This window comes from Meriones unguiculatus, chromosome 2, assembly GCF_030254825.1.
Source record: "Meriones unguiculatus strain TT.TT164.6M chromosome 2, Bangor_MerUng_6.1, whole genome shotgun sequence".
Classification (NCBI taxonomy): domain Eukaryota; kingdom Metazoa; phylum Chordata; class Mammalia; order Rodentia; family Muridae; genus Meriones; species Meriones unguiculatus.
In genome coordinates, this window is record NC_083350.1 from 190,960,572 (window position 1) to 191,022,638 (window position 62,067).

The following is a 62,067-nucleotide window of genomic DNA, read 5'->3' on the forward strand; positions in this document are numbered from 1 at the left end:
GGAATTACAGAGAGCTGTGAGCTGGGAATTGAACCCAGGTCCTCTAGAACAACAGCCAGTGCTTTTAACCACTGAGTCATCTCTCCAGCCCCTCTTTCTTTTTTAATTAAAAAAATTTCATATATTTTGTTATCCCCTCCTCCAGTTCCTGCCATACAGACCCCCACCTCCCTATCCACCCAGCTTTATGTTCTTTTTCTCTTTCAAAAACAAAATAAAAATAAAACCCACAAAAACTAAAATCAAAACAAGGAAGCAAAAGACCAATAAGAGAAAAAAGACAAAACAAAGCAAATTGAGACAAAATCCACAAAAATACCATTTTGTGTTGGCCAACTAACTACTCTTAGACATGGGGCCAGTCCTGGAGTGTGGCTGTTATACTCAGCAACACTCCGTTGGGGAAAAATTATTTTCCTTTTGTTAGAAGGTATCAATTGCAGATAGCTTCTTGGTTAGGGATGGGAGCCCATGCCCACTTCCCCATCTTAGCCAGGACCTGTCTAGCTCAAACCTGCGCAGGTCCTGTGAATGCTGTCACAGTTTCTATGAGTACATACATGCTTCAGTCCTGGTGTGTCAGGAGGACACTGTTTCTTTGAAGACATCCATCAACTGGCTCTTACAATCTCTCCACTGCCCCTTCCAAATAGGCACCGAGCCTTGAGGGGTTTGATGAAGACATTCCATTAGGTACTGAATGCTCCAAAGTGTCTCTCTTTGCATGTTTTCCAGTTATGATTTTCTGTATTAATTCCCATCTACTGCAAGAAGAAGCTTCTCTGATGTGGGTTGATCCAGGCACTGATCTATGGGTGTGTCATTAGGGGTGGGTTTTTTTGTTTGTTTTTTGTTTGTTTTTATTTTTTGAGACAGGGTTTCTTCTGTGTCATCCTGGCTGCCCTGGAAATCTGTCTGTAGACCAGGCTAGCCATGAACTCACAGAGATACTCCTGCCTCTTCTTCCCAAGTACAAGGAGGGATTAAAAGATGTGTACCACCATGCTCAACTTGGATAGTCATTTTATTGTTATATTCCTTTTGTAGAATACTAGTAGTAAGTTTTCCCCTAGGCCCGTGACCCATGACTCAGTTTCTTGGCCACTTTAACAGTATCAGGTGTGAGCTCCATCTCATGGTGTGAACCTTAACTCCAATCAGAGAGTGACTGGTCACTCCTTTAACAGCTGTGCTGCTATTGCACCCGTGGATCTTGCAAGCAGGTCACTACTGAAGGTCACAGGGTTGTAGCTGGGTGATACTGATGATGACGTTCCCCCTTCAGCAGCATGTAGAATACATGCTAGTGTTTTGCATGATAGTAGCAGAGAAGCTTCTACTTGGGCATCAGATCAACTTCCGTGTTGATCTGATGCCACAAGTAAGTGTTGTCTTCAGTAACAGAGCCTAACCATCAAGTTGTGAAGAACAACCAATAGCTTTGACAATAGCCTGTGATGTTTGGAGTTTCCATGGGACCCTTTGCCAACAGTTGTCACCTTTATAACCTTACAGCACACCCACATTTGCAGCTGTGACATACATATGTGTATGCAATATAGTCATGGGAGACAACATGCTGATTTCTTTTCTTCACTTAATTTTAAATCCATCTAATTGCCTAAACATTCTGTGATTTCATTTTTCTTTGTCACTGAATAATATTATATTTTATATACATACCAGTTTTTGATTATCCATATATCAGCTGATGGATATCTTATTTGATTCTATTTCCTGCTACAGTGAATAGAGCAGCAATAAACATGGGGATACTGATACCTTTGCTGTGGGGTGTGGAGTCCTATGGGTGTGTGCCCAGGAGTAGAACAGCTGAGTCATATGGCAGTTCTGTTTTTTATTTTTCGAGGACTCTCTGAACTGATTTCCACGACGACTGTACTAATTTGTGCTCCTACCAACAGCGAATAAAAGTTCCTTTCTCTCTATATCCTTTCCAATATTTGTTGTCAGAGCTCTTGATGACAGCCGTTCTGACTGGGCCAAGAAGTATCTCAGAGTAGTTTAAATTTGCATTTCTCTGATTATAAGGGATGCTGAACATGGTTTAAAACAGTTTAAAATACAAATTGGCCATTCATATTTCTATTGAAAACTGTTGATTCATTGCCCATTTGTTAATTGGCAGTTTTCTTTTTATTTCTTTTCTTTTTTAATTGAGACAGGGTTTCTCTGTGTAGCCTTGATTGTCCTGGACTCCCTTGTACACCAGGCTAGCCTTGAACGCGCAGAGGTCTGCTTGCCTCTGCCTCCCTGAGTACTGGAATTACAGGCATGCACCACCATGCCCAGCTGTGCAGAAACCTTTATTTCTGTGTTGTGTCATGTTTAATTCCGGGACTCGCCCTGTAGCCTTAGCCCTCTGTCCGGGCTCTTGCTGACCCGTCTTGCAGGGCATTCTTTACGTTCTCTTCTAGAATTCCACGTTTAAATTAAGGTCTTGCGCCCACTCGGAATTGACTTTTGTTCGAAAGGAAAGCTGTGAATCTGATTTTCTTATTTTGCATGTGGATATCTAATTTTGCCTTCACCATTTGGTGAATAGTATTCTTTTCATTGCATGCTTTTGTCTCCTTTGTCAGAAATTAAGGAACCATGGCTTTGTTGATTTGTTTCCATGATCTCTGTTTTGTTTCATTGACCTAATCTTCTGCTTTTATGCCAGCACTAATGTCTTTATCACTATAGCGATGTCTGATGTTCGCTATTGTGATTTTCTAGCTGTGGTCTTGATTGTTTGTTTTCCAAGACAAGGTTTCTCTATATAGCCCTGGCTGTCCTACAATTTGTTCTATAGACCAGTCTGGCCTCAACCTCAAACATCTGCCTGCCTCTGCTTCAAAAGTACTGAGACTGGTGCTATCAGTGTGCACCACCACCATCCAGCTGTCTTCCCCATTTCTAAGTAATGTTAAGTACCAGTCATGGATCATAGAATCTGGTTTCCTGGGTAGACACCAAAAGATGCAGAGGCCTGTGTAAAGTAGGGTCTTTCGAAAGTAGGGTCTTTTATAAGACAGCTTCCCAGGATAGCACTCACTGCCTGCCTGGAAGTACACATTCTAAGCACGAAGCTATAGAATAGCTCCGATTCAACCACAGCTGCTAATCCTACCACTTTTACCAGTGGCCTGTTCAGTTAGAGAATCCTCTAAGGTTGCTTAGTGTTGTCCTAATTCAACTCCATTATCTGCTCAAAGATGGACATAAGAATCTCTTCTCTAACTCAGTGTCCTATGGATCTCATATGGCTAAAAAAGTTCCTCCAGCAGCTGGAATAACAGTTCCATAGGCAAAAGTTCCTACTATACAAACGAGCATGTGTTGCTGAGCTGGGAGTCTCGGCACACACATGAAAACTGGACACATGTCTGTGACCCCAGTGCTGGTTTAAGGTAAGACAGGTGAATCCCAGGAGGTTAACTAAACAGCCAGTCTAGCTGAAATTATGAGTTCAAGGCCCAATGAAAGAGCCTGTCTCATAAAGTAAGATGGAGAATGGGAAGTGAGGAAGGCACTTGCCTCAAACTTTAGTTCCCATACACAAACACAGGCAAGTGGCCCTGCAGCATAATGCAACTACTGCACAAGCACAGGCACATAAATATATACACCAAAGTTCTGCCAGAGGTCTAACCCACATCCTTCCTGTTGCTGCTCTCCCCTCTCTCCTCATGTATCTCCTCAAAGCACAATTCTGAGTCTGAATTTCTGAGAAGCAGTATAAAGCTCTCAGAGAGAGGCCAAAGGTCATATAGCAAGAACTCCTCCCACCTAACCGGGTAGCCCACCACTACTACCCTAGCTGCCTGGCTTCCAAGGCCAGGACTTTCATCTTACTGCACTTTCCATGACGTCAGTCCTTTTCACGACAAGGCAGTGGGTAAAGTGATATTTCCTGTCCCTGGGGGAAGGAGTGAGAGGAGAGATGAGCTGCTGCCCAGCGTGTACCTCTTTTGAGAGCACACACACCTGCTTCTATGGAGTTCTGTTTGGCTCAGACATGCCCCCAAGGTATGTATGAAGTCCAAGACTGTCCTATCCCTACTGCCTTCCTGGGCCTGAGCTCCCACTTCACCATTAAGCAATTGACTAAACCAGACCTGCCATAGTGCCCTCAGCTCCTGCTCCATCTCTGGGCTCCCTAGGGCAGGGGACAGGAACCTGAGAGAATTTTTAGAGGACTGGAACAAGAGGATGAAAGAAGATGGCAGGTGGAAAAGCCTAGACCAAGAGAAGACCTGCCCTGAAGGGATCTACCTTTCTACAGGGCTTCCAGCCATCAGAAGTACAGCCTAGCCCTCAGGGTTCCTGCTGTACTGACAGGAACCCTCGGTTGCTATCAGTCCCTCTGGAACACCCTGGTTCCTTATTCCTATCCCTGAGATACCCGCCCACTACCCACCCACTACGTTTGTACTACTCCTCTTATCATCACTGTTCCTGTTGGGAAAAGCCCCTTTGGAGATGTTTAAGAGACGCTCTGAGACTGGGGTGTAGGAAGAAGGGAGAGGCAAGCCCTCTCGAACAAACTCCAGCAACCTCTTTTATGCCAACAGGGAATCATGAAGCCCCTTCTCCACCCATCGGCACCTTCCAGTCCATGAACTTGATACGGAGGAGATGCCAGGACTTGGGTTGCGGGAACGAGCCTAGCATGCAGGCTGTGAAGGAACAGGAGGTTCAGCTAAAACCCAAGGACGCCCACACCATGGTGAGTAGAAACATGGAGGGGTACCGTCACCTCATCCACTCCCATTCTCTCAAGGATGAGGGCATGCACATGGACACAGGAATAAATGGCTGGCTGAGGACAGGAAGGAGGAAGTGGGGGTGCCTCCTTCCCCTGTATAGCTACCTACTTACCCTCAGTTTCTCTGGCCCTGGAAAGTTCAAGCCCAGTCAACAGGTGGCCAGGACATAGTGCACTGGCCCCCAAATGCAACTGTCTGCAAGCTGTGCCAGCACCTCCATTTGCCCAAAGCATTCCAGATCTTATTTAAGTCCCTTTCCTTCCCCGCCAACAGCTCAGTTTCCTCACCAGAGAGGAAGCCATCCTCCCCTGACCTGGGGTTGCTTCCTAAACCATCTCCTGCCCTCTTAGGCTAGTATGGAAGATACAGAAGGAATTTAAACCTTGGGAGGGGAGGGGCTTTCTGGGCAATCTCACCCTAAAATAAATTTGGGGGCTGGTATGAGGATAAAAAGGAAGCAGATTGGGTCAAGAGAAGTCCTCTAACTATGGTTCCTTCTGTCCCTGACTTCTCTTTCACCCAGGCATCTGCCTCAGCCCCATCTACTGCCTGGGTCCTAGCAAACGCTGACAATGAGGAAGAGGTACCTGGGAAAGGTGACCTGTCGTTGCAAGCTGAGACCAGAGCATGGGTCCAGAACACCCAGGCCCACTGGCTCTTGCTCAGGACTGCCCCTGTTTGGTTCCATGGCTTCATCACCAGAAGGTGAGTCACAGAAGAGGAAACCCCCAAAAGGTACAGGGACTGTGGGTCCTGAGTCAGTCCGGAAATCATGACAGCTGAGGCTCTCATTTCCCAGGCCTTTCACTGAGAAGCTCTTGCTCAGCCCTGTCTCTGCAGCTCAGTTTCTTTCTCCCTAGGCTCCCTTATCCTACTAGCTCCAGCCCTCCAGTCTGTCAGTATCACCCCACTCCCCCTCCCTAAATGGTGTGATTGCCAGTGATCAGATCAGTGGCCTGAGAGGGAAAGCCAGGCAGAAATGGCTGGGGGTGATGGAGACCTCAGGCTGCTGGTGAGTCCCATGAGAAACAGACTTCTATGGAGGCAGACTTCATTTAATTGGGGTTGGGGGATCGTCAAAGGCTATTTAAGCCTTTGGGAAGTGGGCAGAGACTTTGGGGTGAGTGTACATCATTGGCCAGGGCTAAGGTGCCATGAATGCTTTATTTGCATGAAGAGGAATTCTAAGTGCTCGCTGGACATGACCTTATTAGAACAGGGGAAGTTTAACCTGGAACCTGGCAGCCAGGCTAGGTGACCACCTCAAGGGTGGCAGAAGTGGGGCACCAAAAGGCTGCCTGTGCTGGAACATGCAGGCCCGGGGCAGGGGAGGGAGTGGTCCTCATTCTGTTCATCTTGAGACCAGATTTCCGGCCTGGACCCTACTCCTGCTCCAGACCAGCTTCTTCTGCTTCCATGGTACCCAGGCCTCACACTGGTCTACATATTCTCAGCCACTATCCCCTCCATCTCTATTACCTCTCTCCAGCCCTCTCCTCTTTCTTCCCACCCTTGCAGACCCTCCGTTTGTCAACCCTGCTTCTCACTCATTATCTCCTCAGCCCAGCTTTTGACTTCGAAATTCTAGTCCTGTAACTACCATGTCTGTTGCTGTTGCTGCTCCCCCTCCAGACTACCCTGGAGGATGAAGCCCAGGGCCTTTTGAGAAGGACCCGTCAGCCTCATCTCCACCTAGTCCTGGAATGCTTGCTTGGGGCAGAGGTGAGAGATCCCTTACCAGAGGAGACAGAAATGAGGTAGTAAGTATCAGAACCGACCCCATACTTCTCTATTACTCGTACAGGGAAGCTGAGATGCTACTGCAGCCCCAGCCTCGAGGATGCTATCTGGTGCGCTTCAGCGAGAGCGCTGTGGCCTTCGTGCTGTCCTACAGGTGAGGATGCTAAGCAAGGGGTAGGCCCTTGCTCTGACTGGCTCTCCAAGGAAGGCTCAGGGCTTTTCCCTTAGGTTGGTGGGAGAAGAAAAGGCTAGTCTGACTCAAAATGTCCCTTCTAGGAGCCGGACCTGCTGCCGTCACTTCCTCCTTGCTCAGCTAGGGGATGGGCGCCATGTGGTGCTGGGTGAAGACAGTGCCCATGCGCAGCTTCAGGACCTGCTTCAACACTACACGGAGTATCCCCTCGGCCCATACCAGGAGATGCTTACCCAACCCCTTGCCCGCCGGGTGAGCCCTTACCCAAAACCCATAACTGAGGCCATTGTCATTGTAGCCACCACCCTCAGCATCCACACCAGGTCTAGGCTATTGGCATTGACTTTCTCCTCCCAACCTATGACTGGCCACACTTGCCCACCCCCACCTCTCCTAGAAAGGCGTCCTTTCACAACCAGACCAGCCACAGACAACACGGTAAAGAGAGGCAGTCAAGTTAAATTAAGTGAAGTTTACTGAGTCTCCAGAGCAGGGGTGGCAGAGTAAAACCCTGTAAATAGACCTATGGTCAAGACAGGTGGACATCTGGCTCATAAACCTTACTACAGTAGTAACGACGGATGATCCAATGATGGGATCAAGTGTGGTGGCTGTGGAGGAAGCCAGGGAAGTAAGGTTTACTACTTAGCTTGACAGAAGTTGTCAGAGAGCCTCCACATTCAAAAAGTGCAGATGCTTCAACCACTGTGTGTTGAGAGAGAGAGGTTAAGCACAGAGGAAATAAACAGTGACAAAAAATATCTTGGCCTTCATGAGACTTCCATTCTAGGACAAGACAGACACCATAAATGATATAGAGAACAAACTGATAGCAGAAAGGGTGAGTGCTAGGAAGAATGCCAACTAGCAGAGAGTAATGAGGTGGGCATTGTCTCACATAGGGACAGCAGAGAAGAGGGGGGGCATTTGAACAAAGGCCTGAATGAAGTAAAATAGGAAGACTTGCAGACAGCTGGAGGAAAAGCATTTGGGGTGAAAGCAACAGAGGGACAAAGGTCCAGGAGTGGGAAGATGTTTGATGTGTTTGAAGAATAATGAGCAGTGAAGAGGCCATGGATGGATCAAGATGATTGACGGTTGGAGAGATAGAAAATGAGGTCAGAAGGGTGAGGTAAGGGGACCCTGTGGTTCTTACAAGGGTCTGAGGTTTTATTCCAAGTAAGATTTTATTACACTGGAAAGGCAGAAGCAAAAGCCTGACCTGACAGGTTCATGAGGACCAGACAAGGCCACTGAAGATGGAGATGCTACAGTGTTTCAGAAGGTGATTGAGCTGGCTAGCACAGGGGTGCTAAAGTTCTGGCTGTTTAGAAGGTGGAGCTGATGGGGTCTTTGCAGAACTAGATGAGAAATGGGGAAGATGTTTAGAAGAAGGCTGGAAAGAGCATTCTGAGCCAGGTGTGGAAATATTTGTAGTTTGAGATGTCAAGTAGAAAGCTGGGAGCTGGAGGGGCTTGTCTAGCTCCAGGCCTTGGGTTCAACCCCTAGATCCACAGAAAAAAAGGGGAAAAGGTAATTGGAATCCACAATAGATCTAGTCTGGGACAAAGGTCAGAATGGGAACTAGGCTCAGCACAGCCAAGCTTGAAGGTCTGTATCCTTCTAGAGCAGGAAGCTCCGGCATGTGGCAAAAAGGCTGTAAAATGGTGTGAGAATGGGAGGGTTCAGTGGGGGAGGGAGGGTCGTGTGCTTGAATGATGGTGCTAGCTGTGTGTGGACTTGTAGATGTGAGGCACTAGCAGTGGACAGAGCAGAGCTCCTGTTGAGTTTGATGTAAGAGGAAGGTGAGGTATTGAGGCTGACTTTCCTGCTATTTGAGCAGCAGGTGAATGCGCATACTGCTCTCTGAAGGAAAGGTGGTGAAGTACAGGGTGGACACAAGGAGAAAGATTTCTCATTTGGATCTAGGAGGCCTTGAGTGGATTGTAGGAGCCTGAGAAAGTCCAGAAGAGGGGGTACAGGGAGCCCTTCATGAGGCTAGCATTAATGCTGAGCTAAAAAACATAACTTCCACAGGGTAGTTGCGAGGGAGACTCATCTCTCCTGAGGTACTGTCTGCCCCTAGCATGCAGCTTCTATCTTCATGTATTAGGCTTCTTGAACCTGAAGAAATAAGGCCTGGCAGTCTTGGAGGTTTATTCCCATGCCGACTGTTTTGAAGGTAAAGATTCCTAAAGTCTCCCATTTTTGCAACCACAAGCACAAATGAGACTGTCCTTTCCCTGTATTCTAGACAGTTCAGTGCTAGACACACCTGTGACCAGAGTTCATTTCCAACCACAGTCCCCAGGCCCCCTCAATACCTCCATCCCCTCCTCCTTACAGAGGGGTCCACAGCACACTTCTCTCTTCATCTTTTCCCTTTCCCTCAGACCTAATTGCTTTTCTTGGATTACTGTCTCTGCCACTCCACCCTAACCCTTCAGGCCTCCTTCTTTCCCTGCAGACTGCTGAACCTGCTGGACTTTCCCTAAGGGCTGAATCAGAGTCTGGAAGCAAAAGACAGGACCCAGACACCCAGCACTTGCTCATCCTTCAGGGACATGCCCAGGCCCCAGTGCACAAAGAGAAAGTGTGGGCCTCCCAACAAAAGGAGGTACTGTATGGATGAAGTCAGTCCCATGGGGAGGGTATGGGGTATGGAGTGGGGACACAGGACAGAGAGAAAGGCCAAAAAGGAAGGGGCTTCATAGGTAGAGGCTCAGGCTGAGGTAGGCCTGGGATTAGACCCTGTCTCCATGGTTCTCATCCATTCTCTTCCCTGACCTTGCCTTCTCTCCTAAACGTCACAGGCATCCAGACCCAGGCCCCTGATCCCTGCCAAGCCTCAGCTTCCTCTTGAAGTCTATACAAGTCCTGCTTCACGGCCCTGTCAGGTCCTACCCATTAACCCCATCTACCAGGAGCCTGATGAACCCATAGCCTTCTACGCCATGGGACGGGGCAGCCCTGGGGAAGCTCCTAGTAATATCTATGCTGAAGTGGAGGGGCCATCAGAAATGACACACACTGGGCACCCCATCCTCCAGAAGTGCTGGTCTAGGCCTATCTCAGGAGGCCAGGTAAAGGGGGTACAGGAAAATAAAAGCTCAAGAAGGCCAACCGAAAGAGGGAGCCCCTCCTGAGGAGCAGAGCAAGGTGAAGGCCAGTGTGCTGAAGCAGGATGAAGGGAGTAGTTCATGCTGCCAGAAATCTTTGCCCAGCTCCGGGCCCAAGCCTGTCCTCTCTGCTCTTCTGAACATTCACATGGGCTCAGCTTTGTCAAACACAACTGCCCCTGCTTCAGAGAAAATTAAAGGGGACAGGTTTCCCTCAGCCTTCCTCCATTCTGGTCTGCCTCTTGTCTGTCTGTCAGTCCTTCCTCAGACACATGCAGCAATGACCAAGCCCCCAGAGAAGAGAACTTAGGATTCCATGTGTCACTGCCAGTGGGCTCAGGGAGGAGGCCACTGCACTCTGTGTGTTCATCCTTACAGTCTCCCCACATCTCACTATGGTGTTACTATCCAATGAGTCAGACTCCCTTGCCTGTACTGTCTCAGGTCCGTCCTCAGGCTTCCTCCCTGCTGCTACCAAAGATCTCTGCTTGGGCTTCACCTACTAAGCTCACCTGTACACCTGCCAGCTACTGCCTTCTTAATCCTGTGTCCATCCAGACATCTCTAGGGTTCCAAAGCCACTCAAATGTCATTCAGCCAATACCAACCACTCTTACTCTACACACACACACACACACACACACACACACACACACACTATCCTCCTGTGTTCCATATCCTGATTGATTACCTCCCAGCACTCATCTATCCAGCCAGAAATGTAGGTTCCCTAAACACCTTACTCTCTTTACTTCACTCTCTATAGGTCAATAACATCTGCCCTCTCCCCTTATTCTAGTACCTGTCATTTTCTCATCAAGACTTTTCTAAAAACTATGTTTTTTGTATAGTTATTTTTGAGGCAGTTTCATACTGTGTAGCCCTGGTGTCCTAGAAGACACTATGATGTGGACCAGGCTGGCCTAGCACTTACAGAGATCTGCTTGTTTCAGCCTTCCAAAGGATGCTGGGATGTTGGGTATGCATCAATCCACCTGACTCTAATTCTTCCCTCAAGGCAAGGTCTCTTGTAGCCCAGGTTGGCTTACTATGAAGCTGATGAGAACTTCTGATTCTACTGCTTCTACCTTCTGAGTACTGGAATTACAAGTGTGTGCCACCAAGCAGTTCATACAGTGCTAGAGATCAAACTTGAGGTTGTGTGCTGCATGCCAAGCAATCACTTTACCATCTGAGCCAGTGTCTTAACTGCTGTCCTAATTACCAGGCTTGTCACTTCTGATCTGTTCTTCCCTTAGAAAGGCAGGATGGGCTTCTGAAGCAGCTGCCTGGTCCTCTAGGTCTTCCATATCAAGGTGAGGTCCCACTTCCTAAGACCCATCACTTCAAGCACTCCCATCATACTTCTCCAAACTCACCGTCTCTTCTAGTTTACACACATCAGTTTTGCTTACAACAGTTCCTGCAAGCTCACCCTGCTGCTGCTTGGCAACCCTTAACCACATTCTGGACCACTCGCTCTTCTCTATGGAAAGCCTTTCCTGGCCTAACCTCCTGACACACCCTTGCTAGGCCAGCTGGGACCCCTATTATTTCCTCATTATCTCCCCCTTCTCCAGTGAACATGACTCACCAGGGCCATTCCTGGGGGATACTCGGCTATCTGCAAAGCACTGGCCCAATGTTTGCCATGAAACAGGTGCCTCAAGAAAGGAGGGGAAATGGAGGAGAGACAGGGATGGATGGGCATCTAAATCTCCTTTCTGGAGGCCAAAGTGTTAAGTCCAGGTTCCTTCTCCTAGAGACCAAAGAGGCAGAGTGTATGACCCAGGGCTGTCCTTCTGTCTGCAGAGGACAGATCATAGCTGCATTCTGAGAACTCTGTGGCAGATCAGGGCCTTTTCCTTATTCATCAGTGCCCCCCCTTCCCCAGCTCCCTAATCTAGAAAGGCATATCTTTTCTAGACAGGTGCTTCAGAACAGAGAACATGCATGCCTCTCTAGGGCCTTGGCATTAGGTGGTAAGTCTGATCTGGGAGAATAGCTTGGAGAATTTTGTGTCCTGAGATCTTCACACATATCTGGGTCCTTTCTTAGAAAAGGCAGATGCAATAGACTGCAGGTGAACAAAGCTCCTGCATGAATAGCAAGGAGGTGTCATCCCACATGCCAACTCCAATCCATTGGTCTCAGCTGCCCAGAATGTGGCATTGGAAAGGATATTAAGGTCACATCTAAACTCGGCAGAAAAGAGCTGTGACTAATGAGTGATGTCTGCTGTGGGTGCAGGAGGGAAGATGAGCAGCACTTCTGCTCTTATCAATTAAGTCCAATTCCCTCATTATGCAAATAAGGAAATGAAGCCAAAGAAAGGAGAATGTCTGGGCCAAGGTCAAGGATTAAAACCCCTGTTCACTGTTCTCTGTCCAAACTGAATCCTCTCTTCTCCACAAGAGGTGGAAGAGATTTTCTGAGCTAAGAAGCCTGGTTGTTTTCTAGAGTTCTGCACTGGGACCTCTCTGCATCCCAGCTTCCCCTGTCCCTTAACAAGTATGCTTTCCTACACCAAAGCAGAGCAGAGGACAGAGGAAGAAATGTCTGCTCCCTCATAGCAACACATATGGGCTCCCATCTGAGAGTCACTGAGAACCAGTGCAAGGAAGTGTGTGTACTAGCCAGCTTGCCTGGTTTTCCTCCTGAAGAAACTGGACTTTAGGAAGCCTTGGCCCTTCAAGCCTTTCCCATCTGGGCCCTGGTCCAATGATCTCCCTCTGCAGGAATACAAGTTCTCCCAGCTCCCACAGAAATACCCTGTTCTGTCTCCCACTGTGGTTCATAAGGGTCTTGGAGTTCAAAGACATTTAGGCAAAGTTACCAATCTTTTGGCTAGAAATTGAGAAACATTAGGACAAAGACAGACTCCCTTTGCCAGGTACATCTCACTTAGTTGGGGTAGGCTGGAGGGGTAGCCTGGGGCATAGGCGTGGGCACCTATAGAGACATGATTCAGGCCTTGGAAGAAAGCTGCCTTAGGAGTGCATGAGCCCTCAGAGGATGCAGACTCCTGCAAAAGCTCCATGACTCTCCTGGAACTTCCTAACCTGATAGGCTTAAGCCCTTACCTCACCCGGGAGTCCATTCCCTTCCCTGCCCCTTCCCAAGGTGTTTTTTCTCCTATCTCTGTCTAGACTCACTTCAGGACTGGCCTCCTGCCCCAGAGCAAAATTCCACTCTGGAGTTCTGGCCAGGGAGAAATCTGCCCTAGGTCCCACTTTCATCTCACACTGGAGGCTTTCTGAGGATGGGCTTACTGGCTCCAGAGTCCCTGGAGGTGATCTCTGCCACTGCTCTCTCTGTGCAGCTCCCTATCCAGCTGGTACCTGATGCTGCTAAGGCTCATTTAAGGCAACATGTTCTCTTCGGGTCCTGCTTTCTTCCAAGGGGTTTTGCCCCTAGCTGAGGCACAGCGGTCTCACAGGCTCTTCCCTCCACTTAGCTGGGTACTGGCACCACTGAAGCTCCCCCTGGCACCAGCACCAGCTCCGATGATTAGCCACTTGTCTTTTCCACTCTGGTGCTAACCAGCTGGAGAACCATAGGTTCTGCAACAACAGTTAGGGTTCCATGTCTGCCAAAAATGTAGAGACCTCCTATGGGAAGATGGGAGTGGGGAGCACATGGCTTCCCTGGAATCAGAGAGGAGAGGCTGAAAGCACAAGAAAAGATCTCAAAAGAGTCTTGGGCAGTCACTTCAGGGTAGGTTCCAGGCAGGAGATGGAAGCAGGAAGTCAAAGAACTTCCCTAGACTTCCAGAGTACAATGGGCAGGTATGCCTCCATAGGGCATTCTCTTATTGAACAGTGTAGCCTGTGGGCTTAGACCAAAGTAGGTCCCAAAGAGAGGACTCGGGCCTCTCCTGCACGGATATGTCTCACACGAACAGCTTTGACTAGTGTGACTACCAGGGCCAGATCCTGGGTGACACTTAATAGGGAGTATGCGGTCAGTCAGAAAGGGAGGTAAACTGACCTTGTCATCCTAGCCCAGTCTTTTGTTTGTTTTTTGTTTTTGTTTTCTGAGACAGGGCTTCCCCGTGTAGCCTTGGCTGTCCTGGACTCACTTTGTAGACTAGGCTGGCCTTGAACTCAGAGAGGCGCCTGCCTCTGCCCTCCTGAGTGCTGGGATTACCACCTTGTAGCCCAGTCTTGATAACTAAGGGACCCCCACAAGCAGATGGATAAGATCCTTGCCCTGCCTAAACTGGCAGAGGTAGTCCAACCCTGAAGGTGAAAAGTTAGGGTGGGTATAACTCAGAAGTAGAGCACTTTCCTTGTTCCCATAAAACCCTGGGCTTGGTCTGCAGAGCATATAAAAATAAAGTTCAAGATGGTGATCCTCCCTACCCTGCCCCACCTTGCTGAAGTCACTACAAACCTTGGGCCTATGGCTGCAGTGGGGCCTAAGGAGGGGAAGTTGAATCACCTGAAGAGGGAAAGGGAGCAGGCTCCTTTCCTCCCTAGCCAGACACCTCACCGGGAGGCGGGGACCAACTCAGTTTTTCCCAGGCATTCTAGGAATGGGTCTAGGGTGTGATGTCTAGGGTTGTCAACTGGGCAGAATCTAAAGTCACCCAAAAGCTAAGCCTCCAGGCACATCTGTGCTATATCTAGATTAAGCACAGTAGCTAGGGGCAGTATCTAGACTAAGGCTAGCTTCTGAGAATGTCTGTGAAGGACTACTGCTAATATGAGAAGATGCACCTTAATTATGGATGGAACCAATTTTGGGGGCAGGGGATCCTGGACTATTATAAGTGGAGAAAGGAAGCTAAGCAGCACTCTTTCATTGTTGTTTCCTAATCCCAGCACTCAGGGAGTCAGAGGCAGGCAGATCTCTGCGAGTTCAAGGCCAGCCTGCTCCAGGACAAGCAAGTTCCAGGACAGTCAAAGCTACACAGAGAAACCTGTCTCAAAAAACAAAACAAACAAAAGTAATAAAATGCTTCAAGCTCCTATTTATTGACTTCCCTGCCATGACATGCTTAAAGCACGAGCCAAAATAAACTCTTTCTTCCATTTGATGCTTTTGTCAGAATATTTTATCACATCAACAGGAAAAGAAACTAAGACAGAATCCCTTCTGCCCTTCCAGGCACTCTGGCCCAGCCTGCTCTCACATCTGCCAACAGTCAGCTCTCAAATGGAAAACCTTACTAGGTTAAGACACAGTTACCACTGAAGATCAGTTGTCCTCCAGACACAGCCTTTGGCTATAGTGACTGATCATCATGACTGCCATTTCCCTGCTCCCTCAGCAAATGTAGTAGACAATTTCAGTAACATCAATTGTGGCTGTCTCAGGGAGGAGAGATTGGAAAGCAGCAATCCCTCCACAGATGCACTCAAAAAGGGCTGTGGGCTGGTCATCCTTAATTACTCTATATAGTCCTCCCCTGAAAGTGAGCTAAAACCCAAATCCACTTCCCTGAGCCCTATGCTATGTCAGCCAACAGCAAGGAGCTGCACTGGGAGGCTGAAACCCACTCCCAGAAGTTCTCCATCTTTCTACAGTTTGAGTCAGATCTTGAAACACTTCTGTTTTCTCCTCCACTCCTGTCCTGGTCAATGTGACTATACACTTTTAAGGATACTGATGATTTGTTTTGAGGCAGCGTCACTCTGAAACCCAAGCTGGCCTTGAACCTATAAACTACCTGCCTCTGCCTTCCAAGGGCTAAGATACAGGTATACAACACCATACCCGAGGACCCACCTGTGATCAAGGCTCTCTCACCTTCTACCCTTGACTGTTGCTGTTAGGACAGTCTTAGGCAAGTGTCATTCCTACTGCTCCTATTTTTCTAATCCATCATCTGTCTTCTTTCCTGCTAATCAGAACTCCCACGCCTTGAAAGAGTCTCACTCTGTAGTCTTAGGTATCCTGGAATCAGAGATCCACCTGCCTCTGCCTCCAAAAAAGTGCTTGGATTAGTGTGCCATACTCGGCCTACTTTTGCATTCTGAGACAAAAATCTCAAACTCTAGGCCTCAAACTCATTGCAATCCTCCTGCCTCACCTTCCATGTGCAGAAATAATAGGTTTAAACCACCTATTAATGAAATGTCAGAATTTCTCTTGGTGACTAGGAAATTCCAACTACCAAATAAAATGTCATCTTTGGTAGGATTAGAGAGTGGCTTAAAAAAAATGTGGCTGGGAGCTGGTGAGATGGCTCAGTATATAAGAGCACTTGCTTTTGGGGTTTAGTTCCCAGCACCACACATGGTAGATCACAACCACCCTTAACTCCAGTTCCAGGGAATCCTGGAACCCTATTCTGACTTCCCTGGGCACCAGACATGCATGCAGTGCACATACACACATGAATGGAAGAAGGTAAGACACATATGCATATATCTTTTATATTTTAATTTTATGTGTATGGATATTTTGCTGGTATGTATGTCTATAGGTGGTGGGAATCAGACCCAGGTCTTCTGGAAGGGCAACCTCTGAGCCATCTCTCCAGTCTGACAAAAATTTTAAAATACTTTTTCTAGAGTACATGCCTGTAACCCCAGCTCCTAGGAGACAGGATTATGATTTGGTCAGCCTCAGCTATATAGTGAGTTCATGACCAACCTGATTGCTGTAGTGACCATCACAAAACACACACACAAACACACACACACACACACACACACACACACACACACACACACACACAAAGGTAGATGTAGACCCTTGAGAACCAAAGGCGCACCTGCATCCCAGCAGTGTAGAACACTTCCTACTACATCTCAGTGCAGACTCTGAAGAGAAGCTACGGAATGCAGGGTGGTAACAACAGATGGGAAGGGCTGACCTAGAGTACGCTGGGCCCAGAGAGCACCTGGTACAAAGGAGGTGCAGACTTCCAGAGCCCTGCTTAGCCCACTATCACCTAAGACCCCCACCAGGAGGCGGATCTCAGCCCTGGTGCAGAGCCTCAGTGGACAGCTGGGGCTGAGGCTCCCTGCTGAGACTGGCTGGATGTGCAGATCTAAACAACTCAACTACAGTCCCTGTGGGACTCAGGAGCCCTGTCTGGCTCCAAACTGAAGTAGGTCAGATTTCAGATAAGCTGGTAGTTTTCCTGTAAGTGATGAAACCCTACAATGTACTTAATGAGGGAAACAGACTCCTTGACTTACCTCAGCACACAGAACCAAAAAGTGAAATGTCTCAATTTGCTAGACCTAGTCTCCACCAACCCTGTTTCTCTGGCCATAGCCTTGCCTGTCTAGGACAGCCAAGCACTACTGAAGCCCACCCTGTTTCCAATCAGCAGTGGGCTGAGGCATCTGTGCTTCACAGCTCCTTTGCCTGGCACCCACAGGCTCTGGAGTCTTTATCACTTCATTCCTGCACAGCAGGTAGGGCTCTCTTGGATTCCTGGCAGCTGACTCATGGTATGATGTGCCATCTTTGTGACCATCCTTTCTTGAGCCCTCTGTGTTCTCTACTTGGCCAGAAATGCTGCTTTGTGCCCTTCTCCACTTAGCTTGTTAACCCTGCTCTGTGCTCTTCTGTGTGCACAGTATATTGTTCCTGGTGTGCACGCAGTGGCCTGCTACACCTCCTAAGTCTGTATCCATTTCCCTTTGCCAAAAGTCTCCATAGAGAGCTATCTAGCCTCCAACTTCCATGCCTAGCTGCCAAATCAACTCACCATTTGTAGTGGTGGTATAGGGGAGTGAATACAACTTTCTCCAAACCAGTCCATGCCATTGACCTCGGTGTAAGTCAGATTCCCTCTGAGAACAAGTGTTTTTCCACAACCTACTTGGTGTCACTTTATATCTATCACAGCTTTTTTTTTTTTTTTTGTATTTTTTTTAAAGGTCCTGGAACTGTAACTCAGGCTGGCCTTGAACTCACAATCCTTCTACCTCAGCCTCCTAAATGCTGAGATTACAGGGGTAATCTGTATGGTAGCACCATACCCAGATTAACAAGGCTTTCCTGCCATAAAATCTCATGCTAGTCCATTCAAGACATCTGAGATCTGAAATACTCTCCACATTTGGGATCACAGGCCTCTGATAATCATCCTCCTGGGAAGGCCAATGGTCACAGTGTCAGTGTCTCAGGTGGGCAGAAGGGAAAAAGCAAAGCAATGATAAGACTGCTCAGGTGCTTGCTTGGCAAGGGATGCTTTGCACAAACTCAACTCTGAGATCCAGAAACAGTGTAGGCAGCATCTGTCTCACTCAATGTTTTATTTCAACAGACATCCCTGGTTTAAAAAAAAAAAAAAAAAAAAAAAAATTGTGGGAGAGTTCAACATCTCATCACACCTGACAGGGAGCAAACCTCCCAACCAAGAACTCAGAGCCTTCGGGGCACCATTCAAGTCTTTCCAGCCCCATCACAGAACGGAGCTGGATTTTCTAACTTGTTAAGAAAAATCTATCAAATATGTCCCTTCTCCCAGAGGTGAGGGCTGAGTCCTCAGGGTAGAGGTCCTGGACTTGGGCAGCGGGGATCCTGGAAGTGAAGCTGGGGCTGGGCCAACTGTGCTGATAGGAGATCTTGAACCATCAGTTCCTGAGCCCTAAAATCCGTATTTTGCTTGGGTCTGCCGGCGACTGAGCTTGTTTTCTGACCATGTGTTCTTCAGCTCCAGCTCCCGCTCCTTGGCCTGGAACACAAAAGGGGTTGAGAGAATCACAGCGGGCAGACTGGTCCATCAGCAGGCTGACTAGGAATCCTACCCACAGGCTCTGTATATGATAAATTCACACTGGAACACTGGATATCCCTGACCCAGCTTTTTTTTTTTTTTTTTTTTTTAATAAGACAGATAAAGTAAGAGCCTTGTGGGAGACTGGCAAGATGGCTCTGTTCCTGCCACCAGGCCTAATAACTGACTTTAGTCCCTAGGGCTTACATGATGGACAGAGAAAACCAATGACATTTGCCCTAACCTCCAGTCACATTGTGTCACACATGTACGTACACACACACATACACACAAAGTAAAATATAATAAAAATAACTTTAATAGAGGAAATGAAGCTCAGCTGGTAGAGTTCTTACTGGAGGCACTGGGTTCTATCCTAGCACCTTAGAAACCAGGCAGAGGCTCATGCCCATAAATCTCAGCACTCAGGAGGCACCCAAGAGAATCAGAAGTTCAAAGTCATCCTGGGCTATAGACTAGAATACTTGAAACCCTGTCTCAGAAAACCCAAAAGAATTCTGTCACTTCCCTCTTACAAAACACGGTTTCTCTAAACACCTGGAATGATACTGAGGACACAGCCTCCCCCTAGTGGCCACATGAGAACAAGAGAGGACACCTATCAAAAGGGTACCTAGCACTGGGCCTTCTTACTAGCCTTCTTACTTTTCAACCCCAGGTTTAATGTGCGCCCTGAGCATACTCACCTGATGAATCAGGTATGTGATCTGGTGTTTCCTCCGTTGCTGGCCAGTCGGCTGCTCACCTTTCTTCTACAAGGGAAAACAAAAACAAAAACATACTCCTTAATCCACAGAGAGAAAGACATTTCTTAAGTGCCTGGACAGTGTAAGGTTGGTGAACTGTGATACTAGACATACAACCCAAATCCTTGGGGAGAAAAAGTCAACTTGGAGCTGTTTCTGTGTCTGTATACTTATAAAGCTGACATTTTATTAGACCCAGTATGAAAAACAAATACTGGAATTTGTTTTTCCTGAGAATACTAGGCGCAGTCTGTTAATTCCCAACAGATTGGCTATGCCTTGAGGTCAAGACAGGAATTACTTTGTCTCTTTTGCAACCTGACTCTCCCTCTAGCCCAAGCTCTGGGCTCTGCTTGTGGACACTGGCCTGTAAGCCTAGGACAGCTTTCATGCCATGGATATGCGACCTGCTGACCTCCCTCCAGACCTCCTATCCATCTGCCCTTAAACCGTCTTCTTTTCTGTCCCCTTTTCTCCAGTCTGACTCCTACTTACCACTTACCAGGTCCTCCCACCCATCAGCTTTGGCTGAAACTCTACTGTCCTGACTTACGACATGTCAACACTGGGACAACAAAGTTCACAGTCTCACTCTACCTCCATCTGCCTTCCAGCCTCCACCAGTAACTACATTCAACTCCAAACCACACTTTGATTCAAACGATTTACTGTCAAAATCTATACTGGTCTGAGCTTTCACTGTGTGGTTTTTCTTTCCTCTGCCAGATCTGTCTCGGGCTAGAAGCTTCCTTACCAGCCCCACCCAACTCTCACAACAACTCCCTAGAGTCTCCTCAGCACTTATGTAATCAATTTGCACTGTAATCATTTACACTCAAGTGTCCTTAAATCTCTTCCCAACTCTGCTGTCAACTTCTTGAGAATAGGGGACTCGATCCTTTCTTCTCTATTAAAAAGCAAGCTCAACAAAATGAAATGGGACAAAACCCTGGAGCTGGGAAAAGACCAGATTCTAATTGCTGCTACCGAATGTCATTAAATGTTACAATTAAAGGTGATACACATAGACATCCAGTGCATCCCACAGAGAGCACTCACAACAGCGGCTGCTTATGTGATGATGCCTCTCAAGCCCAAGATAGCAGAACCCTTTCTCCTAAGTGGTTTTGCCAGTAAACAGTGATAGATCTATGCTGCTCTAACCACAATCCTTTGCTATATCCTGTATGACCGCCAACACTCAGTTAAAATAAATGATGGAGGCCTGGATGGCCATCTGTGATGATAGAACAAAGAAACCAAATTGGGGAGGGGGCGCAGATAAATCCTTGACCTTGGTGTTGCTGGCATGAAGCTCATATCCAGCTACTCCACCCATGGCAAGCTCATAAGTATCCACACTTGCTGTACTCAGTTGCTAAGTGAAGAAACATTCACCATACTGACTGAAGAAAATGAGCACAGGGAAGGTGAGTGGTATGGCAAACAAGCACTCAGAGATAATGAACTACAGAAACAGTGGTGAGAAAAGAACAGCATGCCTGTGACCCAGGGCCTAGAACCTCTGAAGATCTGCTATGCCCTGTCCCCAAAGACAGGCTGAGCCAGCTCCCAGATTAACAACATGGAGACTGGTGTGATTACAGGAAGAACAGTTGTAGATTCTAACCAGTGGGGAGAGACAGAACACCAGAGATCCTCCCGGCAGTGGGAAGCTGCTCCAATCATTCATTCTCAACAACCAGCCTGTACCAGCAGCTGGACAGCTGATAAAACTGCCATGTTCTGAAAGGCAAGAGCTGTTCCCATGAAGCTTGGTATATACCCCACTAGTGTGGGCAACAATATTTGCTGAAGGTGTGTCAGATAACAATAGGTCAGATTAGGAGCAGGTCAAGACCACCTTGTGACATAGGCCTCCCAAATGGTCTTTCCTACTTACTTTGCTGAAGGACTTCATGGTTTTCTCTTCTGTCAACGACTTGGTCATCCACTGCTGAGCCCCACTGAGTTGGTCATCACCTTTGATCTCCACAAAGTTGATTTCCTCTCTCCCTCGGTTCCTCTTGCCCTGCAGCCGCTTAAACTGAAAATGAAAAGAAATAAAAGCAGAACTGCAGTGTCTGGCAAGTGGATGAAAGCAAGAGCCACTGCTGAGGATCCAGTCTCTAGTCCAGAGAAGTGCTGGGACTGCCCAGACACACTGGGCCCTTGGTTTCTCTCTATGAAATACTTCCTTTCTCTTGATATCTACCAACTTCTATGGTGCCAGGTGAGAAGGGCTGTTTCTCAGGAAGTTTCTTGGAGTCAGGGCCAGGGTGACCAAGAGTATTTGGGGAGATCCAGAGTGCACACCAGATAACTGCCTGCCTGAAAGGTCTATCACAGCTTTCTTCCTTTCTGTTTTTGAACATAACCACGATGGCTTCAAAATCAAAATCCTCCTAGCTCAGTCTCCCAAAAACAAAGATTAAAAATTTCAAACTAAGAATTGAGGGTAGGCCGGGTGGCAGTGGTGCACGCCTTTAATCCCACAGTGGCAGATGGATGAATTCAAGGCCAGCCTGGTCTACAAATTGAGATCCAGGACAGCCAGGCTACACACATACACACACACATGAATTGAGGGCAAGAGGCTGGAGACATGGTTCAGCAGTTAAAGAGCACTGGCTGCAGGGTCAATTAGCAGCACCCAAATGGCAACTTACTGTACCTAACTCCAGCTTCAGCTGACAGAAACCTTTTTCTGGCCTCCGTGTACACTGCATGCATTTGGCACACAGACATACAAACAGGCAAAACATCCAAACACATGAAGTAAAAATAAATAAAATCAAACGTGTGTTTTGTTGTTGTTTTTAAGTAATTGAGAGTAAACTCAGTGTGATGGCAAACGCCTGTAGTCCCAACCACTTGGGAGGCAGAGACAAAAGGAATCTTTAAAAGTTCACAAGTTTATTTTTTTCTGTTTTTATTTTGTTATTGCTTGGTATCACTTTCTTTTTCATTACATTTTGTGTGCGTGCGTGCGTGCGTGCGTGCATGTGTGTATGTGTGTGTGTGTATGTGTGTGTGAAAGAAAGAAAGAAAGAAAGAAAGAGACAGAGAAATAAACACAGAGACAGCATACATTCAAACCAAGGCATTCATGTGGAAGTCAGAGGACAATTTGTGGGAATGCAAATCTTGAGGCTCGGCAACAGGAGCCTTGTACTTATTAAGCCAACTATCTCATTGGCCCTGAATCCAGGAGTTTGAAGAATCACAGCAAGACCCCATCTCAAAAAAATAAAAATTACGAGATTTCTCCTCTAAAAATCAATTCTCTTTCAGGACAGGGGATGTGGTTCACTAGAGTACTTACATAAGTGTGCACTAAACCCTGGTTCCACCCAACCAGCACAGTATAAACTGGCCCTGATGGCACACATGTGTAATCCTAGCATTCTGGAGGTAAAAGGGAGAAGGTAATCCTTGGCTACATAGGGAGTTAAAGGGCAGCCTGGGCTGCATGAGATGCTGTCTCCAAGCCAAACAGACAACCCAGCAGTTCTCTTTCTGCCTTTTCTTTCTTATTGGATTGGTATCAGCTATCGTCAGATTCTACCCCAAAGAATTCATGAAGAAAGAGAATGTGAGATAGAAAGTGAGGGAGCCTCAAAATTCCTATAATACCCTATAATACTCCTGTTTTGTTTTGTCCTCTGAAAGAAAGAAAAGAAGGCTGGGCGTGGTGGTGCATGCCTATAATCCCAGCACTTAGAGAGGCAGAGGCAGGCAGATCTCTGTGAGTTTGAGGCCAGCCTGGTCTAAAAAGAGTTCAGGACAGCCAAGGCTATACAGAGAAATCCTGTCTCAGAAAAAAAAGAAAAAAAGGAAGAAAGGGAAGACAGGACAACAGCCATCTGGGCATGGCAGTACATGCCTATAATACTAACACTGAGGAGGGCAAGACAGAAGGACTGCCATGACTTTGAGATCAGAACCCCAATGACGGGGGGAGGGATGGAAAGTAAACAGAAGGAAAAGAAAAGGGAGAAAGGAAGAAAGGAAAGGAAGGTGGAAGAAAACCCAGGTAACCTTAATACAACGGCGAACTTTGGTGAGACCCAAGAACTAGTGTGAACACTTGAACTACAAGAAACTGGCAACGGCCACTGAATGCATTTTTTAACTGCCTCTTCAACTAAAAACTGATGGACTCAACCACTTGCCTTGAAGGCAATACCCAAGGGAGTGAATGCACAGATTACCAATCAAAACAAAGGCTAGCAAAGGACAGGCAGACGCCTTTCTGGGGCGGGTGAATGGAGAATCATTTTCCCTAAGAACTAAGCTGCAGTTGGCTGGAGAGATGGCTCAGGGGTTAAGAGTATTGGCTGCTCCTCCAGAGGTCCTGAGTTCAATTCCGGGCAACCACACAGTGGTTCACAACCATTTATAATGAGATCTGGTGCCCTCTTCTGGTGTGTATCTATACATGCAGACAGAACATTGTATATACATAATAAATCTTTAAAGAACTTGCTTCATTTTGCCTGTCAGTCAAGTTAAACCCAGGCTTATGGATCATAGGTGCTGGGTGTCTCTCAAAATTCATTCTCCCATTCTTTGGTGTAAATATACAAAAAATCCAGCCAAATTAACACTCAACTAAACATTTTATTTCATGGGCCTCAATGAAAACAATCTGGTCAATGAGGACAGACTCTTAACTAGACATAAGGGAGCTTTAGAAATCCTCAAGAGAGAAAGGAAATATCACTCCTTTTTACTCCATCCTACTATAGCTCCCATGCAGAGATGATGCAAGCATTCCGGCTGCTAGCATAAGAATCAAGACAACAATCTAGAGACTGCAGCACAACTAAAAAGAGACCATTTTGTGGAGATGCAATACCAGTCTTAGCCTGCCCCAAACTTTCTTTCACAAGGAAAAACTTAACTGCTATTATACAACTATTATTGTTGGGGTCTTGTAGAGTCACTTGGGAAGAAACTTCATTGAGAAAATACCCCTAACTAGACTGGTCTGTTGGCAAGTCTGTGCTGCACTTTCCTGATTGATGGCTGATGTGGAAGGTCCCACCTCACTGTGGGTGTTGCCATATCTGGGCTGGTGGTCCTGCCCAGATGCTATAAGGGTGCTATAAGAAGGCAGGCTAAGCAAGCCATGAGGAGCAAGCCAGTAAGCAGTGATGGGTCTGTATCAGTTCCAGTCTTCAGTTTCTTATGTTGAGTTCCTGCTCTGACTATCCTGAATGATAGACTACAAGCTGTAAAAATGAAATAAAACCCTTTCCTTCCCAAGTTTTTTTGTTTTTTGGGGTTTTTGTTTTTGGTCCTGGTATTTTAATACAACAATAGAAATGATAAGACAATGTGCCTACACACATTTATATACAACAACAACAAAAAAATTTAAGATCTTGTAATAAGATTCTGTTTAATTAAAAATAAACTTCCACTGGGCATGATGGTGCATGCCTTTAGTCCCAGCATTCAGGAGGCAGAGGCAGTTGGATTAGCGAGTTCAAGGCCAGCCTAGTCTACACCGTGAGTTCCAGAACAGCCAGGGCTACACCAAGAAACCCTGTCTAAAAAACAATCAAAAAATAAGCCAGGCGTGGTAGTGCATGGCTTTAATCCCAGCACTCAAAGAGGCAGAAGCAGGAGGATCTTTGTGAGTTTGAGGCCAGCCTGGTTTACAAAGTAAGTCCAGGACAACCAAGGCTACACAGAGAAACCCTGTCTAGAAAATATAAAATAATGAAAATAAACTCCCTTTAATCCCAGCAGTCAGAAGATTGAGATCAGGAAGCCTGCAACTTTAAAACCAGTTTGGCCACATAGTAACACCCCGTATCAAACAAATAAAATAAAACAAAAACAAAAGCAAAACATAAACAACAAAAATTTTCCTTTCGCTTCAGATTAGCTTAGAAACCTGGTGTCAAAAACAGTCATTTGTGGGACTGGAGAGATGTCTCTCTTAAGAGTCCTCTTGTAAAAGACCTGAATTTAGATCCCAGCACCCTTAGCAACTCACAAGTGCCTATACCCACCCAGCTCCAGGGGCCTGACCCCTCTGGTCTCTGAAGCAACTGACAGTTATATGCACATACCCTAACACAGATATACAAACATACATAACTAAAAATAAAATAAATCTTAAGTTTAAAAAAAGGCTACTTGTGGGCTCAGGATGAGACACTGTAATCCACTGCTTGTCTAACAAATGCAAGCCTTGTGTTTGATCCCTAGCACAGAAAACAGAAAGTCATTTGGCCACCTGGTGGTTTTACTAAGAAATGTCTCCCATAGGCTCAAGTATTTGAACATGGTCCCTAGTTGGTGGTACTGTTTGGGAAGATGGTCCAGTCTTGCTGGAACACTGGTAGAGGGCTATGAGAATTTATACCTTTTACCCACTTCCTCTGTTCTTTGGTTCCTGTATGTAAATGCAGGTATGAGCTCTGAACTTCCCACCTATTCCTACTGTCAGGCAAGCTGCTTGATTCCATGCTTCCCCACCACGGTAGTCTCTCTTCCCTTTGGAACTGTAAGCCCAAATAAACCTTCTATAGGCTTCTTTTGGTCATGGCATTTTCTCAGAGCAACAGAAAAGTAACTAATACATTTTGTTAACTCACTGCTTCATCATCAATGAAGGAGGCATCTGGGGCAATTTCCTGGGGAGGGACCAGAGCCGGGTCCGGTGCAGGATAGTAGCCACCACTGTAATAATCCTATAGCCAAAACAGAAAACATACAACTGAGGGCATAATGGACACCAAGCAAATCAAACTGCATGGAAAAAGCAAAAGAGATGCCCACATCAAAACCCCTCAGATGAACCAGCAAAGATCCAAGGACCTACCCTCTTGCTTACCAACAGTCCCACACCATCCAGGCAGGGGGCACTGTTTCATAGGTGACAAAGAATGAACATTCTCTCCTGGTCTTCCCTGCTCCCTTAGCTGCTTCCCAAGGTAACTATCACCTCACCTCTCTAGTGCCTTAGTCAGGTCTGACCTGTTCCTAAGACCCAACAAGCTCTGCCAAGAGCAAGGAAAAAAAAGGCAGTGCTATTAGATCAGGAGCCACAGGTCACAGATCAGGCCATTCTACCCCCTCCCATTCTTTGCCACCCCCCTCCCATCCTCATTGTACAATTTCAGGGAATTGACTAGTCATGTGCTATGATCCTGCAGTCAGAAAAGGTAGAATCTTTTCCCGGACCCCCTCTATCCAGGAATCAGAGGCAGCCTGACTACAAACATGAACATAAGCTACTTGTTACTGGGCATGGTGGCATACACCTTTAATCCCAGCACTCACAAGAAAGAGGCAGGTAGATCTCTGTGAGTTGAAGGCCACCCTAGTCTATGTAGTAAATTCCACGACAGACAGTGAAACCCTGTCTCAAAAATAAATACATACTACAAAACTGGGAACAAACTAGGCTGAAGAGGCATGTACTTCATGAATGTGATGACTCCCCTCAAACATGGATGCACATTCTAGAAGACAAGGGCAAACGTGATCCTTGTGCCTAGCAACTGTTTCTGTCCTGCCACTGTTTGTTTTTGAGACAGGCTCTTGATATCCCATAGCTCTAGCTCTTCTTGCCTCAGCTCTAGAGCATCAGTACATTCAAGCTGTCTCAATGTCTCTTTCCCTGAAAGGCCCCTAAGACCATGCATTTATAATGAGCTAAGTGAAAAACATGTTTCATATTCATCACACACAAAAAAGCAGAACATAAAAACCCAAAGCAAAGTTGGGTGGAGTGGTGTGCATCTGTAATCACAGCACCAGGAAGGTTGGAGCAGGAGACTATGAACTCAGATTTGAGAGGACAGGAAACGAGGGGAAAAGAGAATGAAGAAAAAAGAAAAAGGAAGATATCCAGAGCAATTATAATCTGGATTTTATATAATAGTATTCACAAAAACATACACTTACATTTCAGAAACCCCAGAATATTTAAAGTGCTTGAATTTGCAACTGTTGCCTCAATGGCATTCACACATTAAGGGTCACAATGTTAGACCATTATCATCTTCCCCTGTCCTCCCAACAGCCCTGCAGGGAACAAGGAAGGATTTTCCTATGGAGAGGTGGCTCAGCAGTTCAGAACAGCGGCTGCTCTTCTGGAAGACCCAGGTTAAATTTCCAGCACCACAAAGTGCCTCTAAAGCATCTGTAATTCCATTTCTACAAGATCCAACACCCTCTTCTGGCCTCTGAGAACACCAGGTATACATGCAGGAAAAACACCCATACATAAAAGATGAAAATTAAAAGATTTAGAAAAACACTACTTTCAAAAATCTTGGCTAGTTCTTTACTTTTTCCTATCAGTGAGAGTTAGTCCAATAAGGGCCTATAATCCCCGAGCCATCCCCTTTCTCTCCACATGATCAGCCAATCATATCAGGTTATGAAGCTGAGCTTCTGCCAATGGGATAAGATACATATCACTACCTGAGTTAAGGATAAAAGACAGAGGCCATCTTGGCACTGTGTGCTGGCTAGCTAAGTGAGTTCCAGGTACCCATTTTGCAAAAAGGAATTACCTTGACGAGTTGCTTTCATGAGTTGCTTTCACTTTGTGTGCTCCCTAAGGTGACACTACCTGATACCCAGAAGCTTACAGCAAGCTTCCCTGTTCCCAATATCCACATTCAAAAAAGCAGTTCCAAGACTGAGACCATTCCTCTCTCACCTTCTCCTTAAATCCCCACAGCTGCCCACAATAAGGTTCCGTTTTTAAAATGTAGTATTTGGGTGTCTCCTCTGATAATGTGGTACTACTGGGTAAGAGAGTTTACCAGAAGGAAGGAAGGTAACCACTGGTAGGATCCCATAGGATCCTAGCCCCTTATTTTCTCCTAGTTTCCTGTATGAGCAGAGTAGCCTCATCTGCCACAGTTCTATGATACACTGCCCAATAGTAATGTATCAAACATATGCCACAGGCCCAAAAGCAATGTTGCAAAGCAATCATGGACTAAAGCCCGAGACCCCGAGCCAAAATAAACCACTATTCTCCAACAGATTACCTCAGGATTTCTATCACAGTGACAGAAAGCTAACATGCAGAATGAAAAGGTCAATGATATGACACACCCTATCAGACTCCCAATACTTGGGCAATTTAGATCCATAAGGTTCAAAATAAAGGTAGTGTGTTTTGCGACCTAATAGGTGTAAAAAAATCAAGCAAAGTGACCCACAGGCCATATCACTAGTTCAAAATGTCCTTCAGCACCATGTTCCAATATTCTGGGGCCTGCCCTCTATGTCCTTACCCACCTGATAATAAGCACCAGCGGCATTGGCATCGCCATATGTGGAAAACTGATTGTAGCTGTAGTCGTCCCCAGGCTTCGGCATCCAGGGGGCCCCACTTGACCCTGCTGCCATCTTAAACTCAAGGGGAGCATTGGCTGCATCGTCCTGGAAAGCTGGTTCTGGTTCTGGTTCTGTGCCTGGAGGCAGCTCTTCAGGGACAGTGGGGACAGGGTAAGGGTATGGCTCAACTCCAGGTGGCTCAGCCTTGTCAGGGAGGGAGAAAAAGTTCTCAGGAGCGACTTCCTCATCACTGTCGTCATCCTCCTGTGTGATCTGCTTGGTCACCTGCAGGGCAGCACTCTTGGCAGCAGCCTTGATGGCAGAGGGTGATGGAGTGGTGGTTGTAGTGCCCAAAACAGGAGCAAGTGAGGCGGGCTTGGTCTTAGAAACCAGTCTAGAGGACTTAGCATCTGAGGAGACATCTGAGGGTTTCCGGGAGAAGGCATGGGGCAGGAGCAACCTGTTAGTCTCTTTCACAGTCAGGTTTTTAGGTTGGGGGAGCAAGGCAGACAAACCAGTCCCCTCGCCGGATCCCTAGTGAGCCCAGGTTTGGAATGAGAGGGAAGAAAGACAAGTGAGACTTGATGTTATGCACTAGCAACAATGACAAACAAGATCATAGTTCTGTGCTTCTCTGAGACCCTCACAGCCCCTGATGTTGTTACCTCCATGCACTCATGCCCTCCTGCTCCAGGATTTACTGTAGTTGTTCCTTCCATGAGAGGCTATTTCTTGTCTCAGCTCTGTCCAGCCTAGTTCCATGATTATCTGACACAGATCCTACCCCAACTACATGTCTTCAGTAAACACAGTGCCCTCAACCTCACATTATCCCTTCTCCTTAAAAACCTAAGTCTCAGGGCCAGAGAAATGATTCAGGAATCAAGAGCACTTGCACATCTTCTCCAGGCAACCAGGATTTAATTCCCAGCACCTACACTATAGCTCATAAGCTCCGTTAACTCCAGAGGATCCAATGTCCATCTCTGACCTCACCAGACACATCCATGTGCACACACACACACAGGCACACACGCACTCATGCATGTAGGTAAACATTCTTACACACAAAAAATAAATCTTAAAAAACAAGTGAATATTCAACTTTCCCTCCTTTGAACTGCAATTAATGCAGCACAAGACTTTGCTTAGGAGACATCAGTACCTGTTGCTGAAGCTCCCATTGGCAGCCCACACAAGGAAAGTCCTCTATGTGTAGTGCCTCAACTGGCTAATGCCAGACTCAAGCACTTAGCTTATTAATTCCTACACTATTCGGCCCCACACATCTAGAGTTCCTCTTACTCATATGAATGGCTTGGATTCTGCTTTCTCTATGCTGAAGAACCAGCCTTGTCCTACATGTAGGGAGGTATCAACAGAAAAAGGAGAGTGAAATAACGTAACTGTGTCACTATCCTGGAGCATCAGGTATCTTCTTAGCCAAGAAATGCCCAGAATGAGTGAAACAGGATTTTTGAAGCAAAGAGTCCAGGCAGAGGAAAAGTGTTCACTTGGAGCAAGGCCCTTCTCACTGCTCCCTAAGTTTACAGTACCAGGGTGAGGTGCTGGGGTGGAAGGTCAAAAGCACTGCTTGGGCCACCTTATAAGTGTTCAACTTCTCAGCGCCAGCTGGGGTCAAAACTACAGCCCTCTGCACAGCCAGGTTCCCACTCTGCTTTCACAGGTCATCTCTGTGTGCTTATCTTTTTTCACCATCTGAAAGACAGCTCTTCATTTGTGGAGCGCCTTTCAAGTAAGTCTACCTACTCCATGAAGCCACCTGACAAGAGAATCACTGGCCCCATTCAGTCTCATCATACAGGCTTTTTCAGTGCCTCTTCCTTCAGCACTCACTATCAACACACACACCACATCAACCTCACCAATGTTTTTTTTAATTCCACGTGATCCTGTCCTAAGACCTGCCCAAACCAGAAGTGACACCTTAACAAAATGAAGAGAAGGGACATCTCCAACACTGCACACATGAATTCCAAGACAAGCACTATATAAGGCAGGACCACTCTTGCCCAAGATATAAGAGCAACATGCAATCAGAGAGTGTATAGAACATCAGATGCACAGGCAGAACACCAAAGTAAAGGTACTGAGATGGGCGGTAAGCAGAAAAGCACAGGGAGGTCAATTGGTTGAGACTTCTGGTCTTGACTGCAGAGAAGCAGCCAAGTACAACAGTTGCTTGGACTCTCCAGGACCAGACTTGGACTCTGGAGTCAGCACACCTGACACAGGTGTAATCCCAGCTCCAATCACACTAGCTGTCTGACTTTGAGCAAATTCCTCAGTTCCTCAGGTAAACTAGGTCATAACCTAGGAATTAGGCCCTCCTGTGAAGAAGGAATCAGCTAGACACAAGTAAGGCATTTAGATTGGTAGCTAGTACAAATAAGTGGTGTCTGAGCATCTGTTTACAGGTTAGAAGCATAACAGGAAGAACAGGCAATTTCACAACACAGATGTTCCCTACCATCATCTGACCAACCTACTTAACACCCCCCTAAACGATACTTCTACCTGAAATGTAATGGACTGAATTGAGTAACAGTCCCTGCTCCTACCATTGCCTGTCCTTCCAGAGAGGTCAACTCCATGTGCTAATGCCAGGAAGCAATGAGAAAAAGAGAGGTGCATCAGACTCAAAGCTATACTGGAAACCAAAGACAGACCAAAACAGTCTTCAAATACCAGCAAACATGCCAGCCCTCAATTGAAAACCTTTGGGCACTTTATGTATCTATCTTTCTGAAAACAATATAAAAAGAGAAAAGGAGCTTACCTGCAGGACAATTTTCTTCTTTGCAGGTTCATCTTCCTCAGAATCTGACTAAGAGAAAAAAGAACCAGAATAAAGCATAACTGTTTTAAGACAGTAGAAGAAACACACCCAACATTTGTAAGATTGAACAGAGAGGCCATCATGTCTGTTCCCACCTCTACAGAGAGGCAGCCACACTAACCCTAGCCAATCAACAGTGCTCTCCCCAGACACTGCAACAACTAGAGAGGGTAAGGATGCCTTGCTTTACCTCAGTTTCTGTTACTCTGTTACTCTGTTAAACTGAGACTATTTCCTCCATTCTTTCCTTGGTGCAAAGAAGCACTATACCTACTCTTATAAATGCATCTGCTAGAAGATGAATGGGATTTGGCCTACAATCTCACCCAATCTCAGCTTCACTTTTAAAACCACTTACACAGACAGCATAACCACACAGCTGGGGAGCTCCAGTGGGATTAAGTGATATGTTAACTGCTTCTCTGTGAGGCATTAAAGGTCAAAACCGTTGGAGAAATCCATTCCCTCCCCAAGTATGATCTACTGTCTGCCAGACATCATCATTCCTGGCTGGGAAGACAGGCAAAGATGGCTGGGAGGTCCTGACTAAGAAAGGAGGCTACTAATATCAGCCTTTGGTCTCAACAGGACTGGGCCACACTGAAAAGCCCTGCCTGAGCTTTTTGCAAAATGTGGTGTACTACTTCAATCTCAGCACTCAAGAGGCAAAGGTAGGTATCTGTGAGTTCTTAGCCTATCTGATCTACAAAGCAAGTTCTAAGTCTGCCAGAGCTACGTATTAAGACCTTGCCTCAAAACAAACAAACAAAAACAAACCTTTGAGCTTTTTACTTGTTTGGAGATTGGGATTCACTACATAGCCCTGGGTGACCTGGAACTCTCTATGCAGACCAGGCTGGCTTCCAACTCACAGAAATCTGCCTGCCTCTGGCTCCTGGGGGCTAGGACTGAAGGCATGTGCCATCTCATCCACCTACCCCTGAGCTTTAATTAGCTCAGATCAGTTTCTGAGCATCTTCAAGTTGAGGAAAGATAAAAAGCAAATGTTTTTATTTGTTTTTATTTTTAAGACTTTTAATGTATGTGTGTGTACACATGTGAGCATATGCTATACATGTGTTGCCCAAGGAGGCCAGAAGGGGGTATCAGATCTCCTGGAGCTAGAATTACATGTGATAGTAAACCATCTGACTTGAGTCCTGGGAATGGAACTCAAGGCTTTTGTAAGACCAGTATGTGCTGTTAGCCACCGACCTACCTCTTCGGTCTCAGGAATAGAAAGTTTAAATGTTCTTTTTAGTGCACATATCCACACACACACACACACACACATACACGTAATTAAAAATAATAGAAATGTTTAAAAGTTGTTTTAAATAAGTACTTTCCAGAACCAGGGAGGTGGCTCAGCAGGTAAATGCACTTGGCATGTACACCTGACAACCTGAGTTTAGTCCCTGGAACCCACATAAAAAGCCAGATAAAACAGTGCACACTTGTGATCTCAGCATTCCTACAGCAAAAATGGAGACCAAAGAGCTGGTCAGAAGTTCCCAGACTGGAGCACACTGTGCAGCAGCAAGAAAGAACCCTTTCCTCAACAAAATAGAGATTCCCAAAAGTCCACTAACCTCTAAGGTGCCTACACTGACACATATACACACAAATAAATACATATACATACAAATAAATAAAAAGTTTATTTATTATTTTGGGGAACGGGCACACATGCCATAGCCAGTGTGTAGAGGTCAGAGGACAACTTTCAGGAGTTGGTGCTTTCCTTCCACCTTTACGTGGGCTCCAGATTTTGAATTCAGGTCAGGCTTGCAAAGGAAACAGTTTACCTGCTATGCCATCTCACCACCCCCAAAATAAAATTTAAACTGAAGGCCAGTGAAATGGCTCCGCCAGTAAAAGTGCTTGTTACACAAACTCAGCAACCTAAGATCAATCCCCAAAATCTATGTGAAGATGGAAAGAAGAGATATCAAAGTTGTCCTCTAATCTCCACACACCTATCTTACCACTGTCTCTCATGCATGCACACAGGCACTCACACTCATACACACACACACACACACACACACGCACATAAACAAAGAAAAAGTAGGGGCACAATTCAATAGAGAGAATCTGCCTGGCAGTTAATTAATTGACTAGAGAGATTCAATGGTTAACAGTACAACAGTGTTTCCTGCTCTTGCAAAGCAGGAGTTCAGTCCCCTCCGCCCCCGTATCAGGTAGCACACAACTACCTGTAACACTCTCTTCTGGCCTCTAAGGGTTCTGCACTTGCCTGCTCACACCCCATGCCCAACACACCACACACATTCACACACAATTAAAAATAAAACACATCTTTAAAATAAATAAAACTTAAAATTAAAAACTTCTTCCCAAATAAGTAAGAACGCTACCACCACCACTACCACCACCATTAACAACAAAATGACTTCCCAAATCTACCTTTCCATGGTCTTGGTCTTGGCATCTGCAAAGTAAAGGTGATTAGGCTGTTCATGGTAGCATACACCATTAACTCCAGCAGCACTCAGGAGGCAGAGGGAGGAGGATCTCTGTGAGTTTGAGGCTGGCCTGACCCTGTTTTTAAAAAAGGAAACACCCAACAACTGTCTTGACAGAACATCAGGAAGAGCACTAAACACTGATCTTCGGAGATATAACTGGGCCATTTACTGTGCCTAGGAATATCCTGTGTGATCTGTGTGATCTGCTCACAAAGAACCTGGATGCCAACCAACATGACAAATAATCAAATAACGAAAATTAGGTTAAAGAAAAAATCAGATGTAGTTCAACCTTCTCTCAGTAAGTACAGCTGTTATGGAGAACCACAGCACTGTGTTATATGGAGTTTGTGTGTGCTTTTTGAGGCAGCTCTTGATATGTAACCTTGCCTGGTCTTGAACTTATAATGATTCTCCTGCTCCTGCTTTCTGAGTGCTGAGATTATGGAACAAACTACCACATCTGGCTACAGAGGCTTCTAATTAAAACTAAAACCTCAGAGTTCGGGTGGCGCTCAGTAGTAGAGCATACAGTCAGCATGTGCATGGCCCTGGGTTTAATCCACACACCTTAACAAGAGAATTACTCATCTACAGGTATCTAACCCCCAAACCTGAAAGCTGTGTTAAAGAAAACACACCCATGTTCCCTGCCACATCATCCACAATAACCAAGTTATGCAGTCAACCCAAGTGCCCATCAACAATAAGTAGATAAAGAAAATATGGTATATACAAACAAGGACTGGGGACAAGATGGTTCAGCAAAAAAGGGATGGTTGCCACCAAGCCTGATAACCTGAGTTCAAATCCCTGAGGTCTACAGGATGAAAGGGAAGAACTGATTCCCAAAAGTTGTTCTCTAACCTCTATGCATGCATCATGGCATGTATGCACCCACACCCATTCACAAAGTGAATGTAATTTAAAAAATGTTTAAACTTAGTGGGAGAAGGCTTAAGACTTGTATGGCATTCATAAGATACTGGCTCAGTCTCTAGCCAGGACAAGGGGAAAAAAAAAAAAAAAAAGGAAAGGCAGAAAGGAGAATGGCCATTATAAAGTTGTGAAATGAGAAGAATGGAGAAATGATGGTGCTGTAAATGGAGTACTGTATACTTCAGAACTACTAAAATAATAAATTTTACATGTTCTTACCACAAAAATATTATTTGGCACATTGAACATGTTAACTAGGTTGATTATACCATACTATTCATAAATTATATCATTCTATGCTCCAAAAATATATACTATTAATTCAAATTGCCAATTTTCAATACTTTAAGCCCTTTCCATCTTCACTGAATCATGGTACCAATATCACTGGCATCTTTCATTGTCCTGTAAGTATGCTTTTGTACCCACTTCCTGACACTAATATTTCAAGGAACCTTGTGCACTGTGTCTCCATGTTTGTCTACAGTAACCTCATACCAACTTAGCACTTGCTAAGTTCATTAGCAAGTTCATTAGCACTTGCTGTGTAAATGTGTTTTCCCATGATTTTCTGTCTTTATTCTGACAATGGCTGTATCTAACACTGGAATACCACCACCTGGCGGTCAGAGAAGCAGATTTTAATTGCTAACTGCTGCAAAAACATTAAAAACAAAAAAAACCACCTAAAAAGGAAATCGGTAAGCCAGACTTGTGAAAAATAAAGGGCAGCAAAGGAGAGGACCAACTGCCTGCTATCTACTGGTGACTTATAATTGTATGTGTGATCCCTCCAGTAGTGTTTTGGTCTTGTTTGTTTGTTTGAGACAGGATCTCATGTAGCCCAGGCTGGCCTTAAACTCCCTAAGTGTCCAACAAAGGATGACTTTTACTTTCTGATCCTCCTGCTTCCACATCCAGAGTGCTGAGGTCACAGGTATGTGCCACTGTGCATTTTATGTGGTGCTGGGAACCAAACCCATGCCTTTTCTTGCATGCTATGTAAGCGCTCCACCAATATCCCCAGCCCTCCTTTCCAGCTGCGTTTCAAGGCAGGCTTTATCATTTCAATTTTATAAGTAAGGAAAGCAAGGACCAGAGAAGTCAAATAGTTGTAAGGACAAGACAGAACCAGAACCAGTTCTGGCTTTTGTGCTTGGACAGAACCACCATTGTGACAGTGTACAAGCCTGAGGACCACACCAAAGTCACACTGGGTCTCATACGGAATAGCACAGGATTACAGGAGTGACTCAACATATCTTGTAAAAGCATGTCCTCTTTCCTTAAATGCTGTGAAACACAATGGGCCTGTGACAGTGGAGGCAAACTGTCCCATGGCTAATAGGTCAGGTCAGCAATGAGAAGAAAAGTCAATTTCTCTTTAAATGTCACAGACTGTTTTCAATTATACTGAGGTTTTTTGTTTGTTTTGTTTTGATTTATTTATTTAAACTTGGTAACCCTGGCTGTCCTGGGTCTATGTAGACCAGGCTCAATTTCAAACTCAGAGATCTGCTACCTCTGCCTCCTGGGATTAAAGGTGTGCCACTACTCCCAGCTGTGTTTATTTTTTAAACACATACACAAACATCCCTATTTGACTGGCCATTTCAAATATGCCACTACTTCTGGATCTAGAAATTGCTTTGATTACTCATATTTACCCTTCTCCAAGCTTCTACTGGGAGCCCTTTATAAATTATCCTATGCCACAGATGACTATGACAGACTTCAAAAAACAAAGCACCAAGAAGCTATTTAAAAAAAAAAAAAAAAAAGGAAAAGAAAAGAAAGGCTTGGGAGATGTCTCAGTGAGTAAGAATGTTTGCTGTGAAAGAGAACCTGAGTTCATAATCCCAGTACCATGTAAAAAGCCAGGTATAGCTGCATGTGCTTGTAACCCCAATATTGTAGGGAAGAGAAACATGCAGATCCTGGGAGCTTGGAAACCAACCAGCCTGTCAGAAATGGTAAGTGTCAGGTTCAATGAGAGACCTTGTTTCAAATAAGATGGAAGGCTGGTGAGATGGCTCAACAGGCAGAAAAGTGTCCTAGGCAGGCCTGATGACCCAGATTAAATCCCCAGCTCTCACAGGTGGCAGGGGAGAAGGCTCAGAGACATCACAGCCACAAAGGAAGACCAGGGGACCAGTAGATGAGGAAACAGAACATGAACATGGCGCCACTCAAAGCACTCCTGGGCATAAGAGAACCTAACCACAGACTAACAGAAAACAAAAGTACAGAAGGAGTTATCCCAGCCCCCAAAAGAAAACAAAATTCAGTGCTGCTGTGGCTATAGCTCAGTAGTAAAGCATCTGCCTAGCACACGAGGCCCTAGGTTTGATGGGGTGCAGGTTAATTAGAGTAGACCTGGGTTTCTTAAACATCTTTCATTTCATTTCTTAAACCCCCTTTCGCTGGTGAAATTTTTAATAGTAAACCACGAAGAAATGTTTTGGTTTTTTTGAGGTAGGGTTTCTCTGTGTAGCCTTGGCTGTCCTGGATCTGCCTGCCTCTGCCTCCTATGTGCTAGGATTAAAGTCATGCACTACCACAGCCCATCCAGGAACTGTATCTTAAAACAATTGTTTAGGCCAAACATGGTACATGCCTTCAATCCCAATTCTCTGGAGGCAGAGGCAGGCAGATTTCTGTGAGTTCAAGGCCAATCTGGTCTACAACGCAAATTCCAGGCTAGCTAACTACTACACAATAAAACCTTGTTTAAAAGAAATATATTTTGGGATATATATTATTTTATTTTTTGGTTTTTTTGAGACAGGGTTTCTCTGTCCTAGACTCACTTCATATACGGGGCTGGCCTCAAACTCAGAGATCCGCCTGCCTCTGCCTTCCAAGTGCTGGGATTAAAAGCCTGTGCCACCACTGCCCAGCAGACTCTTGTGAATACTTATAAACCAATAAACCCAGTGATTTACCAAGTTGGACTCTGATGTGTATTTTGATCTGTTATGGGTTCCCTATCTGGAGTGAAGAGACATTTGTTCACAACTCCCTGGGAATAGTGTCACACAACATTGTTTTGTCTCTGAAAGTACTACAGGCCAACCTTAACCACACAGTGAGTTCTAGGTCAGCCTGGACTACTAGGTAAGATCAGGGCAAGGGGTGGTATTACTATATTTCTTCTTAGCCTCACAAGAACCTAAACGTCAGGGGCCACTACTATCCTCTCAATCTGCCAACAATGACAATATACATACCCAGAGACTGCTGAGCAAGAACGGAAGCAGACATGTTCCATTAGGCTAAGTCCAGTGGGGTCTACTCATCTATCAGTGCCTCATTCCCCATGGCAGCTTTCCTCTTATCTCCTTGGGCTCTGGTTCTGAGAGACTCTCCAAAAAGCAATCAGTAGCTATCAGGGCCAGGAGCCAAGCAGGAAATCAAGGTTAAGAACAGCCACCCCACCTCTCCAGACTCCAAATAAATTATACTAATATTCCATTAGCTAGACTCATCAACTTCTTTAACTCTTTGGTCTCTTATCTACCCTTTGTTTAGGACTTTGTTTTCTCTATTTCACTTCTTGTCTTCCTTTCTGATTTCTGCCTGTCCATGGGCCTTCTCCTATATCTTTTCAGTAAGTACCAAAACAAAGCAAAGCACATCTAGGTTAAAATATAACCTCTGTCACCACTTCAAAACTATGTGGTCTGAGGCAACTTATCTGTGTTCTCTAAACCTGTTTCCTTCGAGGTAAACTAGAATTAAAAGCCTAGCACAAAAGGCAGTAGGGGCAGAAGGATCAGAAATTGATCACCTTCATTACATAGGGAAGTTACTGGCAGCCTAGGCTAGACATTGTTTTGAAGGGAGAGAAAAGAGCTCAGTGCTGTGCCAACACCTTCAGCAAGTGGCCACAAACATTAGCAGGGCCCCAATCCCTGAAATTATTGTTGTTGCTGTTTAAAACGGGGTCTCACTATTTGGACCAGGCTGGCCAGAAACTACTGAGCTCGGCCTGCCTGTACATCCTGAGTGCTGAGAGACACCATGCTCCACAAAAAGCCAACCCTAAAATTTCTATTTTTGTCAGAATATGTTATATGAGAGAAAATTCTCACATAAAACTTGTTATCCTAACTCTGTCTTTTTCAGTATCTTTATCCCCTGGGTCTAGAAAAAAACAACCAATGATTTCTGTAAAGTTTTCAGTAAGAAACAAGAAGAGCAATAAAGGAGAAAAAACAGATAATCTAGATCAATCCCCACTTAGGCCAAAAACTGAGCTTGGGGCTGGAGAGATGGCTTAGAGGTTAAGAGCATTGGCTGTTCTTCCAAAGGTCCTGAGTTCAATTCCCAGCAACCACACGGTGGCACATGACCATCTATAGTGATATCTTGTGCCTCTTACGGTGTGCAGGCAAACATGGAGGCAGAATACCATATTTAAAAAAGCGCGGAGCTTGTGGGCACATGCCTATAATCCCAGCAGTACAGAAGGTGAGGCAAAAGGATCTTAAATTCAAGGATAGCTGGGAACTGGGACATACACACAGTAAAACCCTGTCTCAAACATACATACAATGGGGAGGGGAGACGTAATGGAAGTTTTGGTTTCTTTGTACGTTATATAAATATGCTTTTGTTTTAATCCCAAGTGTGGGATTTTAGTTGGGCGGTAGTTTGTCCACACCTGTGAATTGTCTCATGGGGAGTGTGGCTTTTGCCAGCTGGTAACAACCTTCCACATGCCCTATGGAGAGGGGCATGGTCTAAGACTCTGAGAGTATAAATGAGTGTCAAGAAAGAGAAGGTATGGTGTTCAGTATGGCGTTCAGTGTGGCATTCGGTGTTGGCGCAGACAGACAGAGGGGAACACTTCAACACTTCAGGGTGCAGCAGTGTGGAGAAGACTGCTAGCTGCGTCTATGGTCGACGGAGACTGGAATAGCCCTAAAAGAACCCCTTAGCCCTATGTAAAGGAGTCTGGACCTGCCTCTCCCCTTTTCCCTCTCCTTAAGGTTGGGGGGTTGGTAGAAGGTAGAAGCCTAAACACCCCAAATAAAGGAGAATTTTTTAAAAAAAGAACACTACAGGGGGAAGAGATGATCATGATTAAGGAAAGGAAAGATAACTAGGTTGATTTTGGCCTGCACCTCTGTGTGTCACTCTCCTCAGATAACCTGGCCAATATGAAATCAAGTTCTTCTGGAAACTAGAATGAGGGCTAGACTATAGTTTACTCTGAGCTGATCTATGAAAGTAAGGAAATTAAAACACACACACACACACACACACACACACACACACAACAAGATGCTGTAGGTGGCTCTTTCACTTGCAACAAAGGTAAGAAGTGCCAAATTCTAAAAAGAAATCTTTCTTTAAGGCAGGGAGCTTACCCATGTGGTGGTTTGAAAGGAAATGCTCATAGGAAGTAGCATTATTGGAGATGTGGCTTGCTGGAGTAGGTGTCACTACAGGGTGGGTTTGAGGTCTCAGAAGCACAAGTCAGGCCTAGTGTGTCTCAGTCACTTCCTGTTGCCTGTGGATCCAGATGTAGACTTTCCAGCACCATGTCTACCTGTGTGCCACTATGCTTCCAGCTATGACAATAATCGACTAAACCACTGAAACTATAAGCCAGCCCCAACTGAATGCTTTCCTTTGTAAAAGTTGCCATGGTCATGGTATCTCTTTAGAACAATAGAAACCCTAAGACACCCTGCAAACATGCAGAGAGCCCTCTATGTACACAACATGGTGTTCAGAAACAACTCTTAGAACCAGACAGGCTTTTTAAGGACCAGGTCTCACCAGGCAGTGGTGGCACATACCTTGAGGCCAGCTGCCTGGTCTATAGGATACCCAGGGGTACACAGAGAAACCTGTCTCAACAACAACAACAAAAGACTAGGTCTCAGGGTTGGAAAGATGTCTCAGAAGTTAAGAGCACTAGCTGCTCTTTCAGAGGTTCAATCTCCAGCACCCCATGAAACTAACAACCAGCTCTACTTCCATTTCTGGAGACTCCATACCCTCTTCTGTTCTCACGAATAGTGCATCCATGTGGTGTACAGACACATTCAGGCGAGACACCCATCCACATAAAATACAAGTCCAGATGGCTGGCTGGTAGTGTTGCAGGCCTTTAATCTCAGCACTCAAGAGGCAGGCGGCTCTCTGATATTGAGAAACACTCTCCTCCTCCTCGTTTTTTTTTTTGTTGTTGTTGTTTTGTTTTGTTTTTGTTTTTTGTTTTTCAAGACTAGGTTTCTCTGTGTAGGCTTGGCTGTCTTGGACTCACTTTGTAGACCAGGCTGGCCTTGAACTCACAACTCACAGAGATGTGCCTGCCTCTGCCTCCCAAAGTGCTATGATTACAGGTGAGCACCACTGTGCCTGAGGGTTTTTTGTTTGTTTGTTTGTTTGTTTTGTTTTGAGGGACAGAGCTTCTCTGTGTAACCTTGACTATCATGGAACTCACTCTGTACACTCAAACTCCTAGAGATCCACCTGCCTCAGCCTCAAGTGCTGGGATTAAAGATTAGAGATGCCACAACCACTACTCAACTGGGAAGCCCTGTCTAGAACACCTTCAATACTTAGGCTGCCTTTCCCCAAGAACAAAACTACCAATTTAAATAGAACACAACTGGGAAACAACCAGCTAGGGACTGGTACTTCAGAGGACAACAACCACTTCATACTTCCAAACCTCAGTGGGTCACATACAAAAAGTCAACAGTCCTTTGTTTTCTGCCACTTTCACCAACTTAAATGGAAGATTCTACAGCCTCTACTACAAATCTTTTTTTTTTTCTTTTTTTGGGGTATTTGAGAGAGGGTCTTGCTACATATCCCTGTTGGCTATGTAGATCAGGGGTTGCAAACTCATGGCATTCTTCCTGCCTCAGCCTTTCAAGTACTGGATTACAGGTGTGTGTCCCCAAGTTGTTCTAATGCTACCTTTTGCAAGAAATGAGCCTTTTCACTGCTCTAACTGTGGCGAGAAGCTTCCCCAAATATAACAATCAAGCTGAGGTAAAGTCCAGAAGTAAAAACAGGGAAGAGGAAAGAAGCAACCAGACTGTTTCTGTTCCACTTATGGATGAACCTTTCCTTGGCCACAATTAAATCAAGACCAAGGTTAGTTTCAATGGTAAAACAAGAGGCTTTTATAATATCTTAGAGCAAAAAATGATGAGAATAAAAAGACAGATGATATGAAAGAATTCATTTAAGTTCATTCATTCAGAAAAAAGAATTTACAGACTGCACCCCCTCATCAAGAAAATTACTCTTTACAACAGGTGAAGACCAACACAGAAAACCACAACTAAGCAAATGCAGACTTGTAAAGCCCAGTCCCAATGGATACATCTACAAAGCAAATCCTACATCCAAGGCTGAGTGAACATTACAGAAGAGGGGGCGGACAGAGGATCTTGAGCCTGATGAGATTTTGTCTCCTCATAACATCTGATACTACACCATAGTTTCACCAACATGACAGCCTAAACATGATCTGAACAAGGATAACAACAGCAAATCAGGAGGCCTCAACCCTACACAAAGAACCACAGGCAACTAAAGAATGCTGAGAGTGGGAAAAACAGTCTTCTCCAGGAAGACCAATTGGTTGTTCAATACCAAACGATCATCCCTGAATACATACAAGGTAACATACAGTCTGAGCAGCTTATATTTAGAAACACACATGTATACACATATACGTACATACATGTAACAACAATTTAAAAAAAGAGGCCATGAATTTCAAAGAAAGCAAAAGGGGGTATATATATGAAAAGGTTTGGAGAGACAGGGGAAGAGAAAATGATATAATTATATTACAAATTTCAGAAATAAAAGAAGTAAACAAAAAAAATTACAGGACCCTAAGTATGCAGCAGGAACTGTAGTGAGCACTAGTGATATAATGGTGAATTTAACAAAGTAACCTTTGACTTCATGGAGTTTTTATACCAGAGAAGGGAGAAAGGCTAAATATATAATGTGCAATATGATGGTTAAGCTACAGAGAAAAACAAAGCAGAGCCAGGTATGGTTGCTCATACCTTTGATCCTAACACTCAAAAGGCAGAAGCAGGAGGATCTCCGTTGAGTTTGAGGCAAAGCCTGGTCTATGTAGCAAGTTCCAGGCCAGGTAGGGCTACATAGTAGGACCATAGCAGGACAGAAAACTGCAATGTAACCTGGTGGGCTAGAGGTGCTCACTGAGAACATGCCTTTTAAGCCAAGACTTGACAGGGCATGGTGAGAAGATTGAGACATCTGCTGGGAGAAACTGAAAGAACTGTACACACAAAAAGACACAAATGGCCCTTTATAGCATGGAAAAGCTAAAGAAAAGTAGAGTTTTCAAAGGGAGCCCAGGACAGACCAAGTCATTTAACAAAAGATAGAAAGCAAAGAATTCTCACTCACTGTCTTCTTTATCATGGTAGCCCTCTTTACAAGAGGCCTTGTCTCTTTCTGCTTAGACATCTGAAAACAACATAAAGTCAAGCATTTTTAATCCTAAAACCCAGGAGGTAGAGGAAAGAAGACCTCTGCATTCAAGGCCAGCCTGGGTCTACAGATTAAGTTGCAGGTTATCTAGGACTATGTAGAGACCATCTCAAAAAAAAAAAACAACAACCAACAAACAGACAAACAAACATATAAACAACATTTGGCTGCCTCTTCTAGAAAGTATACCCTAATGCCCATATTCATCTAGCCTTTGACAATATCTAGATGATGAAACCAAGATTATACAGACCCAGTTTTCAATCTCCAATAAGATCTTGCATACTGGACTCAAGTTCACATTTGTAAATAGTGTGTTAGGGCTGAGGATGCAGCTCGGTTGATAAGAATGCTTGCCTACCACACAAAGCCCTAGGCATGGGGACTGGCGAGATGGCTCAGAGGTTAAGAACACTGGCTGTTCTTCCAAAGGTCCTAAATTCAATTCCCAGCAACCCCCCTAGTGGCTCATCTCCATCTATAAGGGGATCTGGTGCCCTCTTCTGGCCTACAGGCACACATGCAGGCAGAATACTATATAAATAATAAAGCTTAAACAAAACAAAAGCCCTAGGCAAACGGTGGATCTGTAATCCTAGCACTGGGGAAGTAGATGAAGGAGCATCAGGGGTTTATGGTTAACCTTAGCTACATAGTAAATTTGACCTGTGAGGGAGACTGAAGCAGAATAATCTAAGGGTTTTTTGTTTTTGTTTTTTTTTTTTTTGTTTTGTTTTTTTTCTACAAGAAAACAGTTCTCTAAGTAAAAAACTTAAAACAGGACTGGGGCTGTAGCTCAGACTTAACATGTGTGAGGCTACAGGTCCAAATCCCGGTGGTGGTGGTGGTGGTGGCGCATTATACTTAATCCCTTAAACGAGGGATAGTGCATTCCTTTTAATCCATTACTAGGAGGCTGAGGCAAGAGGAACATAAATTGAAGTCTAGCTTGGGCTACATAGTCAAACCGTCTCAAAATAAATATTTCATTTCTTCTCTAACTCTCCTTAACAAGTCCAAGTGTCGGGTTACATCCTTTACTTCCTTCACGGGCAAAAGTTGGTCTGTGATGTTCAACAGGAGCACTTAAGCCCTCCCAGCTGCCACGTCTTATGCTGACCTCAGTAAGAGAAGAGAGGCCAACCTGAGATGAAGATGCTAAAAGGGAACGACGTGTCCATATGCATTTGCCTTGGCCTGTCAGTACCAAGGATACCATGCATCCTTTCTGCAAGCCAAGCCCAAGTTCCAGAATACCTGATGGCCAAAACCCTAACTCCCCAGTGTTGACAAGTTCAGCTAAATTAACCGCCTTCTAAGAGTATTCTAGCGGCCTTGAGTCAACCGATGAGCTTTTTGAACTCCATTATGGCTACAAGTCCCTCCTACTCTAAACTCAAACCCAGTGGGGCTTGAGGTGACCCCCCCCCCCCCAGATACTCACATCGCCCTTATGCAGTTCCGGCGCCGCTATCCTCACCGGCTCGTTTCTCTTCTTTGGCTTGGAAAGCCCCAAGGGGGGTCCGACACTGCCCACAGCTGTGGGCAGACTGAGACCAGGGCCTTGGGGCGATGGCAGCCCCAGCCCCTCCCCAACTCCCGCAGCTTCAGCTGGGCTCACTCCTGCAGGTGGCGGGAAGCCACCCAGGCCGAAGGGCAAAGGTGGAGGAGGCTGCAGCCTGGGGTCTCCGGTGGGCGGGGGTAGCAACAGCGGCGGGGGAAAGGCTGGGGCCAGCATCTGGGGGGGCGGGGGCAGCAAGGCCGGACCCTTGGGTGCAGGAAGAGAAGCGAACAGGCCTCCTAAAGCGGGCCCGGGCACATCCTCTTCCTCCGGCTCCGGCTCCGGCTCATCCGGCTCACTATCATCGCTGCTGGCATAAGCAACCAGAGACATGGCGCCTCCCGCCTTTGGGACGCCCTTGCCGGCAGACTAGGCCTACTTGAGACCCGGGATGCCCCAGCGGCCTAGTAGGACCTACCACTGAGCAAGGAGGGGAGCCGAAAAACGTCCCCTGCTCCGTGCTCTAGAACTATCCCCGGCAGGAACCCATGGCCAGGGTTGATTTCCACCGAGTAAGAATTCCCGCTTCACTTAAGCTCCTAGCGCCAGGCAACTACACACAGCTAATGGCCGCCAAGTCACTCCGCCTACTATTCCGCCTCACAAACTCAAGAACTACAATTCCCAGAGAACACTTTTTTAACAGCGCCATTCTCTACCTCAGGAAACTGCGTGCAAAGCATGGTGGGAGTTGTAGTCTGAAGGTGGCGTAAAGGGTGCGCAAAGAGTGAGAAAAAAAAAACCTATCCTCTGACGCAGGGATTTCTGGGATTCGTAGTTTGTTTGGTGGTGGTGGTGGTGGTATTGCATTGCAAGCCCTAGGTTACTACAAGCCCCATGGATCAGCGCGGTAATCACGGAAACACTTATAGCATTTCAGTACTTGAAGGTCCTCAGAGCACCTAAGGTTTATGGGAGCAGTGGTACTCTTAGAAACTGCAAGTGTTGTCGGGAAAGTGATGGTGTTTGGGAAAGTGGAAGCGTAAATACCTTAAAGGAAAAGTTATATGTAAATAAAATGATAATGCTTCCAAGTCGACTTGGGTGTTAGAACAAAGCACCCCATGAAAAGCCAAAGCTCCAGGGAAGTGCATGAAATTAAGCTGCAAAACCAGAAAACGAGGCCACAGGCATCTGATAGCTGAAATAAATTCATCGTAAAAGGGAAGTGAGCCAGCAGAGATGGTGCGCACGCCTTTGAGGCGGATCTCTTGAGTTCCAGCTTAGTCTACAGAGCGAGTTCCAGGACAGCCAAGGCTACACAGAGAAAACCTGTCTCGAAAAACAGAAAGAAAAAGAGAGAAAGGTGGTGATGACGTGCCGTGAACCTGTTGTTCCCTGTCTACCTATGATTCTGAATCACTTTGTCACCCTGTAACTGAGTACCCTCTGCCTGTGCATGTCCTTTACATGCTAATCCATTTATTTGTGGGTTCTACTTCCCTGCTGGTAAGAGCAGAAAACTATTGAGATCAGCCAACGAAAGAATTGCTGAAGTTTGGCAAGGAAACTAAAGAATATGGGAAGGGTGCTTTGAGAGTAGGATGTGTCTCTTCCTCATCACCATATTCACTGTATTGTTGAACTTTTGGCTTCGTAGAGAAATTTATACCACCTTCTCTAGATGTCTGCTTAGATCTGCCCAGAATAACTTTTGGGTACACCTTTGTTTAAACTAGACTGCCCAAAAGCAGAGCGCTTACCTAACATGCACAGGTCCAAAATATTTTGATACCCCATTGCTACTTGTCCCAAAACAACTTTTTAAAATTAAGATTGATTGATTGATTGATTGATTGATTGATTGATTATACAGTACTCTGCCTGCATGTGTTCCTGAAAGCCAGAAGAGGGCACCAGATCTCATTATAGTGGTTGTGAGCCACCATGTGGTTGCTGGGAACTAAACTCAGGACCTTTGAAAGAACAGCCAGTGCTCTTTACTGATGCTCCATCTCTCCATGCCCCAAAACAAATTTTAATGTGTATAAGGAAAAAGTTAATGTGCACTAGGAAAAATTCTGAAAAGTACAAATTCTTGCTGGACATAGTGGTACAAGCCTGTAATACCAGCATTTGGGAGATTGTGACAGGATCAGGATCATGAGTTTTCAACTTTGCAAATTTGAGGCCATCCTGACTGAAATGAGACCTGTCTCATAAACAAATAAGACCTAGAGCGATGAACTAGATTGGAAACGTGCTTGCTGCTCAAGCATAAGGACCTGTGTTCCATCCCAGCACCTATGTAAGAATGCCAAGCAAAGTACTTGTGATTCCAGCATCAGGGAGTTGGAAACAAGAGGACCCCAGGAGCCTTACTGGACAGACAGCTTATCCTTGATGAGGCCAGGTCCCAGTAAGAAACTCTGTCTCAAAAAGGATGATGGACAGCTGGAGAAATGGCTCAGTTAGTTGTTTAAGAGCATTTTCTGCTCTTGCATAGGACCTAGGTTCAGTTGCCAGCTCATGTAGAGGAATTTTAATTCAGAACAAGGCTGCTCTGGCAAGAGATCACATGCAAAGTCCTGCTAGGTCTGTGTGATCCAGCTGGAATACAAATAGCCTTTAATCCAGGAAACAGAGGCATGCAGATCTGAGTTCAAGGCCAGCCTAGTACAGATTAAGTTTCAGATAAAGAAAAGGCGTGGTGGTACATGCTTTTAGTACCAAACAATGAAGTTAAAGTTAGTTTGTAGAAGGAAGCACACATATTTGAAAGTGTTGTCTAGTTGAGTGACAGAAACAGTAATGAATCAGAGAAAGATTTGACAGAATAGGATATGCTCAACTCTCATGAGAAAAGAAAAGGGAAGCTACCTAAGCAGCAAAGCAGAGAGAGAAGAAGTTTTACCAAGACAGTAATAGAGAAATGGGTTGCAAAGAGAGAATTCAGCCAGAAGATTAAAGCAGATTGCTGGAGTTAGTTGGAAGCCAAGCAGGGTGATTCAGGGGCTGAGAGATTAGAACAGATTGAATAAATTAGCTGGGAGAGAAGTTTGAGCCAGAACAGCTGAGTTGAACCAGGTAGCCCAGAGCTCAGAAAGAGCTAGACAGAGTGAGCTTGTTAAGCAGTAAGTCTCAGAGGTTGAAAACGTTCTAGGCCCAGGTTAGATTGTATGGAGACTAGAAGCTTCCAGGGCTAAGCATAGGTTAGCAGAGGGAGGCAGTAAGCCTCCAACACAACAACTGAACCAGGCAAATTAGCATTAAAAACAAAACAAACAAACAAAAAAACCAAAAAAAACCAAGCTCACAAACATCAGTAACTTCAGTCAGAGAATCCAAAGCCCTCTTTCTGACCTTTTGGGCATCAAAGTAGGCAGACTCATATGTTGGTGGATGGTCTTGTGCACTGTGTATTCAGATGCTGATATATGTGCACAGAGATCTGGTGGGCATTGTCATTTCTATGAAGAATCTCCTGTCCTGATCCCAGTGATAGAGTTCCAGGTGGAGGATGTTGACCATGAGGAAGTCGCCATGAAAACAAAGGTGCAGCAGAAGTAGCCAAGGTGAACTAAGATGGCAAGTAGTATGGGGCACTGCAGAATTAAGATATTGATAGGAATTTTTTCTGTTACCTGCCCCAGCTCCCAAATAATGACACAGAGACCTATTAGATTTATTCAACAAGCTTTAAGTTTTATTACTGTGCAAATACTCATCTATTCTAGCCCATTTATTCTAGTCTGGCTAGCTCCCAGCCACCTGCCCTTTTAGTTGCCAACTCGGTCTTGCCTTTGCCATCTGCTGTAAGTCTCTGTCCTCATGGAAAACTCCTCTTCATAGCGACTTCTCTTCGTTTTATTTCTCCTTGACCTTTGCTAGGATCGAAAGTCCAGCCTCCCTGTCCACTCTCGCCCAGCTATAGGCTGAACGGCTTCTTATATTAATAAACTGTATACAATAAGAGCAATTATGAAAACTATCATGTAAGAATTACATTCACAATATCCAGTCCTGCAATGGAAGTTTTGGGGTTTTTGTTTTTTTTAGTTTTTTGGTTTTTTTGGGTTTTTTTTTTTTTTTGTAAACTCAGTTATATTGTGTAGATGTGTAGCAGTTTGAAGAGCCCAGAGACAGATGGTATGGCAGTGTGGAATGGATAGATGGATAGAAACCTTTGGGGTGCATCAGATTGGAGGAGACTTCTGGCTGCATCTGCTGTTGATGGAGATTGGTATAGCTCTAAAAGAACCCCTTGACCCTAAATGGCCTGGAGAAGTAAAGGGATGCTTTCTCCTCATTGACCTTTCTCCTACATAGGGTTGGGAGGTTGGAAGGGAGGTTGAGGCCTAAATACCCCAAATAAAATAGAGTTTTAAAAATGAGTGCAACACAGTCCATTTGTATTTGGTAACTTAGGAGAAAGAACTCTACTATTTATCCTATTTTGGTGAGTTCAGAGTTCTGTCTTAAATAATTTTTTATCATAACTATCCTAAACAGTTTATAATAGTAGCTTTCAAAAGGACTAGAACTTCACATTTTCTTGGGGGGAGGGGGCTTAAGACAGGGTGTCTTGGGCTGAAGAGATGGCTCAGAGGTTAACAACACTGGCTGTTCTTCTAAAGGACCTGAGTTCAATTCCCAGCAACCACACAGTGGCTCACAACTATCTATAATGAGATCTTGTGCCCTCTTCTGGTGTCTAGGCATACATGCAGGCAGAATACTGTGCAAATAATAAATAAGTAAATCCAAAAACAAACAAACAAACAAACAAAAAAACAAAACAAGAAAAAAAGAGTTTCTTGGCTGTCCTGGACTCACTTTGTAGACCAGGCTGGCCTCAAACTCACAGATATCTACTTGCCTTTGCCTCCCTGAGTGCTGGGATTACAGGTGTATGCCACCCACCCAGCTTCACATTGTATTTTTAAATGTGTTGCATAGGTACAATACCTTATACAAGAATTAAACATAAATATATATAATAGTATGTTGTAACAAAAATAACTTGACATTTGTATCAAATATGCAATAATCTATAACAGTGTAAAAATACCTGAGAGATAAAAATTAAATTAAAAAAAATACCTGAGACTAGTAGTTGCTCTTTGGTTTAAAAGTAGAATCAATAATCTACCCTTTTATCCTATAATTCTATATCCTCCCTTTTTCTTTTCATCCCATTTTCCCCCTTTTCCCTTTAACATTAGATAGGAGAGAAAGAAGGGCAGAGGAAAGAAAAAGAGAGAAATCCCTGAGTCTAACATCCTATATTTTGTTTCCTCCCTGACCAAAACCAACAAAAATTTGTAACCAACACCCATTAAACTATGATAGACCTCTGTCACACACCAAATGACCAAAACCTACCGACCCTACCTCTTGGGAATGAGAGCTTTATGTTTCTTAAAATTGCTTCCTGCTGTTTGGGGGCAATGTTTTCATTTTGGGGGGCTCCAAGAAATTTGGGATAATGGCCAAGTCCTAGGAGAGCTAGCTGTATTATTTGTTGTCCCAACTCTGTGTGCTGTGAAAGTGAAGGGTTAATTAGAGTCCGATGAGAACAGTCTGTGGTGCTGGATGATCCAGCTAGATGTTTTAAAGTTGTTTTGGATGCAGATTCTTGAAGAAATAGCTATTAAAGCAGTCTGTGAGGCTGAATCAAGCAGGGTGCGAGAATAAATATGTATCAGCATCTTAGCATCCTCGATGGTGAATCTTGTCAGGGCCACTTTAACTTCATTGGCATCTGGTGCTTTTGTATGTAAACATAACCTTTTTAAAGTAATATACATTTTACATTAACACATGAAACAAATGTGCAGTGTGCACAGATCAGCTAAAGATGACTCTCTGCTCTTTATGTGTGCAGGTAAAAGGCATCTGTCTTTCTTTATAAATTAGTTTGGACTGTATAACCAATCTGTAATATAAATTTTCATCCACGCCATATGAAAGGATGGCATGAGGAGTCTGTACCCAACAAGATTTATTGATTATGTATGACTTCAGTCCTAGCTGGAGACATATTCATGTCTCAGTCTCTGAGTCGTTCCCATGTAGAGGGATCAGCAGTACATATTATCTGTTTTGTTGGTCTTCTCGATTTCTTTCTTTCTGTCTTTAGCCAAGATCATCAGACATTATCCCTCCATCATATCTGCTTTTTATTAATTTGGATGGCATCCATAGCTTTCCTTCTCTTGTTGAAACAAATACAAAACCTCTTCCCCAATACAACACATTCCCTGATTTCCATTTTGAAGTTAAGGCACCCTTCCTTAAAATAGACAGGCTGGCTGGGCAGTGGTGGCTCATGCCTTTAACCACAACACTTGGGAGGCAGAGGCAGGTGGATGTATGAGTTTGAGGCTAGCCTGGACTACAGAGTGAATTCCAGGACAGCCAAGGCTACACAGAGAAATCCTGTCTCCAAAAAACACATGTGTGTGTGTTTGTATGTAAATATGTGTGTATGTATTAATTTTAAAAAAGAGTTCTTCAATGGTGTCTCCTGATTTGTACCATTTGTGCTTTGATTTTCTGCAGACCTATCTTATATCCTAGATAATTAATAGAATCTGCTCTTTGTATTTTTGTATTTGTAATCCCCAGCAAGGCAGAATTTTCTTATATCTTCTAAGATATCTCCATTTGAATCAGCCATCAAAATCATGCATATAATAGTAAATTATGGATTGAGGAAATTGCTTATGAATTATTTTAATGGCTGTTGTATAAAATATTGACATATGTAGGACTAGTCAATATTTTTGTGGCAAAACTTCCCAATGACATCTCTTTATTGGAGAACTATTATTATAAATGTAAGTTTTAAGAAAGCAAACTTTTCTTTGTCTTGTAAAGGGACAATGAAAAAGCAATCTTTTAAATCAATCACTATAATAGGCCAACCTTGGGTAACAATGAAGGCAATAAGGTTCCAGGCTGTAAAGAACCCATTGGCTGAATGATTTTATTCATTGCTCTTAGAGCATCCTCCATTTGCCAGATTTCTTTTTAATGACAAATATGGAGAATTCCAATGGCTGATGAGCTCTTTTATAAATTGAGCTTCCAGCTGCTCTTGGACCAGCTGTCCTAGTGCCTGCATTTATTTTATTTTATTTTATTTTATTTTTTTTTGTCATAGGCCATTGCTCTATCCTAACAGGTTTGTCAGTTAATCAGCTTAGTAGGCTGTTGGTGTGTTATCAGCAGTGGCTCCTGGTGTTAGCACATTCCTACTGTTTCCACAACTCACATATTCTCCCCTGTGCACATGTTACATCTTCTTATAAAAGGCCCTATCTCTCCTCTCCACCCTCTTCTTCCCTTCACCCTCACCCAGAAGCAGCCCCTAAATATTCTCTTCCCAGTTAACCTCCCACATGAGATCTGTCACCTGGTAGGACTTTATGGCTTACATTGCTTAGATCATAACAGCCCCAGCACCAAAAACTAACTAGCTAGCTAGCTAACTAACTAACTAGTAATATGTACACAGATGCTGAAGGCTTCTGCCATATTTCTTCTGGAATACAAACTCCCAGAATTATTCCTCCTGAGAAGGTACTTTGAAAATCTCTGAAAAAAAATATATTTCACCTAAGGAAAAGAGTTTTGACAAGTGGTACCCAGAATTCCCCTAGAAACTTCCCAACCAGATTATTCTGATATAAATTTTTCAGTTGTGCAAGTAGGCTCATACCAGTCACTCCAGCTCGAGGAACTGAGACAGGAGGATTACTAGAACTTAGAGGCCAGCTTCGTTGTTACATAGTGAGCTTCAGGCCAGCCTGGGCTATCTGAGATGATGTCTCAAAAAATGATAATAAATAATAAATTAAAAAAAACAAAGGATACAATGTGGCTAGTTTGATAGTTTGATAGAGTCCTTGTCTAACACACATAAACCTTAGGTTCCTTCCAGTACCACGCAAACCAAGCATGGTACTACACACCTGCAATCCCAGTTCTCAGGAGGATCAAAAGCGCAGAGTCCTCCTCTTCTTGGCAATGAAGTCCAGGCCAGCTTGGGATACAAGAGACGATATTTTAAAAATAAATTGAGCTGGCAAAGTGCTACCTGTCTTTGCTTCCAGCGCTTGGAAGGCCGAGGTGGATCTCTGAATTCGAGGAGAGCCTGATCTACATAGAGAATTATAGAAACCTTGTCTTGGAAAACAAATACAGCCTAAAATAGTGCTTTAGAACTGCTATGGTTTACCTTTTCCATTGTGGAATGTTTAGGGGTAGGACCAAGTGAGACCTTTTAAGATGTGATTAGTTCAAAAGTATTCTGGCCATTATAGATCATTACAGATAATTGTGAGCCACCATGTGGTTGCTGGGAGTTGAAGTCAGGACCTTTGGAAGAATAGCCAGTGCTCATAACCTCTGAGCCATTTCTCCAGCCCAGATTAGTGGGTTGTCTTAAGGGTGAATCTGTCATAAAAGCTGTTTGAAAACCAGGTAAAAGTGCTTGCTATGAAAGCAAGAAGACCTGAACTTTGCATTGCTACCCACATGGGTACACATGCCTGTAACTCCAGCCTTCGTAGGATCTAGTTAGATTCCCACATAGTGGTTCACAGCATCATCTGGTGGCTCTCAACCATCTGAAATCCAAGTTTCAGGGCATCTGATAATCTCTGACCTCATGGGCACCAAACATGCACCTCCTACATGCACATGGCAAAACCTTCACATATAAAATAAAATGAATAGGCCGGGGCCCGGGGGCGCACACCTGTAATCCCAGCACTCAGGGGGCAGAGGCAGACAGATCTCTGAGTTCAAGGCCAGCCTGGTGGTCTACAGAGCAAGTCCAGGACAACCAAGGCTACACAAAGAAACTCTGTCTCAAAAACCAAAAATAAATAAATAAAATAAAATGAATAAATCTAATAGTAAAATAACAAACAACAAAAACCGAAATAGACCATGTATAGATATAACTTAGAACCGCTTCGCAGATGAAGCCTGTGGTAGCTCAGTAACCAACTGGTTTCCCATAGTAAGGGGAACAGGGACTATTTCTGACAGGAACTCAATGGCTGGCTCTTTGACCTCTCCATCCCTCAAGGGAGGAACAGTTCTGCTAGGCCACAGAGAAGGACTTTGTAGCCAGTTCTGAAGATACCTGATAAAACAGGATCAGATGAAAGGGGAGGAGATCCTCCCCAATCAGCGGACTTGGAAAGGGGCAGGGAGTAGATGAGGGAGGGAGGGAGGGAGGGTATGAGAGGGAATGAGCGAGCAGATACAGCTGGGACACAGAGTTAATAAAATGTAACTAATAATAAAAATAAATAAATAAATAAATAAACCAAAGTAGTGAACAATAGAGGAAGTCACCAGATGTCCTCTTTTGGCCCTCAGGTGTGTACACATGGGCACACAAACACACACACACACACACACACTATTTTAGTACTTACTGTTTTTTGTTTGTTTGTTTGTTTTGAGTCAGGGCTTTTGTCTGTTTCCTGGCTGTCCTGGACTTGTTTTGTATACAAGACCAGACTGGCCTCTGACTCACAGAGATCCACCTGCCTCTGCCTCCTGAGTGCCCAGCTAGCACTTATTCTTGAACCCCCTCCCCGCTTTTTTTTTAAAGATTTATTTATTTTATTATTTATACAATGTTCTGTCTGCATGAACACCTGAACGCCAGAAGAGGGCACCAAATCTCCTTATAGATGGTTGTGAGCCACCATGTGTTTCCTGAGAATTGAACTCAGGAACTCTGAAAGAGCAAGCAATGTTTTTATTTTCTGACCCATCTCTCCACACACACCGTCACAACCACCACCACCCCTTTTTTATTTTTTAAAGCAGGATAACCTGCCTTAACTTGAGACTCTTTGGAATCACCAGAAAGAAGGCCTAAACGCCTTCACCAGCTCATGCCCCTTGGCTTAAAGACTTAGGGCCATGAGCTGAAAGGACTTTAATTCTTTATAGATTACCCTGCCTAAAATATTCTATTATAGCAACAGAAACTAGATGAAGAGAGAACCAAATATCTGATAGGCCTAAGGCTAAAACAGAAAAATTTCTAGACTTCTGAATTCCTTCAAACTCTCATGGTGATATTCATCTTTTTTTTTTTTTTTTCAGACTTTGTCTCATATAGCCCAGACTCAATGTGCTACATAGTTGAGGATGACTTTGATGTTGCTTTTATTTTATTTTTACTTTATGTGGGTTTGTGTTTTGTTTTGCTTTGCTTGTATGGCACCACTTCTACTGTGGGTGCCTGCAGGGATCTGAAGAAGGTATTAGATCCCTGGAGTTACAGACAGCATGTGGATGCTGGGAACCAACCTTAGCTCCTCTGTAAGAGCAGCAAGTGCTCTTTATCACAGAGCCATTTCTCTAGCAGCAACTTTGCATGCCTGGCCCTTCTGCCTCCACCTCCTAAGAGCAGAGTTACAAGTGGACACAAGAGCGCTCTGTTATGTAGTGCTGGGCAATGGGTCCAAGAGTCCCTGCATACACTGAGTCACATTCCCAGCCCTAAGCACCATCTTTTAACAAATTACTTTTACTTATTTATTTTTATTTATTTATGTGTACATATATGTGTAAGTGTGTGTGCATGTGTTTATCTGTATGTGTACCACATGCATGTAAAGCTCAACTAGGAGACTAGATGAGAGCATTAGATCCTCTGGAACTAGTGTGGCAGATAGTTGTGAACCATCCAGTATGAGTTCTGAGAACCAAATCTCAGTCCTCTAAATAGCAATCCTCTTAACTATGAAGCAGTTTCTCAAGACCCTAAGCATCATTGTTTGTTTGATTATTGGAGACAAGTTCTCACTATATGGTCCTGCTGTACTGGAACTCGCTATGTAGACCAGCTGGCCTCAAACTCACAGAGATCGGCCAGCCTCTGCCTCCCCAGTGCTGGGATTACTGGCTTCAGCATCATTTTAAAATAAGCAACTAAGGGATGTGCTTAGAAAAATGTTAAGTGCTGGGATGGAGCATCAGATCCAGGGCCCAATCTATGGGAGATCCTGGATTTCAGTCCCAAAGCTCAAAAAAAAAAAAAAAAAAAAAAGAGTATTGAACCATGAAAGAGAAAAACATTCGATCGATTTAGAAAACACTGGTGTTGCGTGCCTTTAATCCTAGCACTCAAGAGGCAGAGGTAGGAGAATCTCTGAGTTAGGGGCCAGCCTGGTCTACAGAGAAAGTTCTAGGACAGCCAGTGCTACACATCCTGTCTTGAAAAAGAAAGAAAGAAAGAAAGAAAGAAAGAAAGAAAGAAAGAAAGAAAGAAAGAAAGAAAGAAAGGAAGGAAGGAAGGAAGGAAGGAAGGAAGAAAGAAAGAAAGGAAGGAAGAAAGAAAGAACTAGTTGGGCATGTGTATAGCATAAGAGGTCAAAGGTAATCCCCAGGGCAATGAGGGAGACTGGAGGACAGGAGTCTAAATGCAGAAAGTCAACATCAAAATACATCTGTGGCTTGGAAAAGAATAGCTGCAAGAACTGAAGTAGTCAGGATATCTGTGAGTTCATGCCTCATGGAACAGAGCCTGGAAAAGTGAGCAAGGGGGAAAACGGCTCTGGGAAAACGAAAAAGTGTATAAAAGGAAAATAAGACCAGACATGTCAGTGCACTCTGGAGACTAAGTCAGGAGAATCTTGTGTTCAAGGCCATAGCTGATGCCTAGGATTGAACAAATCAAAGAATAGCCATAACAGTACACTGTTTAGTGAGAAGGTAGTAAGTCACCAAAAATAGATTTCTAATCCTTTGAATGCTAAATAGGAATGTTGTCTTCAGAGAGAGGAAATAGAGAGATTTTGACTAGTTTCATGAAACTGTGCTTCCTAGAAGCATACAAATATCTGTCTTTATATTTTGATGTTGCTGCTGTTGTTGGCATTAGAGATTTGGGACAACATGCCCCACTGTGTGCATGCTTGGAATGAAAATGTCAGCCTGGACTAGCTCAATGGCAGAGCACATTCTCCTAGCATTGTAAGGTCCTGAGTTCTGGAGCTGGAGAGATAGCTCAGTAGTTAAGAGCACTGGCTGCTCTTCCAGAGAGGATCAAGGTTCGATTTTCTGCATCCACATGGCTTCTAGCAATTGTCTGTAACTCCATTTCCAAGAGATGTGATGCCTCTAAACTCCACCGACACTGTTTGCATGTAGTGCAAAGACATACATGTAGGCAAAACATCTAATAAAAATGTCTTCATGTTTCTAACTGCTCCCTTCTATACTGCCAGTTTCCTATTCTTTTTTTTTTTTTTTTTCAAGATAGGGTTTCTTTGTGTAGCCTTGGCTGTCCTGGACTTGCTTTGTAGATCAGGTTAGCCTCGAACAAACAACAATCTGCCTGCCTCTGCCTCCCTGAGTGTTGCGATTATAGGCATACGCTATTGCAGTCCAGCTTAGTTTCTTATTTAAAAAATAAAAAGGCCCAGAGTTTCATCTCTATTTGTGTAATAAATAAATGCAATAGTAATTAATGTGAACTTAAAAAATATATGTATTAAAATATATAGATAGGTGCTGTGGGCAAAGGATCAGATTTGGAGAAAACCAGAAACTTCCAAACTGACCCCCTGAGGTCAGGGCAAGGACAGGGTTTGTCCAGGTGACTAGCAGAATGGAGCTGAAGAACAGTCTCTTCATGCTTTCTATAGCTCCTGCAGCCAACTATCCTTTTCATCCTTCTTTGAGACAAAGTTCTCATTATATAGTCCTGGTTGGCCTGAAACTCACATTGTAGACCAGGCTGGCCTGGGACTCACAGAAATCTACCTTCTGCTGCTTGAGGTTGTAGCTCAGTTGGTAGAGTGCTTATCTAGTATGTTCAAAGCACAGGGTTGAACTGGCATATTATGGAGTACTTGTGCTTGTGTGACTTAGTGTGTCAGGGATATCAATAATGTTTTAATCTACCACTGTATCCAATAGGCAATACAATAAATGGTATTTAGAAGACAAATAAGCACTGGTTTTTGTTTTTATTTTTGAGACATTCTCATTATGTAGCTCTGGCTGTCCTGTAAACCAGGCTGGCCTCAAACTTACAGAGATCTGCCTGTCTCTGCCTCTTGAGTGCTGGGATTAAATGCTGGGCATCCAGCATTTAGTTTCTTTGTTTTGTTTAAGTCTGTGTCTCTGTGTGTGCTTTTTCAGTGTGTGTGCACACGTGTGGAGGACAGATGGGACTTGGTTATCATCTTCAAAAACACCATCACTTCCCCTGAGGGAGGGTCTCTTACTGGCCTGGAGCTTACAAAGCTTAGACTAACTGGACAGTTTGGTCTAGCCCCAGGGATCTGCCTGTCTCTGCCTCCCTATCTGTGGGATTACACAAGCACATGCCACCATTTCTAGCATTTTAATGTGGGTCCTGAGAATTGACCTCAGGTCCTCATGATACTTAAGCACATACATATATACCACACACACACTGGGCTAGTGGTGTTGTATGGCTTTAATCCCAAAACTCAGAAGGCAGAGGCAGGTAGATCTCTGTTTGAGACCAGCCTGGTCTATAGAGTGAGTTCCAGGACAGCCAAGGCTAAAACAGATAAAATATGTCTCAAAAAACAAAACAAAACAAAAAATAGTGAGTGAGAGATTTCCACAATGACCTTTATTTATTTATTTATTTATTTACCTACTTACTTACTTATTTAGAGACAGGGTTTCACTGTATAGCTCTGGCTGCTCTAGAACTTGCTTTGTAAACCAGAATAGCCTTGAATGCATAGGAATCCACTTGCTTTTGCCTCTCCAGTGCTGAGATTAAAGATGTGCTACCATGCCTGGTTTAGACCAAGAATGAAATCATCACTTAAGCCAAGGGTTCCTTGAAATTATTGGTGCTCATTATGGTGACGTTATTTGCTTTTCAAAAGGTGGCTACAACTCCAGGTCATATGGGAAAAGATTTTGGGATCTGTGATATGCTATCAAGTCACTAATAATATTAAAACTTTTTTTGGCCAGAACTTGAAGATGAAAAAGGGTACAGCTAGCCAGGCCTGGTGGCACAAGCCTTTAATCCCAGCATTAGGGAGGCAGAGGCAGGTAGATCTCTGTGAGCTCAAGGCCAGCCTGGTCTACAGAGCAAGGCCAGGCTATACAGAAAAACTCTATCTTGAAAATCCAAAAAAAGAAAAAAAGAAAAGAAAGAAAGGAAATCAGGCACAGACTTAGGTTTTTAGTGACTTATTTATTTATTTATTTATTTATTTAGAGACAGGGTTTCTCTGTGTAGCGTTGGCTGTAGACCATGCTGGCCTCAAACTCAGAGGTCCGCCTGTGGTTGCCCCCCTGAATGCTGGGATTACAGGCATGCACCACTGCCCAGCTTTAAGTGACTCTAAGAAGCTCATTTAAGTAAGTTAAATATGTGTGTCCACAGTGAAAGCCAATTTATCAACACAGTATTTCAAATCATAACAGCAACTGAATGAACCTGGTAAGGTTCTATAAAGGCAAACAATCCTAGGTGTATCTAAGTGCAGTCCTGCAGAGATCAAAGACTAGCCTTCTTTTTTATTTGACATATTAATTTGAAAACATATTTTTTTTAAATTTTGTTTAAACACCACCATACTTTTTTTTTTTTAGATTATTTATTACATATACAATGTTCTGTCTTTATGTACACCTTTATGCCAGAAGAGGGCAACATTATAGGTAGTTGTGAGCCACCATGTGGTTGCTGGGAATTGAACTCAGGACCTTTGGAAGAACAGCCAGGGCTCTTAACCTCTGAGCCATCTCTCCAGCCCTGAAAACACATTTTAAGATTCCTGGGAAAATAATCAACCTTTTGCATATTTACATTTCATATATTCACTTAATATAAATGAATTACCTACCTATTTTCCTACAGGATGCATAGAGTTGTAGCCTGGCTTCAACTTGAAAATTTCATATTTCTCTAATAGACTTTTTTTTAATGTGTTTTGTTTTGTCTGTGAACTACATGTATATAGTAGCCCAGGAGTCTAGAAGAGGGCTTCAGATCCCCTGGAACTAGAGTTATAGTTTGGGTGCTGGGAAATGAACCCAGGTCCTCCGGAAGAGCAAACAGTGCTCTTAATGGCTGAGCCATCTCTCCAGCCCCTTATTAGACTTTTATAGGGTCTATCTTAGAGATATAAAAATAGCTGATGCATACCCTGAGTAGTACAGCTTCTTCCATGGAAGCAAATATTGATGCATTATTTTCCCAATGCTCACATATTTCCCTGGCTTATATTGCCATCTTTTCTGATACTTTTTGTTTTTTAAGATTTATTTTTAATTAATTTATTTTTATTTTACATGTGTTGATGTTTTGCCTGCACGGATGTTTGTGTGAGGGTGTCTGTCCCATCCCTTGGAACTGGAGTTACAGACCATTGTAAGGCTCCATGTGGGTGAGTGGGAATTGAACCCAGGTCCTCTAGGGAGAGCAGCCAGTAGTTTTAACTTCTGAGTTATCTCTTCAGACCTGGTTTTAGGATTTTTTTTTATGCGTATGTGTGAATGTGTATACAAATGTACTTGCAGTGCCTGAAGAAACCAGAAGAGAGCATGCGTGCTAGAAGTGAACTCTAGTCCTCTGCAAGAGCAAAACAGGCTCATGATGGCTATGCCATTGTTTTTCAACACTTTTTTTTTCTTCTTTAAGTCGAGGTCTTATGCATCTCAGGATGGTCTCAAACATGCTATGTTTTTGAGGATGGCCTGGAACTTCTAATCCTTTGGCTTCTACCATGGATGTTTTACACTATTCCAGGTTTATGAGGTGTTGAGGATAAAACCCAGGGCATAAAGCATGCTAGGCAAATACTCTACCAACTGAACTACATCACCAGCCCTCTTTTACTTTTATACTGAAAAAATATATATAAAAAAAATCAATGAAATGTCTGGTGGTGGTGCACATCTTTAATCCCAGCACTTGGGAGGCAGAAGTGGGTGGATCTCTGAGTTCAAGGCCAGTGTGGTTTATAGAGCAAGTTTCAGGACAGCTAGGGCTACACAGAGAAACCCTATCTGCAAACACCAAACCAAATATCATTGAAGTTTTATTACTTAGATAAATGTTCATTTTCCTTATTAGTGATAACAGACTTGGGATTTGCTGACACTTTAAGGAGACTGTGAACAAGACACTCACTATACAGTTAAAATTAGTATGTGAGGACTTTTTTTTCATACCTGTGATGGTCTTTGTCACAGATCTGCTTATTTATAGATGAGTCCTTAACTGCAGGCTAGAGAAGCCAAAGGGCCAGGCAACCTGTCTTAGGCCCTTACTGTTCCAACTGTGGCAGTTTGCAGGTGCGGCTCTGTCTTACAGCTTGTCAGAAATGCCTATACCCCCAAATCTGACAAGCTAAAATCTGATCTTTAAGGAAACCCCCAGTCAGTCTCAAAGCACAAAAGGACTGGACTCCCCAAGGGTCCAGTCTTCTGTGCTTGTAACTGAGACTGAGGTTCTTGGGTTAGGGCAGCTGGGACAATTGATGTAAGAACTTGGATATTAAATTGCAACCTAAAGTGGGAAGGTTACAGCAACAAAAGGAACACTGCTTGTGGCTTGTTGCCTGCAAAGGGCCGTTGAGGGAAGAGGCCAAGGGGGCTGATGCCAGAATTTTTTATTTTAATTGTGTGTGTGTCTCTTTCACACAGAGAGAGAGAGAGAGAGAGAGAGGAGAGAGAGAGAAGGAGAGGGAGAGAGGAGAGAGAGGAGAGAGAGGAGGGAGAGAGAGAGAGAGAGAGAGAGAGAGAGAGAGAGAGAGGAGAGAGAGGAGGGAGAGAGAGACCAAGGATTAAACCCAAGGTCTCTTTTCTACTCTACCACTGAGCTCCATTTTCAACCCTATCAAGAATTTAGAAGTCTTACTGACACCTTTCCACAAAGTGGAGAAAAGGGCAAGACTCTGTTTTAACTAAATTGGAATGTGCATGATTTGAGAAGTTTAAGAACATGTAAAACTTCATACTTTTAGCACACGAAGAAAAACCAATTGACACTGGACTTATGAAACTCTTTAAGAACTTGTGGTAAGGGCTGAAGAGGTGGCTCAGTGTTTAAGAACACTTGTTCTCCAGGAAACCCAAGTTCAGGTCCCGCGCCAGCAGCTCCAGCTTCAGGCGCTCTGA

At 44.4% G+C, this 62,067-nt stretch overlaps 2 protein-coding genes across 3 annotated transcripts; one reads left to right on the top strand and one right to left on the bottom strand.

The window, feature by feature from the left end:
• Positions 1 to 3,904: 3,904 nt before the first annotated feature.
• Sh2d2a (SH2 domain containing 2A) lies at positions 3,905 to 14,866 on the top strand. Of its 2 annotated transcripts, none has more exons than XM_060378562.1 (7): positions 3,905 to 4,035; positions 4,581 to 4,735; positions 5,299 to 5,480; positions 6,580 to 6,669; positions 6,792 to 6,960; positions 9,176 to 9,325; positions 9,522 to 10,611. In XM_060378562.1, the coding sequence occupies exons 1-7, from the start codon at positions 4,002 to 4,004 to the stop codon at positions 9,852 to 9,854; spliced, it is 1,113 nt and encodes a 370-aa protein (XP_060234545.1). In that variant the 5' UTR covers positions 3,905 to 4,001; the 3' UTR covers positions 9,855 to 10,611. The 2 variants fall into 2 exon arrangements, with proteins under 2 accessions (XP_060234545.1, XP_060234546.1); XM_060378563.1 differs by lacking the exon at positions 9,522 to 10,611 and adding an exon at positions 14,654 to 14,866 and having other exon boundaries at positions 3,949 to 4,035.
• Positions 14,867 to 18,030: 3,164 nt separating this feature from the next.
• Positions 18,031 to 45,555, bottom strand: Prcc (proline rich mitotic checkpoint control factor). The gene is made up of 7 exons (XM_021661848.2): positions 44,845 to 45,555; positions 31,402 to 31,449; positions 28,563 to 29,135; positions 25,895 to 25,990; positions 21,184 to 21,327; positions 19,221 to 19,286; positions 18,031 to 18,471 (listed from the first exon to the last, which is right to left on the bottom strand). The coding sequence occupies exons 1-7, from the start codon at positions 45,292 to 45,294 to the stop codon at positions 18,385 to 18,387; spliced, it is 1,464 nt and encodes a 487-aa protein (XP_021517523.1). The 5' UTR covers positions 45,295 to 45,555; the 3' UTR covers positions 18,031 to 18,384.
• Between the last annotated feature and the right edge of the window lie 16,512 nt (positions 45,556 to 62,067).

Bases quoted from the DNA above. Each gene is read 5' to 3' on its own strand.
- Sh2d2a (XM_060378562.1), top strand. From the start codon at position 4,002: ATGGAGTTCTGTTTGGCTCAGACATGCCCCCAAG. The intron at 4,036-4,580 runs GTATGTATGAAG...TTATGCCAACAG, and splicing joins GGCTCAGACATGCCCCCAAG to GGAATCATGAAGCCCCTTCT. The intron at 5,481-6,579 runs GTGAGTCACAGA...TTACTCGTACAG, and splicing joins CATGGCTTCATCACCAGAAG to GGAAGCTGAGATGCTACTGC.
- Prcc (XM_021661848.2), bottom strand. From the start codon at position 45,294: ATGTCTCTGGTTGCTTATGCCAGCAGCGATGATAGTGAGCCGGATGAG. The intron at 29,136-31,401 runs GTAAGCTCCTTT...TGGGCTCACTAG, and splicing joins AGAAGAAAATTGTCCTGCAG to GGATCCGGCGAGGGGACTGG. The intron at 18,472-19,220 runs GTGAGTATGCTC...TTTGTGTTCCAG, and splicing joins TCACATACCTGATTCATCAG to GCCAAGGAGCGGGAGCTGGA.